Source organism: Manduca sexta, chromosome 16 (assembly GCF_014839805.1).
Source record: "Manduca sexta isolate Smith_Timp_Sample1 chromosome 16, JHU_Msex_v1.0, whole genome shotgun sequence".
NCBI lineage: Eukaryota > Metazoa > Arthropoda > Insecta > Lepidoptera > Sphingidae > Manduca > Manduca sexta.
The window spans coordinates 6,048,079-6,120,167 of record NC_051130.1 but is presented as its reverse complement, the minus strand read 5'-3'; the positions used below and the strand labels follow the sequence as shown (position 1 = coordinate 6,120,167).

General features: G+C 32.8%; 1 protein-coding gene and 6 non-coding genes across 7 annotated transcripts; 1 reads left to right on the top strand and 6 right to left on the bottom strand.

Annotated features, from left to right (window-relative positions):
* Positions 1 to 21,896: 21,896 nt before the first annotated feature.
* Positions 21,897 to 21,978, bottom strand: Trnal-aag. The gene has a single exon. It is a non-coding gene; the product is annotated as a tRNA-Leu (tRNA).
* A 5,900-nt stretch (positions 21,979 to 27,878) lies between these two features.
* On the bottom strand, positions 27,879 to 27,952 carry Trnai-aau. The gene has a single exon. It is a non-coding gene; the product is annotated as a tRNA-Ile (tRNA).
* A 3,939-nt stretch (positions 27,953 to 31,891) lies between these two features.
* On the bottom strand, positions 31,892 to 31,965 carry Trnai-aau. Its single transcript has one exon. It is a non-coding gene; the product is annotated as a tRNA-Ile (tRNA).
* Positions 31,966 to 34,443: 2,478 nt separating this feature from the next.
* Positions 34,444 to 60,484, bottom strand: LOC115444759. The gene is made up of 10 exons (XM_030170666.2): positions 60,325 to 60,484; positions 44,551 to 44,794; positions 44,091 to 44,243; positions 43,270 to 43,380; positions 42,633 to 42,766; positions 38,240 to 38,384; positions 37,766 to 38,031; positions 37,505 to 37,636; positions 37,141 to 37,434; positions 34,444 to 37,057 (listed from the first exon to the last, which is right to left on the bottom strand). The coding sequence occupies exons 2-10, from the start codon at positions 44,669 to 44,671 to the stop codon at positions 34,649 to 34,651; spliced, it is 3,765 nt and encodes a 1,254-aa protein (XP_030026526.1). The 5' UTR covers positions 44,672 to 44,794; positions 60,325 to 60,484; the 3' UTR covers positions 34,444 to 34,648.
* On the bottom strand, positions 40,763 to 40,834 carry Trnae-cuc. The gene has a single exon. It is a non-coding gene; the product is annotated as a tRNA-Glu (tRNA).
* Trnae-cuc lies at positions 41,187 to 41,258 on the bottom strand. Its single transcript has one exon. It is a non-coding gene; the product is annotated as a tRNA-Glu (tRNA).
* Positions 43,093 to 43,164, top strand: Trnae-cuc. The gene has a single exon. It is a non-coding gene; the product is annotated as a tRNA-Glu (tRNA).
* Positions 60,485 to 72,089: the final 11,605 nt, after the last annotated feature.

The following is a 72,089-nucleotide window of genomic DNA, read 5'->3' as shown; positions in this document are numbered from 1 at the left end:
CCGAGCAAGTGAATGATATTATTCACCTAGTGGCGATAATCACTGCTCACGAAGCAATTATTGTTCATCAAAAGAGCTATGGATGCGTTACAGAACTTAAAGAAAAACAATGGTGATTTATCGTCTTCGGAAAACTTATTAAACGTGCTAAACCTCAAACAGGAAAGCTGACTTTAACTTTTTTTCTGAAGATATTAATAGGTTTTCTTTCTTACACATAAAAAAATTAAGACTAAACGTGTTGATAATATTTGCAATTGATTCTCATCACAGTAATATTCCCTGGTCATCAGACATCAAAAACCAATCACAATTTATACGATGGACATTTGAATTAACTAAAAACAACGATATTTGAATTCCGAGTAGAGAATGAATATTAAAATTTACTGATTCCAATAATATTTCGTCGTAAAACTGGTAACAACAAAGCAGTTCGCACCTTTTACATGCTCTAGAGAATTTCGAGGTGGCCACAACGTAAATATTTTTTTCCTAACGAAAAACATGAATGGATTACTTGAACAAACATGTTACATGTTTGATGCTTTGCACTAATAAATAGAGGCATAAACAGCTCGTTTAATATATTTTTAAGCGGTTCGTAAAAAACTTTCGTGTACTGAGAGTTTGTATTCTTGAAGTTAAATAATTAGATTTTGAGCCGATTCGATTGGCTAATATTTAATAATATATTGTTTTTGACGGATGTAGTTATGTAGCTGCATTGCATACGCGATACTCATTTCTCTGAGGGCCCTTGTTCGAATCCCAGGTCGGGTAAAATTATATTGAGTTTTCTATACAGTGTCAGCGCGGAGTTTTGAATTTGTGCCCGATACGGCGACAAGTTCGCACGCTATCACATTATGATCACACACGGCAAAATTTGGGTGCGCTGATTGCACTTTTGCCTTCAAGGATAAAGGCATTACCTGTGTTTCTTTTGTATTATTTAAAAACATTGTAGTTCCATCCCGTGCATGCATTTTATTTAAACTGTTCAGTTCATCTCTTTGTGCCCTTATTATAATCTCTTTCGAATATTGAACAACCAAGTTTTTGATAAGTGTAACAGAAAGAATTCGGCTTAGTTCTCTCGACCAGCTTTCTGGGTGACATCAACCCTCTGGATGACCAGTTCTAGGAAATTCTCACAAAAACTCAGATTGAAGACTGAGATTCACATCCAGTCTCCACAGCCCATATTACTAACATTATATTCCAAAACTATCAACGCTACTCTACTTTAAAGCAAAAAATGTACTCCTCCTATTAATCATAGTTCATTCACTTAAAGAGCAATCATATTAATTATAAGTCATGTCACACCAGTAATAATGTAACAGGCTTATGGTTCACAATTTAAGGCTTATATTTCCTAAGTTATGTCGAAGGTATGACGGGAGCGATATGGTAGGATGATCGTCGGCGAAGCGTATCGGACAGAACTAACTCGCTTCCTAGACCACTTGTTTTTATGAAAAAAATAATTATGCTAATGATTAAACGCAAGACGAGAAATTATTATTTAAGTTCTTGTTGCTACTGACTGTTTTTGCCTAAACATAAATAAATATTGTATATTTATTTATTTAATTTTATTCCCTTAAATAAACATTGTATTTTATTATCTTCGATCAACAAGTTTTAAATTATAATGATATTTTCTTTATTTTCAATGCATAATAAATTTTATTATACGCTAATCATATCAAACTAAATCGAAAAATATTAAAATTTGAATAAATTTTGCACCACAAAAAAGTTATAAGTTAAGGAAATGTTAAAAATAAATAAATTCTTGACAACATGATAAGTTTGTATTCATATTTGGAGCTTAGATGTAACTTACTAAAATATAGGGTAAATTCGATCAATATTAACCAATTCATCATTTTTTATTTTAACCTTTACTGTATTTCAATTCAATTGCACTCTGTATAAATAAATAAATCACTTCAGACCGCAATTAGTACCCTCAGGTGTGGGATTCGGATTATCTAGATTATAACTGATTTGCAATTTTAAATTTTATATCATTAATTTCCATATAGTTACTTAATTTTTTCCAATTAACGTAAATCTATCCTTGTGTACATTTCACACAAAAGTAAATTTAGAAAACCACAAGCATTTGAAGTGAGGGGCATCGTATCACAGCTAATATTACGTAATAAGCATGCTCATCGCGTAGTAAATGAGGGGTCTACTGTGGTTTCAGTGGCTTCGCTCAAGAGCCCGCTGACGGAAACACTGACGTCACTACGAAGTCATGTGTTTCAATTATCCACTACGGGTGTCAATGTTGACAACATAATTAATTGAATGCATTCTTGTGGGTAGGAGCTCTGGCCTGAGGGTCGGTTGCCTAACCAATCCCTTCTACATTCCTAATCTTCATTTCCCCTCTAGCTTCCTTATAGATTGCCAACGTAATCAACATACCTTTGGCAGTGCATTTGTGCATAGCCGGTCTTAATGACTTACCTTCAGGAGACTCATCTACCTACTAACCAATCTGGTAAAGAAGGCAAACATGTAATATCATTGGTTTTGAAAAGCCTTATATATGATATAAGGATATGTTACATACAGGCATTTTAAATGTATAAGAAAATTCATTATTTTACGGAAGATTTTTAAAAGGAATATATTAGGATAGATTTAATTTGATGGACCATTTCAATTACTAGAGTCCTCGCTAATAGAATATTGGTAACGGACTAGGCTTAGGTTTTTTTTAAGTACAGACCCCGCAGTTAACACCGAGGGAAACCTGTGAACAGTATACCGGTTCCCCCCGGCTTAGCGACTGCGTGGCCCTGGAGGAAGAGAGGAAGAGAATAAATAGAGGAGGACAGAAGGGGAAGGAAGAGGAAGTAATAGGATAGGCGGAGTGAATAGGAGCGAAAATGTTCTCGAGTCCCTCATGGGCCCCTATGTGTAATTGCAACCATGAGGTATACACTTAACTGTGTGCCTAGGGCCGCGACAAATGTCTCCCTGTTCATGGACGTGCATTCGGTGTGGAGACCGAGCGTACAAGAATTGCCCGGGGGGGGGGACTAGGGTTAGGTTAGGTTAGGTTAGGTTTGCGCGGTAATGATAGCATGTGTTCCTACACGTGTAAAAATTAAAACAATAAAATGTAGGGTCTGGAGCGGATTGAAATTGTAAAGATGACAATAGACAGCAGTTTACCAAACCTTGACTTTTACATACTGTTATAAATATTTTGACGCGTAATTTATTAGCGTCGAACAGATTTATTACTAATGTCGACATATTATTATCGTACCTACATCGGAGTATTCCTACACCTTGATCTTATATAAAATAATCTAAGATTAAAATCTGATATAAATAAAAAAAATTAAAAGAAATTACCTAAATTAATTAATACGGACAAACACAAATTAACTTTGGCACTAAAATGGCAATGATTTAATGTTTACCAATCTTAGATACCATAATTATAGATTTCCCTGAGTTTTTGTATATCCATATTAGGTATTATCGTAAGCATATTACAAAACGTGATATTCCAATACAAATATTTATTTAATCAATTCTTGTTTCGTCACAGTTGTCGAACGATTTTCGAAATGATGTATCGGAAAGGACGTATGTCATCTATATTTTGCATGTTATTAATATGTAAAACAAAAACCTACTTAATTTCAAAGTGTTTAAATGCGAAAGTGAATTATATTTTTGTCGTAGTAGAATTAACCTTGGATTAATGATGCTCGTTGTCCGGTTCATCTGTTGACTTATTAACATAAATGCATAATATGAAGTATGCGTAATATAAAGCTGTTGACATTTTAAGACTTAGGATTCTTAAAACTTTATTAGTGTCGACTAATTAGTTGTTTTTGCATGTTGAGTGATAAGTATTATGTTTTGTTTTTATTCTGAATATGTGTATAGCTACACAATTCTATATAATCAACGTTTAATTACCACAATTGATTTAGTTCTCTTTATTTTTTGGACCCGGAGTCGGAAGTCTATTTGATTTTTTTTTATTGAAAGTAGGAAAACATCAAATACCCTGGAGAAATCAACGGCTATTAAAACGTAATGATTTCTTATGTACGCGAAAGTTAGACATTGATTGACATAGTCAACTACACTATTATACGAAATTTTCTAGAATAATAAAATGTAGGTAGGTAAGGTAGATATTATAACTTTGACTATTCGGACGACGAACACCTCAGTCCCTCTCGAGACTATGAAAGCTGCAAAGTAAAACGTCAGAAGAAAATAATAATATAATGAAACCGCGATAAGATCCGAAAAATAGTTTTATTTCGAAGGCTATTAAAATGATTTGTCTATGAATTTAATAATGAATTGAAGTTAAGTACAATATTAAATTCAAAAGATTAGCTTAAACTGAATGCACGTAATTAAATATATCCCTTTATACATACGTTGCATGCAATGCAATATTACTTCAATAACTCATTAATGCCTTTACATATTATATCCGGAATATACCGTCTATTAGAAAAAAGTACAGATGTTTTATACATATTAACATACATATTCGTTATATCTTAGTTACTTTCATATTACATTGCATCGTCAAATGACATCAAACACATTTTGCAACGGAATCTTATGTAAAGATTGGAAAGTACACATGTAATTTTCATTCAATTGCTCATCAGTATTCTGAGAAGATCGAATCTGGCGCACCTTTCTTTAACATTTGTATGCACTTCGTAAAAATGGAATTTCGTAACTAAGAGATAGACGTTATCACGTCTACACAAGAATTTATGTCTTAAATAACGTAGTTAAGAATCTAGTATCTGAAGACGTTTCTTTCATTTTAATATAGGCCAGTTTGGCACAAAAAATGCTGAGTATATCATTAAAGAAGCAAAGCGGAACAGAATGCAAAGATACGAGATGACTGCATACGCATTATACTAATACCTATAATCTTTATTCAGAAACCAACGGACTTTTACAATCATTATGTTCAAAGTATTGCAGGCATTATTGATTGGCGCGAATATTTTTTCGATTAGTAATAATGTTTAGAGCGCTCTTCATTTTCTTGTGGGTTAACAATTTATGATGCCTTTATATATGTGAAAATATTCACGAGGTTTTTATTTAAGTACAAATCTTACGTGAATAATTCCTGGTATAATTTAAATGGAGAAAAACGTTTAAAGAATATTTATCATGCAATGCCTGTAATCGCCTATAAACATGTCTATGAAATCGAGTAGTGCGTTAATCGGAATGCAACTAGAACGGCTGACGACACTCCGTGCATCAAATTGCGACATCTTAAACATTTTCCATACATGTCGCAGTTTACTGAACTGTCACTAATGTTAAGGCGCTCTCCCTAGGAAATAGCGAGCTTACCGCATTTTACAAAGCGAAATTGCATATATATGTATACATATTATTACATAATATACATTTTGCCTACGGCTCCGTCCGCGTGAAAATGTTTTTCCGGGATTGATATTGTCATATAACACTCAGGAGTAATGTAGCTTCCTGTTAGTGCAAATATGTTCAAAATGGTTTAATAGTTCCTGTGATTAGTGCGCTCAAATAAACAAACTCTTCACCTTTATAATATTAGTAAATTTATAAAAAAAATATCACACATCATATTTCTACAATATGTTTTCTTAATTTAATAATGAAAATGCCACTAAAATTTTAACACTTTAATTTGTAACCAACACTATTAAATTTAATAAGGAATATTTGAGTACAATTTTTCACAAAAAGAATTAATATTTATTTTTATAAACGAATTACTTTTAAATCTGTGCACATTCCCACTCGTTATTCGTTCGCTGCCATGGAATGAATTGCTCAAGACCGTTCACGAGGAAGGGCCTTAAGGCATAAGTTTAAGAATTCCCGCCAGATTGACAAAAGAGACGCGTATGAAGTATAAAAGAGACTCGATTTTTAGAATAAACATTTTTTTTTATCAAAAAACCTAAGTAACCAAACGTCAAAATAAATACTAGTAACTAGAATATATAATCAATCAATATCAATAGAAATAAGGAATAAAAATGAACTTTAAAGAAAAAATACCGTTTAACGTAAAAAATAAATTGTTCGATATATGTTAAAAAAACTCATCCTCTTAACGCATTGTTTAAAATAAAATAACCCAAGAACGAAACCATACGGCTTTCAACAATACCTCTCGATAAAATTCAAATTTAATAATACCAATCAAAGCCGCGTTTCACTTTCAAATTGTGTAGATTGTAAATAACAAAGCAGTTAAGTAAAAGCGTAAGTTTTCTAGTTCTTATATTTTTTTCTATCAATTCTTTTTTAACTGTATATTAAATGACCTAACACATGTAAGTATAACCTGTTTTGTGTAGAGTTTTAGATAAATAATTTTGGTCTACGAAGTATCTTCGATATATATTTTTTTTTAAACCCAAAATTCTAAGTAAAGCTCTATGAATTTATATTACATATTCTGATCCTTCCTAATCTAATTTCAGCCCCGGCCAATCTCAACGGAGATCAGCCAAGTATGCAGGAGATATAGTGCCCAAGTGTGTGCGCAATACACAGGTACACTCTCTGTTCCTTTACTCTCATAGGTCACTGAGACGGCAATCCGACATAACCAGAGACAGATCACGCGTAGGAACAACGGCTTTACGTACTTAAAATTACATTTAATTGCTATAAGTATAACAATTACCAACAGTTAAAATGGAAGCAAAATCCCATGCCGTACCTTAATCGTTTAAAACTTAAACAATCCATTGGTCTCGGATGACCATTTGATGACGCAATAATATTAAATCTGCTTACGAAATGACCCAGACGGCATCAATGTGCCTCCGAACGATTAACATTTGTATTCATCTAATAGTGTGACAAAATCGTGCTGTCTGCGCCCAACTTTTACTTCGTATAACAACTAGAGCGTGATTCGTCTAGAACATTACCGTTTCAATTTCTTCCTAAGTTTGGTGTATTTGAATTTGCATAAACTTATTGTGCGTAGCGGTCAACTACAAGTTGTGTGATTTTCGAAAGGTTCACCTTATTTGCAATTTCAGTCCTAAATTCAGTCAATTTTAGGCTGACGTCCCAGACTGTTCAATGCCGATTATGTTAAGGTTATAGCTTAAGGTCCATTTTTCATACATTTTGTTTCACCTTTAATCTGGGTAACTAAACAAGTATTGACAAGTAAAGAATTTAAATTCACGCCTAGTTAGTGATTAGTTCTCGCAGTTGAAAGAAAAACGTAAAAATAAACAAACAAAATGTGAAACAAAATGTATGAAAAATGGACCTTAAGCTATAACCTTAATATGAATATTTCTAAGGCCTATTTACGGATTTATGTATGTCATTCAGAAAATATTTGATCTTTACAATCCGTTACACTTAAGGCAAAGTTAATTTTGGTGTAGATATTTTGGCCGCACGGCAATCGCACTTCTTTTCAAAAGTAACAATTTAGTTGACGTGACAGTCGTGTGTATGAATGGTATTACTGTGACCACACTATCGGAGGGGCTTATTCAAATTTCATAAACTATATAATTTTATCTACACCAAATAGATATGGCATAGTAAAGCATGAGCACAATATAAATAGTAATGGATATAAACTATATTTTGTATGTCTAACTGTCATAATAGCCGAAATGATTTTCAAAATTTGTGAGCTACAAAACAAAGATGGGTTCTGACATCGATAGACGTTAGAAGTTTATGACACAATAAGTACGCATTTGTAAATTTACTGGGATGGTCAAACCAAGCGAAAAATATAAAAAACTCTAACTCTCTAACTCTGTTCTAATTACCAGGAAAAAAGCCTGTATGTTGGCCTATTTGAGTGCTTAATTTCATCCAAATACGTTTAGCAGTTTCTGCGTTTACCTCTAACAAACATCCAAACAATTTCGCAACTTTATCTATAATTAGTATATATTTAAAACGTAAAACCCGGTGTGCCTGATGTTTGTAAATTAAAAGAAAAGATGCATTGGGACGCAATTCAACGTTTTCTAGAATTATTTTTATCTGTATGTCTTTCTGATTATTAGCACATACTTATCGCCGATTTTTATTTTCGAATTTTATCGCGGTTTGTATAAATTATAATTTTATCCCTATGCGACGTTTCGTAGACTTTGCAGCCTTCATGTTCACGGGGCGGACTGAAGTGTTTGCCGTCCGAAAAGTCAAGTTACAATATGCTCTCTTTTTTTCAAATTTCAAAATAGTATAATAGTAAAATTAATGCGCACAACTAGCAGCAACAGACGCGGGAGTCGAAGTTTTTATTATAATGTAGGTACATATGTAAGTACATACATAAATTGATTGGATGCGTCCATAAAAATACAAAGAAGTTAAGGCTGGTTCAAATTTGTTCTTAGCGGTTGTTATGGATTTATATAAAGAAAATGTTTTTTTTTACTATGATAATTATCAGATTTTAAAAGGTGGTATATTTGCGACCGATTTCGAATTAGCGATTATACGTCGTATTAAAGCCGAAAACGTCTTATGAATAGTAATTAGTGAATACGATTTAAATCGTACGGTTGGCTGCACTGCTTCTGAGTTCTGGAATAATATAATAACCACCGAAGTTGTCAATATTAATTAAAGTCATCAAAGACTCTCCAAAAATTCAACTTTCTAGAAATTATGTGCAATGGAGTGGCATTTAGATAGAACATAGTCTAACATCTGTGACCAACGAGATTATAGAAAATAAAGGGATGCTGTACGTGAGAATCTTGATATCGCGATGCAGTAAAATTCATGAATAGTACAGTGACATCTACCGGCCTATAGAGACTTAAGTGTAATATATTACTTACCCGATATGAAGCTTGCCTAATGCAATGTCAACAGTTTTCAAATACTTATGTTTCGTAGAAATTAACAATTATTATATTATTATACTTAACATTTTAGGAACTTCATGCTAAAGGTTTATTATTCTGTGCACATTATTCTGTGCTAGTTCCTAGGACAAAAAATTAAGTAATTATGTTACTAGCAGAGAAGGTAACTTAAATGTTCCGACAGGTAATGAGTTTTGACCACAAAACAAAGAAAATAATAAAAGTATCATATCACCAATTTACTAAGAAAACCAGTGTCGCCAAATTCACACATTCACATATTCATTCATCATTCATTTCATTAGGTCATCCCTTCATTATGATTGACCAAAATCAGCAATCACGATAAAAAGTTGAATTCAAAATCATTTGCATTAAATTTAACTTTAATAGTATAAATAATTATATACATAAAACTCGTATTCTAGTAATTAATACAACTTCATACGATATTTGTCCTCATGAAATTTTGATAATAATGTGATGTAATACTGCTACCCTCCGTTAGATGGCATGATTTTATTATTCTTTTAATCAGAACTTTATAGTGATTGTTTCAAGAGAAGATATTGAATGACACACAGTGCCCTACACAATACGCATGCCCGTAATAATATTGCACTCGTAGTCGTTCATTAACTTCTTATAAACTTATCAACGGTGCTTGTAGTGTAACTGAAATAACGTATATTGTTGTATTGTATTGTTTGAGCCTGCAATGTTTCAATGTTGAGCAAAAGTCTCCACAAGATCCTCTCATGGATCGCGATCATTTATTTTTGGTTTCACGGAGAAAGTATCTTATAACTCGGTTATGTTGGAGTCACCGTGCCTTACGACAGTACGTTGCATCGCCCGGGAGATAGTAAACGTCAGGCGATTGCTGGGCCGAGTCCCTTACGCTACTTACACCTTACGCACGGGATACAAATAAAAATTTTCGATGGCCATCTTCGACGCATTAGGGACGGCTGCGGGCTTCCTCCGACTATTGCCTAAGTTGTCGTCCGCAGCCTCCAGTGTATCTGTATGTATGTATCTTTGTGGAGGAAGAGGATGGAGGACGCCCTCGGCTTCAGCCGCAGTGTGCAGCCTACCTTCTGCGCTGCTGTTCATCTTGGGTGTCACAGTAATGTATAATCTAATGGTACACGGCCCCCTACTGCTCGCCAGCGACCCTTTAATGGCCCTGTTAGTCGCTTCTTATGACAGGCAGGGGACATCGTGGTGGAATTCTCCAAACGCCCCCATTCCACAGGGCAGACAATCACGATCCTACGCTACAGTGAACCAGTTATTTTTAAATGATTCCATTTCATCCCGCCATCACTCTTTGGTCTACCTCGCCGCCTACGAGCAGTGTCAGGGCTCCACAACGTAGAAATCCTAGCCCAAAACTCGTTAGGCATACGACGGACGTAACCAGCTCAGTTCCGTTTGAATTAGTGTAAACACGTAAATAACATTAATAAACGAAATATATTTAACACAAAAATATATTGATTTTAAAAACACTGGAAAGGCTGTTTTGTAAATAATTTTAATTCGGTTATTACAAAATTATTTTAAATTTCAGGTATAGATTTAATAATCTTCCCTATCCCTAATGCTACTAACTACAACTACTATTATAGAATTCGTCGCAGCAGCAACATAGTTTCAGTCAGAAATACCTACATACATGCACACATTATATTTACATTAAACTACAAAATTATCGGAAAGGTGAGACTGGGATATTTTGTGAAAATTCATGAATAACTTTTGGCACAATGTTAGCAGAGACAAAGGCAAATATGCGCTTTTATTTATTAATGTAATATCAAAATGATCTTATTTATACTACCACACATATAGGCTACGACGTATATTTGAACTAAAACGAAAAATATATATAGCTACTACCAGGTACACCTTAACTAATATGAAAAAAAAATGTTTAACAAACAACTAACAAGCATTGTAGCGCGTTAAATAAAGTTGTTAATCCCTTTGACTTCTCCCGAGAATCGCAATTATGCAAGACGCGTTCAGGTAAAACATTATGACTGCCCCTACTTGTATCGTACTGTCTGCAGCAAATAAATACAATATATCATTTGTAGATATTATTTTTAGAAATAGTATTTACCCATTTGTTCCAAATTCAACCATAATTGTAATTAAAATGTTGAATTTCGTCGATGAAATAAAAACTATTTTTGATCACAAAAGCTACAAAAAAACAAATAAATATGTTGACGAAAAAGAAAAAAGTAACTTTTTTGTCTTTTGCCTATTTATGCCAGTATTTTGAATTGAAAGGGTGTTAGCTGTGTTGCCACGCGTACGTCCTGTCGTAAACGTGATCGCACATTAGTGTTGCCTGTTAAATACACATTTGAAATAAATAAAGCCGTTGAGCCGTGGTGTTTACTAACCCGAAGTGATTACCCTCTATAATATTGTTGTGGCATTTCAGCAATGTAAATATTTGTCAATATTTATATATTTTCCTGTGTAGCACATTTTTTTTGTAGAATATGTGATTTGTACCATTGATTGTACTTATTGTCTATTTACATTATAATACATTTATTTTTCTGCACTGCACAGAAGGCCAGCCAGCCTGGCCAGCTTAAAGTTAAAATATCAAGTCGTTTCCGAAACAATCCCTTCCCGTACCGTAGCGTGGCTCGGACTGTATTATTGTAGATCTATGGTCAATAAGAGCGGAACATTAATAAAAAATCTTGCAAAATCGGCTAAAATTGATTCCTTTGGAGAATTTCCGTCGCGTGTGCTGCGTAAACGGTTAAAGTTACATAAATATGTATCACGGAATTATTCCTCTTAAGAAGATCTAAAAAATATATTATAAAACCAAGCCCCCTGTCTGCCTGTCTGAAGGCATATATAGTGGGACATTTATCCCGGAAAACTCTTTCATGCGGGCGTAGCCACGAGCAAAAGCTGGTACTTAATATTTCCTCTATTTAATTAAAAGCCAATAACTTCGATTTACCGCTAATAATTTTATTTGTTTCCAAATACAGATATATCTACAAGAAAACCTTAACAACTGTCCATCATAAGTTATTAACTATTTTATGTCTTAAAATTAATTGTGATGCCAGTATTTTCGTTGTAACAACAACGGGATTCTGTTTTTATATCGATGTGAAAACATTACTTTGACAATTGCTTTTATAAGTATTAATGAATTTCTTTGTAATGCCTCTGGGATCTGTTAAAGCAGTATTGTTTTATGTCTTCGTGTCTTCGAATACTTCTACACCCTTTGGGATGGTATTTTATATTTTCTTCAGTTTAAGATGTTTTAGGCCTCTTTAGTCTAGGACTAAAAACCGAGAAGTCAAAGACTCGATTACCAATTGTTTCCCAATCTGGTAATCGAGTTATCTCTACTTAGCACTTGAGATAATTGAATGTAAATTAAACTTTAATGAAATCATAATAATACTGCTATTGGCTGGTATGAACACTGATGAGTTATTAAACTATTAAATGTGCGTTTAATATAATTTTATGTTTACAAGCAAACAAATAGGTTTTGAAGTCTTATTTGGGCAATTTTGGTGCGATCTCGGCTGACTCCACTTTTATGTAAACGGGGTTGACATCAGGCAGGCAACCGTTGTATACGCTTAGCTAAATCGTATCATAAAAATGCTTGAAAAGTGAGTTGTACATCTGCATTCAAGAAGAGTAAGGGCAAAAGAGATCCCCAATATAAATTGGATCAGTCACAACAAAAAGCCTTCTTGTCCATTCCTTTGCATACCAGACATCGTAGCTCACATAAAACTAACCAAATCTTTTTATATAAATGATATTTAAATACAACAAAAACTACGTACTCATTCATTAAATATGCGATCGAAAAAAACTTTATTAGGACAAAAATCATCTCAAGCGCACTCATGAAAAGTCTATGTTCAAAGATAAAGCATATGCCCAATCTCAAAAGGTTGTTAAAATCGCGTGCGTAATAAAATAACGACCGTTATGTTATGCCGTTACCGAATTGGATATAATAGGTACATGGACCTAACGGCACGTGCTTAACGCATGTTTTAATTATTTATATGAATTTGATATATTTTGGTACAAATATTACGTAAAATCGTGTCGGATACGTAACGTACTTGCTTTTGTTCGCAGTTCCGCCCAGTTGTCTCTTATATTATATTGTGCTTATGTCTGTAATAGTTATTATCCGACGCGTTACTATTATACGTATATACTTATTACATACTATTATTTATTTATACAGAAAAGTATACAAGCTTCCTATATTATTGTTTAATTACAACAAGATTTAGCGACCTCGTAAAAATTTCCAAAAAATATTTAAGTGAATGATTCAAATGTTTAATTTCTATTGCTTTCATAGATGGTTTAGGTAAATAGAGGATTTCTCGGTGTTTTTGTTGATACAGCTAAGAAAGCTGTCCTTCGATTAGAACACCCGTAATTACAAAAAGACGGATTTGCCCGCGTAGACAGAATAGGGCCCCAGACCTTACATCTTAAAATCATAAGGAATACATTTAATCGACTTTTAAGAAGGAAATTTTCAAATCGACACGTACATTTTAATGCCGATCACTCTGACGTATCAGTGCCATATGATTATGCTATAAATATGTCAGATTGGTGAATTGACGTGCAAGTACAGTTGTGGTGTAGCGGTGGTCAGCGGTGGGGGGTCGGAACACCTCTGTCAAACCGTTATGGCGACCACATTGGCCGCCACCAAGTGGTAACGCCTTTCGTATTTCAGAGGCGGTTCGCGTACGCACTTTTGTGTTTGAAGGGTCATTTGGTTCATTAATATCTAACAATGTCACTTCTAATATACGGACAGCTTCAATGTATATGCGGATAAGAAATAAAGAATTACTGTCATCGTAAATATTTCGGACTGACTTTATTTAAAATCTTTTGAACTACTTATTCAACTGCAAAAATATGAACAGTCATTGTCATTTACAAATTGACATACTATAATCTGATATGCTACTATACATCAAACCTGTACCAACCAATATCGACTTTATTGATGATTAATATTCTTCAAACCATCACAAATTGAAGGTAACAAAATCATTTGTAACAGTCAAGTGTTGCAAAGAATATGATAAACGCAAACTGGGCATTTTCACATGAGAATTTTCTCGTAGTTTTCTCCGTTCAAGCATATAAGTTGTAAAATAGCGAGAAGATAATTAACCTCTTAAGTGGTACGTGTAAAACAGATAAGCAACTATGGTAATCCACATGCTTGCCGCCACAGGCCGGGGTGTTACGTGATGCGATTGTTAACAAAGGGAGTGTTTTCAAAACACAATGTAGCCTAAGTTGCAACAACAAAATTGTGAGATTAAAGGCTTTAGAAATAAAAGTTTTTGGTTACCATAATATTATAAATGCAAAAGTTGGCGAAGCTGTTAGAAGAAAACGCAGCTAACGCTCGACAGATTTGGATGAGTTTCAGCACTAGATATTATGGATAAACATAATAATAATGACTATTCAAAAAATAAGTATGTAACAATTGTTGATAAGGATGTCAATTACTATTTTCAATATAAAAAAATATCTCTTGGAAAAATAATTCTAAATCTAATGCGACTTACATATCCAATAAACATACAGGAAAGCAATAAAAAATCTGCGACGAGTTTAACCAAAACTACTAGTCATATCGCACACAAGAATGCACTTTCACGATTATTGTATTAGGATTGCACATAGAAATCATCAGAAATACATTTGCAGTAAACTCGTTGCTTTTCCACGTAGAAACATTAAATTAAGTTACTCTCTTTTATACAGTTGGATGACAAGGCGTTTATAGTAGAAAACACTGTGTATAAAGTGTTTATAAGGTGTCCAGTTACGTCTAATGGCTGTATCGTCATACGATTTTTTTGTCGTTTTGTCGTCGATGATCGTAGCGGTATCGGAGCTGTTTTATTGCTTTATCTAAGGATTTAAGCGTTTAAATTCCCAGTAAACTTTTTGTAAATAATATTTTATACCAGGTCTGTAATATGACATCCCACAGCTGGGATCAAACTTCTTCTAGTAGTACGTGAGGTTAACACTGACTATACTGTAAAAATATATATGATATAATCTTAACAAAGATATCGCGACTGCTCTCAAATCACTAGTAAAAAATAAGTCATTTGCCACGCGAAAGAAGGAAAGGCTATTAAAATTATTAAGGAAAACAAATCGATAATTGTATCTTGATAAAAAATAGATGTTCTGTGCAAAATATCTTGGCTGTTAATAAGAGGTAAAGAAAATTTTCTTAACGAGTGCAAGGGTTAGAAAACAATAGGATTACAATGCATTGGGAAAAAAACTCAAGAGAACATTGTAACGCAGTTCCTTATTTCATTAACGGTATTGAAGATCGTAATGCATGCGCATATGATCGCAATCGGAGTAATAATTAAATTTTAATTAAGTAAAATACAGAACGTATATTAACACAGATAGTCACAGACTCTGAGCTTGTATCCGATCGACTGTGACGTATTTATAATGCCTTAACGTTATTTTACTTCCTATGAGAGCATTGTTACTTCAGTTTCCAAGAAATAATTTTTTATTTATGACTTCGGTCGGTTAAAATAGGCGGATATATATTTTTTCTGGCAAATGATTAACGTGCAACTTTAGTTTTGTACATACCAGGCATACATTTGAGGCACATAAAATATGACTTTATATAATACCAGCTCTCGGCTCGAACTGCGTGAAAAAGATTTTGCGGAATATAAATCCCGTATTATACTTACCCGGTGTAAAAAATAGCCTCTAGCATTCAGGAGTAGGTAATGTAGCTCCCTATCGGCAAAAAAAATCAAAATCGATTTAGTATAATAGTTCGTGAGATTACCGCGTTTAAACAGTCTTCACCTTTAATATTAGTATTGATTTACATATTATACTGAACCCACATCCAAGCAAAGAAAATAAAAAAGCCGTTCTGAAATTGTAAATTATATGATAACTTCGTAACTAACAAGCCGAACCGCATTTGCAACTGATTTACAAATAAGATCTACATTTTTATCTATCATCATATATAATCATCGAATCAACAATAGTGACCTGCGAATGAGTAACTATATCCGCCTCGTGCGTAGGTTAACGAGCAATTTACACCTCTATCAATAACCAGATAGAATCGTATTAATGAGATGTTGCCTTTTAAGGTGTATGCTGAACTATGTGTTACTCTCGGATTTGTCCAAAAGATGATTCACCGGATCACAGTCCCACTGTCTACTTTTACGCGATCAAAAGTGGCCTGTATTCAATGACGTAATAATAGAGGTGCATGACATGGGAAATGCCACGGGCTTTGGATTGAGAGGGGCCCTTTATTAACACGGGGAAATCTGTTTACGGATTTCTTCTGGACTCGCCGGTATAAACCTTCCTACTGAGTAAAATCTGGCCATTCGATTCTCTCTCCCTAATATCGAAGGTCGCAGGGTGCGCAAGAGCATACAACCGCAACTTGAGAGGGGGCCTCGCATGAAAGAAAGAGGACCGTTCAGGAGATAGGAGTATTTGTACAATTGGAACTAAAAGAAGGTTGTTGGAAAATATCTATACAGATTTTTATACACATTTAGCAGGAGCCCCGTTCGATTAATTTTCCACAGACATTTACGCTGTTGTTTCGCCACTTCTTAGGTTAATCCGAAACTTGATATGTCTGTGTCTAATCTCATCCAACTTCATTCAGCAGTTTCTTTACTTAGGTCCTTCTAAGAAATATCTAGACAGACAAACTTTTGTATTAGTATAAGTAAGATGTTCAGCTACCGATGATACGGCAATGTTATTGACATCCAACGCGTCGGAAAATTCTATTGGAAAGTTGGATATAATTTATTACATTGTATGTTTTTGTGTAAAAGTGAAACTGCCGAAAATACCGACATGCGACTGGAGCTATGATGTTGAATTTCCGAGTTGTTAAGGCGAATTAAATTGATTGAAATTATGTTTTCCGATAATGATCATTGAGTTTGGAATATACGACGATTCATATTTTATAGATCTTTAAAATGATGTAGCTTATAATCAAATAATTAAAGGTATATTTTTCACAGCTCTATCTTCGTAAAAACCATTGTCCAGTATAAAAAGGAAGCTGTCATGGATACTATAACGTCCTATTCGTAATATAATAATCTGAATCAAAGCAATTCTGTCGAACAAAAACTTCAGCATTTTGACATTAAAATATTTTAATTTAGATTGCATGAGGTAGATTTTTTTATAGAATTAAATCAATTATATGTTTTGTTTATTTTTTATTGCTTTGAATGACCAGACAAGCTTGCCGTTTACCTGATGGTAAGCGATACGACCACTCATGAACAGTAGGGACACTATCAAACACCTTGAATTACAAAGTATTGTGTGGTATTCCACTGCACTCGCCATCCTGAGGCATGGGATATTGTCTTATTTTGTCCAATAGTTACACTAGCCGGTGTAATGTTCTTCAAACCGGAACACAACAGTGACTACACACTGCTGCTTGGGGGTAAATTATAATCCGATGGCGTAACCTAATTTCATTCCAAATAAAAAGACCATGTTTGTTATAGTTATTGTACTGTGAATATATTTTTTTAACATTATTAAATAAATTAAAATTACCGTACATAAATTTAAGTCACAAATTTATTTAATCCACTCAAAAACCGCAAACCGTTTTACTATTTCAACAAAAAGTTACAGCACCACACATTTACAAACGTTCTTTCAATTCGAATATCAAGGTTACTCGTAAAATATTGTCCATTAAAATTATTAACACCTCCAAGTCATTAGCAATTAATTAATATTTTGCCGAGCTCATCGTGTTTGATTTGCATTCGATTGCTCGAAAGAGTAGCTTTAGTGTTGGGTAATAGTTACTAAAGTCCATATTAAGGTCGACAGGTGGATGCTTTAGACTCACACGCATCTTGTAATCTAGTAGCTTGAAAGGTTAAAACATGCGTGTTATTGATTAATGATTGGCGTAAATTAATGCCTAGTTCTGTTCTGTAGGACGGTAAGGAGCAAATTAATTTCATGATGCGTAAACAAAACTGTCTAAAATTAATTTTATCTTCAAATAATTTTATAAGTAATAATAATAATTTTCCCACGTTTTAAGTTTAATAATTAAGTCCCCTAACTTCTGAGTTAGTTGTAAACCTGTGTTACAGGACGCATAAGTTGTTATTAAAAGGAGCGGCGGTGAGGTGTGATTTTGAGCTTTGATTAATTAAGCCTTGAAAATGTTCTTATTTACCGCAACGACAAAAGATCACTGCATTAATTCTGATTTACATGGAATACGAATTAAGAGTAATCTTAATTTTAAAATTATTAAGAGTTAACAATATTAAATCAGTGAGAATGAGTGATTATGTGGTTTCAATTTAAATAAAAATTTTGGTTTCCAAAATCTTTTATCCACTTACGAGTACAAGGTTATTAACAAGGCTACATTTCTTTTGCAAATTCATTTACACAAATATTTTTATAGAGCTACTAGCAATTTTTAAAATCTCTATTCATTTATCACATTTTATAACAATTCAACCCTAAATAAAAAAATTTAAATCAAATTTAATTTTAAGTCATCCAAATATACATAACAAGCCAATGATGATAACCGCAAAATTCTTACTAAATTTAATTATAAATAATTTGATATTACAACTTAACCCCAAAATAACACCATCTCACTATGAACCATAAATACAACAATGTATTTAAAACAAGGAATACTGTTTGAAATAGAATACAATTATAATTAAGCGCGTACGTCGCTGTTGTGAGCTCACGTCAATTAAATCTCGTTAATTGTAGAGGATTCCGCTTTTTATCGCCGCGCTTTGTGGGAACTCACCGGAACAATATTATCGGAAGCATTCACAGTTCCCCCTCTACCTACCTAGTATTGATTTTAATCCCTAAAGAAAATTTATTGAAAAAGTTTTCAACAAAATAGGAGATTGATATCTGTTATTATTTCTATTTTTTAAGCAAAAGAAAAATTAATTGCTTTTAAAAGAACAGGAGTAAGTTAAGACGTAAGTAATAAGTATATTTCATTGGTGAAGAAAATTTTATGTTTATATTTTTTTATGAATTAAGTACTTATGTAAATAGAAAAAGCAATGCTTATTAAAATAGCATAGCAACTGTTGCATTGGCACTTTCTCTATGAACTATTCTTGAGGTTCAACATAAAAACAATAGTATTTGCCAAATATGAATATTAAAATGTCATAGTTTCTATTCTGTTACCTGAACAATATAAATATTTTTAAGTATGTTAATATTTATTATTAACAGTAATACTTAAATTTTACGAATAATTTAATAATGTTAAAACTCGTCTAAAATAGTTTACGCAGATTCTATTTTTACGACTATTTAAATTAACAGCATAATAATTATAACAAAATAACAGACAATGCAAATAAATACCGCAGATCTATTGCAAATTAACCGCAACTAATGAAAAGCGTGAAAACTTACCGGAAAATCACGGCTCGAACTCTGTAAAAATTTCAAACGGAACAATGCATTACTTCAATATACACAGTCCACTATGTCACATTAGTGATGCACATTTATCACTATTTTAAGTCAATCGACATTTGTCGATGTCAATTCGCGTGTTGGCGAGCGCGAGCGGTCTCGTCGGCGCCGCGAGTGTTTTGTAAATGGCGAACGCAGGCACCTGCGAGTTGCCGACCCATCTGCAAGCGTATTGCACGCACGCTGCCGTAAAAAAATCTTCACTCGCTTGTGAACGTGTCGGCAAATTGTTATACGTAAACTGTATTAAATTGTAACGGGTTTGTGTACTGTTTATGAAATTTGTATCGATTATTTAGTTTGCTATTTTTTGGTATGGTATTTTTACAGATGTTGGAAACTGTGTGATTTATTTGTCTTATGTGACAGTGTCTTCAAAATGGTTTCGACACGTGACGCTTAGGTATATTTAAAACTGTATATTATTTTTAAATTTACACGGAAACTAGATAATTCCTAAAAGTCGCAAATATTTGTTTATAAAGATGTATTTTTAGAAATGCTCTATGTTTTAGCGTTTCGTGTAAAACGACTGTTATGCAATTTGACGGAACTTTACTGGCAGAATAAGCTTTAAGTTCAAGAAATATTGTTTTAAATATTTTTGTGCAAAAAAAATGGCCAGTGGCAAAGAAATGACACTTAAGACTGCAGTCTTGGCCGTCAAAGTATTAATCAACTACTGTTAGTTTGATGATATAAGTATAATTGAATATTTTCTGTAACTTTTTTTTTAATATTTAACAGAGAGAAGACTTGCGCTTTTCTAAGGAATACAGGAATACAGTAACATGATTTTGACTAAAATTACATCACGTATATAACATGATATAATAAGTTTTGGAGCTATTGTTATTTGACTTCTTCGACATTAGACAGATAGTTCTAGCTACTAGAGTTAGCCCACAGGAAATAATATTATATACCTACATCAATTAATTCCACTTAATTTAGAATGCGGCGAAAAACGCGACACGACTTCGCGTCGTTTTATTGTGATTGGTTGATAGACCAACACGTGACTGAAGCATTGGTCTCTCGACAAATCACAAACATCAAAATTAAACGACATCGACTCACGAGTCAAATTTTTTGGGACATTCTAAGGGGCTGAACGCTATACTTCAATCAAGTCACTATGAGGCATTTTACTATGTTTACGGTAGATGCTATACGTTTAACCTACTAATTAGTAAAATATAAACACTCGACAGCATCTCGACGTAAAAAAAATTAAATATGCTTATTTTTACAAAACACGAAAATGCCGACGTAAAGTCATTTTGACTACCGTTTAACAAAACTACTTACGCACGAACGAAAATTTCAAATGCATTTAGATTTTAGGGTACTTATCCGACATGACAGCGTTTAATGAGCCTGTTAGGGTTTATAAACAACTTCTGATTTCGAGATCGGCTGTTCGACTTATTATATCGATGGGCGAATGATTCGGGGTTACTTAAATTATAATTTGTTAATAGGCGCCTGTCAAATATGATGGGCCTTAATGGTAATGTGTATTTAATAAAAAAATTAAGTAGATACGTAGTTTGTCTCATTATTGGTGTTGGAGTGACTGAATTTGACTTCTAACGGGACATATTCTGGAGATTAAATGATTGGAGTTCTGTAATTATTAAGACGGAATAATATTTATTTTAATATCTGTTGGATAGATTATTAATTTCCGATTGAGGACAGCGTTTAATAGTTTTTTATCGGCTTGCCATCTATCACATCACAAACGGAAATATTTAGCTATACGAAAATTGTTGCTTGATTATGTTAAACACTTTATATGTACAGTCAACCACAAAAATTGCTGCACAAATTCAAAGTTTGAAGTCGTCTTTAATTTTTTTTATTTCAAAAATCTTTTTTTTCCATTGAAATTTTCTTCCGAGGGCTTTATTTATTTTAGATTAAAATAAAACGTTATTAGATTGAACTCAATTTTAACTTTGTTCAGATAATTTTCTGAATAAATACCTGTTCTGTACACTTTGAGAATAAATGGAGGCGTTAGTTCGCATCCATTTATTCTCAAATATATTAGTGAGTATTATTAGTGAGGTGTGTGAGGAGTGCATATTAGTGAGGTCCTAGTTTCCATCGCCAATACAGGCTGGGTTACCACAACCCTATTTTTGAACACTAATAAATAATTACCGTCAATTGCCTAATTTTCTAAATATTTTAAACGTTAAAATATTCTATTGAAATGTGGAAGCGTCCCTAAAGAAATAAGGTATTACAAAAGATATTTATTTATAATAACATTGTAAATATTTTATTATAATTGTCATTAAAAATACTAATAAAACGGCAAAAAGATAATGGCAGCGGTGGGATTCGAACCCACGCCTCCGAAGAGACTGGTGCCTTAAACCAGCGCCTTAGACCGCTCGGCCACGCTACCGATGGAACGTGTACTTGAAAAAGGCAAAATGATTCTTGTATTTTTTTTTATTTTATTGAACAAAAATAATATTGGGATATTTATATTACACAGCAATTTCATTCTTCGTATTAGTTGACAAAAATATATCGAGCTAAAATATTAGTTTGAGTTACAGTTAGTAACATTTTTCTATCATATCTTATTAATTATTACATTTTTAAATAATTTGTAGTGTATTATTATTTTAACCAACCAGTAATTACTATCCTATAGTACTGGGATTATTATCCATTTGTTTTACTTTTATTTATTTATTTAACAAAAGTATAACATAAAACACAACCATTAATTAACACTTAAGCACTAAATTAATCTAGACTAGATTGCCTTCCTTAAACCTATGCCATATTTGAAATTAAACTGCGAAATCGACTCTACTTTTGACTTAACTTAAAAATTATTGTGTTACATTGTAGTGTGTCCGATTTTCTACTGGTATAGTCAAGCTCAACATTTTAAAATTACTTGGCTTTTGTGTTAATCTATATTTCTATACTTACTGTTATATAAAGCTGAAGAATTTCAGGTTTGAACGCGCTAATGTCAGAAAATACTGGTTCGAATTGAAAAATTCTCTTAGTGTGGGATAACCTATTTACCGAGGAAAGCTATAAGGCTATTTATCATTTTTCCAGGAAGGCTTATTAGCTATATAACCCCACACAATGACCAATAGGAGCGGGGCATCAACCAAAAACTGCATTTGTCTGCCTATCTGATCGCATTAACCTCAAAAACTACCTAACAGATTTCGATAACATTTAGTATGAATAGTTTGAGACTCTAAGAAGGATATAGGCTACTCTGTCTTGGAAAATAGGTAACGGGACTATTCCAGAAAATTATATCAAAAGAGCGGAGCCGCAAAAGCTAGTTAAAAAATATAACGTGTAGTTACTTATAAATGAACAAAAATATAATTGTATTTTTAAACTATTCCTCATAAACGACAGACTTCATTGTAGAGTCGTACATATTATAAAAATATAGGTTAAGTTCGCCGATACGACTTTTTTAATAAACAATATAATTATAGTATCTATTGTGTATTAATTGTATATCATTATTGATATAATAATATCTAAACTGTCGTAAAAGTATTCTATAAATTGTTTTGAAACATTACGATCACTTCAATCTGCACAAATTATAATTATTAGTAATTCAATCTATTTGCGTGCCCTAAATTCTCGCTACTGAAAAATCACAAAATCACTTTTATTTAAAAAATAAGTGCAATACAGACGTCCACCACAACACCTCGTATGTGGAAAGAAAATTAAAAGACCAAGACACCATAAAGACGTAAGATACCGTCACGATGAAGTGGTAATTCATACGCGGCTAGCTGCACATAAACTTTTCCTTAGAAAGCCGCTGGCGTGAAGGTGTTATGTGAGTTGTGACAGCCCGCCGCGTGCGTTGGACGTGACTCTATTTTGACATCTGCGTGTTAGCCATAAGGTATAGATTTATAAAATAGACTGTACTTCCCTCTCAAGTGAATGTTATAGTATGAGAGAGAGACGAAGCGAACGTGCGGTTAGTATTTTTTTTATTTCTGATTTGTCCACATGCTTGCAAGCACGGAGTGTACTATACACCGTCTTCGCAACTGACAAAAATAAACTCAGAAACCAGATATATTTGGCCCTTAAATCGATTTGTCATTTTCTATATACATACTGGTCATCTTGTAAAGATATTATTTAGTTCATACTCTATATCCGTGGCAATAGAGATGTCATTTAATTTGCGTTTTTTCAAACTTTACCTACGCATTTATGCGGCACGATGTTTTAATTTCCTGCACAAAAGTTTGTATGGTGAAACATGGCCAACAAAATGATATTAGTTTTATAAATTCTGTTAAAGATTCTTTCAGGCTTCTGGATTGACGGATAGTAACATAGTTAAATGAAGACGATACGTAAATGAATACTGTAACATGCCCACATTATTAACTTACTTTAAAGAAGTCGGTTAAAAGGCGAAGTTAATCACATATTTATTTGTTATAATTTAATAATAAGACTAGCTTTGGATTATATTATAAAAATAATAATCTGTAAAATAGGTACTCATTCTCAATAATAATTGAATACGGGCTTCCTATACTGTGATGGTTTTTAGAATTCCTACGTGCTGACCTAGTGCGAGAGGCTAGACTTTACTATCTTCATATCCTGCGATAATTTAATATATCAACCCACTTTAACAGAGGATAAAATTAAAATTATTGCATAGCCGAATGTTAATTTGTAAATGTTTAAAACATGCATTGCAAAGGAATAACATCCTGAGGAAACGGACACGTTTATGGAATGTTGATTTACGACGCATTGATTGATGCTTTTATAAACACCATAAATATTTAACCCGTGAAACGTTAATAGCATTCGAATTTTAGTGATTCAAATAAATATATTAAGTAAATTGGTCATTTTCATCAATATATATGACATATGTACTACGTACTAGATTTGGCGTTCCGAACATTCACTGTGTTCAACTGAACTGTAATCCATTCAAACAGATTTTAGTATATACGGAGTGGCGTTCACAATATATAAACGCGAGTCTAAGTGCAAACCTGGATGTGCATAAAACATACTGGTCAAATAAGTAAAATTAAGTATTTGTTGCTCAAGTGAATAAATAACATATAACAGTGACGTTTTGGTTGCCATTTTACTTCAGATTTTGAACAAAAAGTTTATATGGGCGTTCGTGTCTATAGAATTTACGTCAATGGTAAATTTAATTAAATCGCTTATTAATTATTCGTGTATTAATTTAGTCAATACAGCTGCATTCACGTCGGAATATTGTTATGGCACAAACCTCATGAACCGTAAAGTTGAGCAAATAGTTTTTATAACTTACCAAAGAGCGGCGACTGAATATAACCAAATAACGTTAGTCCCAACTTCTCACCTAAGTCATACAAAACGTGTTTCGAATGTTTAAATATAATAAATAATCTCAAATCGTAGACTACTATTTATATAATAAATATTTAAAGTAATGTAACCGAGAAAGGAATGCGAAATGTAATATAATGTAGGAAACTATATTTTTTAAGTTAAAAATTTTATACATTTAACATCGAAATGTATTGTAATGTAACATATATTGAAATTAAACAATTTTTCGAATTTTATTGCGCTTTTACTAATTATTATTTTCTCCAGACATTTTGAAGACTTTACAGCCTTCACGGGAATAACTTAGTAAGTTGCATGTTTATTTTCGTAGTAGATGCGGAAATCTTTAGCACTTAAATGTTATTATATTCTCCTCATTATTATTATATAATTTCTATAGCCATTTATCACTCCCTTATATAATATATAGGTAGATTATTCCACTGTAATATGAGGTAAAACGGCGCAACAAATTTCTTCAAACGTACGTTGCAGAAAGTCGTCAGCTAAGTTTTTACGATCGATTGCCTGATATCATGTTCCCAATGAATTCAGCTAGTTAAGCTACCCCATTAGAAGACCAACATAAAGTGTAAGATTGTGCACTCAGGACTTCGCAGTCCACAACTCGTAAACCTTCGCTGTCACTTGACTAAAGACGTAATTATCCATGATAAAAAAAATGGAACTCGAAACTTACGATTTTCAATTAAATATTTGCAAATATGTGCTTATTCTTACATAATTGACTATATTATATAAAATTTTGGACATGCAAGACATTTATTTATTTAATGGTTTCAAACATCTTGCAATAAATATATATTTTAGCATAGAGTTTGATATACGAGCACACAAAAGTCATTATCCCAGAAAATCAATTTAATATTGACATATTATTAACGAAAATTGAAACTAGATGTCATATCTCGAAGCATCTCTGCATTTCTCGTTAATTATTTTATACTAGCTTCCGCACGCAGCTTCGCCCGCGTGGATTTCGGACTTCAAAAATGGAGGAGGTGCTCAATTTGTCGGGATATTTTTTTAATGTATGGTGGTATGCAGGTGGTCCGATTGTCCGGTCAGGGTCTGATGATGGGATCCTGGTGAAATCGAAGGAAGCTTATAGCATGATTCAGTATTCACGCGTGATGGCTTATTATTAGCGTATTTCATGTATAACTTTGGTGTTTCTACACCGATTTCTATGATTCTTTTTTATGGAACATTTAATAATGTTAACTTTTTTAATTAGGGATGACTGAGAGTGTTATAAACGTAAGAGTAGACAAATATAATGAGAAAGTTTCGAACTGCTAAGCTATCGGGAGTTACACGTGTTGTTGTGAGTCAACCATAAAAGATAGACATATGCTGTCGTGGGATATTTTTTACATAATTTTAAGGAGAACATTTCCGTCATACATGATTTCTGTGTAGCTTTAACCATTAAGGTTGCACACGCGACGAAGCTTAAAAAATGGAGTAATTTCTCCCGTTTTCCCAACATTTCCCTTCACTGCTCTGCTCCTATTAATTGTAGCGTAATTAAAAGTATACTATAACCAGCACAGGACTATGACAAATAATTGTACCAAGTTTCGTTAAAATCCGTCGAGTAGTTTTTGTTTCTATAACGGTTATACAGACAGACAGACAGACAGACAAAAATTTTACTAATTGCATTTTTGGCATCAGTATCGATCCCTAATCACCCCCTGATAGTTATTTTTATTTTGGAAATATATTTCATGTACAGAATTGACCTCTCTACAGATTTATTATAAGTATAGAAGAAGATAACCCAATATAGGCGGTGCGCGGTATGCACTTACTCTATGAAATATGAATTCGCTTTATCAATCCTTGTCAATTGTATGTATGTTCGCATTAACGGGAGATGATTAATTGGAAAAACTCATGAAGCAAATCCTAGATGTAAAGGAATAGTTTACTTTTGTGAATTTTTTGGAAATATTATGTTCCTGGGTCTTGTTCTTGGGTTAACGGGAAGTGACGTATTGAAAAACTCTCATGAATCAAATCCTATTTGTAAAAGATAATTTACTTTTGACGCATTTTTGAAACAGTTCCTTGGACTTTTACACACACTGCTTAGTTGATGTTGCGTGATTCGTATTTTTTAGCAACCAACGACTGTTACATATCACATATATTTATTTCATTTATTTATTATTTATACAAAACTGTTATAGTTCAAAAGAGATGTTATGCAGACAAAGTAGGTAAGTATTAATTTAACAATTGGTTTAATACACTTGTAGACCACTTTTGTGAATTCTCGTGTTAGAAACATATCCAGGTTCTGAGATATAATGTTAAGCAATCGTATGGTCCCTGACAGGGGCGCAAACCTCAGCAGATTTGTCCGTGGTGTTTCGGGGCGGAATAGCAGCAGGCAGTACTCATACTGCCTGCTGCTATTCCGCCCCGAAACACCACGGACGTAGATCTCAATCTAAGGTAGAATCAATTCAATAACAAATTACCTAATCCTGATATTATTGAAATACCTGCTCTCCTGAAACGGAAATAAAAACTATTTTCCAAAGAAAATCCCTATTTTCTATAAATCAATCTTCCTTGCTTTAACTAAACAATAAACCTTCACACAGCAATTTATGTTCTATGCGATATATGTGACAATTTAAATGAAAATATGAATAGTAAGGATAATAAATGTGTCGTTTAAAATTGTGGTTTCAGGTTATACACAAATCTTGAAGACGTTATCTTAAGACGGGTCCCGCTGGGCTGCACCCGCAAGGCAAACGCAATTTATATTCACTAAACAAAATAATACTTTGAGTTGCGCATTAATACATTTTTAAATAAAGTTTGCTTGAAAAATTAAATAATAAACAAAAAATAAACACTGTTGTAAAATTAGATTAACAAAAGTTATCGTGGCCCATGAGGGGATCGAACCCGCGACCTTCGCGTTATTAGCACGACGCTCTAACCAACTGAGCTAATGGGCCGATGTACACTCATCTTCAAAATACCTGCCATATACTCTATAAAATATTTATACGAACTTTCACCCATAGGTAGAGTTATTGCTGTAGATTATTTCAATTTTCGGAATAAAAATTTTAACTGTATGATATATATTACTTTATATGATATTATATTATGATAAAATGAACAATACGAATTTCGTGGTAGACTCTATACAGCAAACTACTAAACTTATAAACAAAAAAGATAAAGAAACGAACAAGTAAATCTAAATTATGTTAATATATTTTACTAATCCTTTTATCATATTGCCTACGTTTTATAAAATAATATCTAAATGTCGTAAATAACAAATTAGATATGTATAACACGTCGATAAAACATATTAAGAACTCTACATAAGATTATGATAAAAGAAGTGCTAATTTTATAGCTGTTTTTATTTTATATCATACAGTACAAAGATAACTGGTTTGAGTTTTGTTATATAGATCATAATATATGGGCTGATACCGATTTTTATAAACTGAATTGTTGTGTATTATTGTAATCATACTTCAGACTTATTTAACATAAAACTTGGTTAAGTTTGTAGTTTATAACTATACCTAATAAATGAATAAATCTATAAATACATATTGCATTTGGTTTTAATTTTAGAAATAATGTCATAACAAATTCCGAAGGCATTTTTTACTCCGATATATTTTAGGAAAGAAGTCGTTATACGTAACATTTGCAAAATTTTATGTATGCCAAGTTGCGCTATAAATTATTATACTGAGATCATCTTTCAAATTCGCAATTCGTAATTTAGTAAATGCTGCGCAATGCATTAAAATTATTGTATCATAGACATTGACGTATATTCTATAGACACGAACGTCCATATAAACTATTTGTTCAAAATCTGAACGAAAATGGCAACCAAAACGTCACTGTTATAACCTATTTATTCCCTTGAACAACAAATAATATTACTTATTTGACTCATATTTTTTTATTAAAATCCAATTTATACTTAGACTCGAGTTCTTACCTATATCATAAGTGCCACTCCGTACACAACCACAAGCTGTCAATATTGACCATACTAAAGGCAGTTTGAATAGATCGCAGTTCAATTCAGTCGAACACATTGAATGTTCGTAACGCCAAATCTAGTACGTAGTACATATATGTCGGTGATGATAGATTGAAATGCAAAATGTCAATGATTAATTCAAGATATATTCGTACTAATATAAAAAATATTTTAACTATAATCCACAGAGAGTCTATTAGTCTATTATTTTCCTTTATTTAAGTCCTTGACACTCATGCAACAAATGAAAATTTCAAAATACGTCAAATCCTCTCTTACGTAACTTGAACTTTACGTAACATTTACTGACCACCTGTTCACACAAAATCCAAAATTAATGAACTCGAAAAGATATATTTGCATTCTGCTGCAATTTGGCGCAAAACCCCAAGGTTTTCTTAAAACACTATCGAAGTTGTTATATTACAAATAGTTTGCACGAGTGGATAAATACAAACACTACTAGAAAGAGGACTGAATACACTTTAAACGACTTCAGACAATGTCATAGGCCAGGAATCAGTTAAATTGATGTTAAAGTCCTCCTCTGATCAAACGACCTTGAGAATATGTTCCATACATTTACTGCGCACGAATAAGAAGCGGGAATATGGAAAGATTTACGAATTTCTTTAAAAAACATATATTTTAATAATTTAAACTACCAAAACATTTCTTATTAAATTATTTATCTAATAGTCTTGTTGTAAATTAAAATGATGTTTACTTTAGAAGGAGATGCAAAGAAGCAACAATTTTAGTGGCATTTACTTTATCAAATGAATGAAAAAATTACCACACAAAAAGTTAGGAACAACCAAAGTAATCAATATTCGATTTGCGGTTTACTTCTGACAAACATGAAAAGGTTTTCACAAACTGTTGCATTTATAATATTATTGCAGTAAAAAATAAGATAAGATTTAAATACATAAATAGACTAAGGCATATTACTTGTGACAGGGCTTTTTTGGGTTAGCAATTGCGATAGTTTGTAACATTAGTACTGGTTAAAATATATAGCCCGTTGAACATTTTTGGCATATCCTATTCCATTATTAATTTAACTCATAAGGGACCAGGCATTATGCTTAGTAGGTTGACTTTTCAAATCCCTTTTAAATTTTACACAATAAGGAAGAGATTCTATGTCTTGCCTAGTAATTTAATGCAATAAATAGGTAGATATAATTTATTTATATTGATTCAGTGTCTATATATGTAGGCACAGATTAAAAGAAAATGAGGTAGAATAAAATATGTTTTAAACTAATTTCATAACTCACTGCGTCATTATGAAAGGTAATTCTGTCAATAATATATTGGTACAATTGCGAAATTTGTTTAATAACTGTAAATGATGTACTTACCAGGTAAGCAATATAAAAATAGTGAACTTACGAAAGCAAATTTTGCGATGATGCGACAACATTTTTTTTTCTATATACATAATGTAAATAATAACAATAATACTCATTAATCTATACTGTTATAATGACAAATGCTGGACTCAGACCTCCTCTACTATTGAATAGGTTTAATCTACCCTGCAGCTTTAATGTGGGTTGGCAAACTTCACATGTCTCCGTTATACTGAATACATACCTACAGTAAATATATTTACATTTGAAACTTTATTATGCCGAGAAATGAATAAATAAGAAAACATTTCCTGGAGTAGTTTTATTTTATTTTTTGAAAGCCTTAGGTGTCCGCCATTAGGGGACTTCTCCCTACAGTGTATAGGACACAATCTTTTACGAGATATAAACTGTCTTCCGCCACTATCAATCAGTTGTGATTTCAAAATCATATTAAAGAAGCTGCACGTGTATTGTGTTTAAAATGATAATACAAATAACTGAGCAAGCAATCGTTTAAAATTCCAAGTACATTGTCTGAAACTGTCGTTTATAGCACATCTGTTACGGAAATAGTTCATTGGAATGTAACAATCTTGAACGAGACCATTAAGAAAACATTAGATACCAGATGGCGGTTGTAACTGATGGTCATGAAGTAGTAAACGTATTGTCGTCGCCATGGAATGTATACCGTTTTGTTCCCTACTCATAATAATCTAAAAATTCAGACACGGTCATAGCAAATATAATTCACCAAAATAGAGTCACAAACCGTCATACAAAAAGCACCCATTCCATACTACAAATATACAGACACAGTACTAGAAAATAGTAACCACAAACTCTACTATGATAGAGCCATCTTATCTGACAAGACTGTGTAATACAATAGACCCTATATCACTTTAGTTGATTAAAAAATCTGAGTTCCTCATCTACATAACCATACCTAATACCCATAATCTGCAAAACACAATAGCTGAAAAACTAACAAAATACACCGACTTGAAAAATGAATTATAAATATGGACATACAAAAAGTATCTATTATCCATCACTGGAATTATCTCCAAACAGCTAGCACATTCCTTAACAATTTTAAAGTTGTCACATGGATTTTTATACAACTGCAAAACGCAGTGATTTTGAATACCTACAGAATTTCCTCTACCAACCCATAATACCACGTTGAACTCTGAAACACCAAAGCCTGATACTACCAGCACCCACTTGACTTAAGCTCGTGAATGCTGGCACTCACCGGTCTTACAGACCGAGTAATAACAATTGAGCTTGTGTTACATGTTACTCTGTTTTTTACGTATTTAATTCATTATTATTGATATATTATTCCAACTCCAAAATCCTTATTTATCGTATTGAAATATAATAGCAAATTCAATAGCGATGAGTGTAGCGGTACCGAAGTTTCTCGAATGTAACAACAAATGGTATGAAAGTAAACTAACTAGATTTTTGTTTACGATTTACATAAGTAGCAAAAGATATCGTGGCCCATGAGGGGATCGAACCCGCGACCTTCGCGTTATTAGCACGACGCTCTAACCAACTGAGCTAATGGGCCGATGTATAGTTTGCTAAAAATACGAAAGAGCTCACATGTATCTTTATCTACTCAGGTATTTTTAAATCAATGAAAGTAAACACGTGTTGTAAGGTCATTTTGTGCAGATAAAACAAAATGATAATGTAAATCTGTCATATTTATGAGCGATTATTTACTCGTAGCTATAACTCTATCGTTTATTATCGGTTCCATTACAGTATCTCAACGGCCAACTACGTGTTAATGGTAGAAATTAACCAATCATAATAACTCATATTACGCTCGTCAAAGAAACTTCATTTTGATTGGTACATTTTCGTTCATGGGAATCGGCCACATATTATGTACATAGGACCTTTATTTTTCAGGTAATAAAACAGCCAACATCACTCTTCGGGCCTTAAATGTGTCAAGTTTCATATAATTCTGTACTTCTAAGAACTATTCAAACATTTTCACAAACTTTCCCATCTTCCTCTTACTAATATTATTAATGAGAATGTTTGTATGTCTGAATGTTAGTAAGAAGTAAGCGCAGGGACAGCTAAACGGATTTACATGAAATCTGGCACAGAGATTGGTCATGTTCTGGATTAACATATACGCTACTTTGTATCTTAGTACTTTGCTCCCATAAATTATTTGAATATTTTACCTATTTTTTTTTAAATAAATAGCGCTGGCATGGCATCGTACACTATAGTTCAGTATAGTGATTTAGGCATTTTTATAGTGGAAAGAATTTGCAAAAGAGGCCGCGAGCAATGCCTAATTTATAAGAATTATTTCAGTAAAACTTATCATTTGTATATAAGTATATATTGTACTTTTCATATGCATGTAAATGATTTGCGAAAGTATAACTTAAAATATCCTTCCATATCGGCTATGCAGTTAAATCTTTTATACAGGCATAGACTGTAATACTTTTGCAATTCAAATACTTCGGGTCAAAGATCAAAATGATTCAAATTGTCATTCGCTGATGATAGCACTCTCTCGCTATTGTAATTTTAAAATGATGGAGATAAGATTAATTCGATAGTTATTATAATAATACGTTTTACGGACATTTAAAATGTAAAAAATATCGAATAAGTTGAGAAATCTATCGTTGTAATGTAAAGTTGGTTTAAAGTTTGTAAGGTGTTAGTGAAGTAATAATGTTTCAAGGTTCCTTCCTAGGTCGACAAACAAAATTTCGACGGGAGTTTTTTAGGTTTATAAATTGTATTAGGATTAAATTTTGTCTACATATTATAATATAGAAACCGTGATAAAATCCGAAAAAATGTTTAATTTTAACACATATTCGAATTCAAATACTCGCGTAGTGCATTTTATTGTGTTTTGAGATACGGACGTTAGTTTGTTTTATTTGCATTATTGTAACTATGTTTTGTATTAATAGTACATTCATTGTATTCAGTACTTTTATTTTTACATACAATTTAATACCTATTTTAATTTGTTTTTCAAAATAGCTGCTTAACTCAGATGCAAGTATTTTTAAACCATACAGGAGAAAAATCAAAATTCAAAACGTATAATTACCACATTTATTTTTATAAAACATTTTCTAAAATATAACTTTATACAAAGTCCGAAAATATTTCCTTTAACATGTACGAACACATTGATGTTACATAACGATAACAAAATAACTTAAAAATATCAATAAATTATTTGAGCCTCTAAATCATACCAAGCACCATAATATTTAATTCCAATCCATTTTATATCTCACGAAAAACTATAAAAAATTTAATTGCACAACCGGCCGGTTATAAAATTTACAAACAAGTATGACATATTTCATAATTTACATTACTTAAAGTAAGTATTCGAAGACTTAAATACAATTATATTATTATAAATTAACGAAATATGAAAAAATAATGCGCCAATAAATAGAGATAAAATTAAAAAAGGCACACAACTTTTATGGTGGGTGATTACCTAAATAGGGATGAATTCTTTTTCAAAATAAAAAAAAAACAACTAGACGTATACATTACATACCTAACGAAAACGTGGGCAAGAATTAAAAAATCTTACTTTTAAAAGATTATGAGGTATGATTCGGTGACTAAAACCTATTTCAATATAATCTCCACAAAATAGGTTAATTTGAATATAATCAACACTTACTTTTCATTACATTAATAAACTACGTTATTACCTTAATACCTTAATAAACTACGTTATTTAAATATCAGATATACTAATATTATACTTAAATAAAATAACAATTCTGAGTAGATCTATAATGACTATGTATATACAAATCTCATTTTACATTCTTACCCCCTTATTCATAAGCGTTATTTATCTAAGAACGGGGCATTGCTGTGATAACAAGTCTGTTTCTCAGCTTTGTTTATCTGACAGCCAAATAGATTCAAGTTGTATCTCAATATTAGCCAATCACAACGGCTCTACGTCTACGCACTGCGAAGGCTGCCGTACCGTCAGCACTGAGAAACAGACTTGTTATCACAGCTTTGCTTCGTCCTTAGATAAATAACGTCTATGAATACGGGGATTACAATTTACAAAGTAACACTGTTCCTCTATACCTGGTATTATTTAATTGTGGAAGTCTAACAAAATTTCAATTCTGCTTCGGCTTCTGCATTCGCAAAACTAAGATCATAAGACCAAGTAGCTTCATTAACCATAATTAATATTATTATACAACCTAACATTCTATGGTGTGCATATATGGCGTGTCGTCCAACCTAGCGATGGACGCTGAAGAGGCCCTGCCATCATGACCTGTTACTATTGATATGACACTTCTATGCTCTGAGTCACTATCACCACTAAGAATTATGTTCGTTTCACCCATAAACCCAGAGTCTATTTGTTCGTGAGTTTGCAACTTCTTAGGATCGAAAGTACTTATGCCTAACTCTGCAAGCAATTCCTTCGAATCGTCGAAATTTCCGAAAAATACAGAGTCAGTTTCGACGCTCTCGCCGCCAGACTCGCTGCGTCCATCACACAAGGATTCTAACTCATCTGTATCCGACTCGGCTTGTACGACAGACGTTTTGATAACAGTTCTCACTGTTGGCATAGGAGCAATTTCTGGCATCACCAATTTAGGCTTAAGTTGCATCAAATAATTTGCTCTGCGCTTGGACTCATTGGAATCTGTACTCATATACCCTGAGTCTTCGGTTCTGTACAGCTTTCTTAAATCTGTACGCCGCGACCTAGTTCTTGCGGAACGTCTTCCGGAACGTCTGGCATTTAAGTTTTCCGCTCTTGTATATAATGGGAAACGATCTCTATCTTCGGATCCACGTCGACGTTCTCCAGGAGGACTTTCTCGCGTTGAAGATGAGAACTTCGGAGACAGGTCTGGTCCACGGCGGGACTTTGGTGGTACTGGTGGTTTGGGATCTTTTAATCCTTCAATATGTTTTATCAAATCAGGAGTCTTGACGGGTCGTATAAACGCTGGCATATCTTGTGCTCCATACGGCACGCTGCCACGCCTTTTGTACATCTTAGCTTCTTCTTCTTGGGCCTTTGCTTTAGCTTCATAAATCTGCCTTAAATTGCCTATTTTCCTTGTGATAGCAAAGTCTGGAGATTTCTTAGTGGGCTCACTTTCTGATGATGTTGATTTGTATTTGAAACTACCAGCAGATTTCAAAAGTATTTTTTCAACTCGCTTCTTAACATCATGCTTAGGTTTCCTATCAAGAGTGTCAGGGTCGAAATCTTCATTACTATTACGTCTATTCTCTATAGGCGATCCCCGAACTTGAATAGTCAAAGGACCGGGGTTCGAGATATTATCATACAAAGGTTCAGGTGCCTCAATAAACACTTCGCTTATAGATTGCCTGCGGTGTTCTGGTGGTGTGATTTTCTGTTTGATTAGTCCGCTGTCTTCTTCAACAGCTTTCTTTACATCACGCCAACTACTAGTTAATCTTTCGCATTTTGCTAATGATTGATCAGAGTTAAAATACTCGTTCCGGATCAATTCTGGACCACACGCTAAAGAAAATCTGCGCCGTCTCATAAGGCTACGTTCTAAGCTATCATATTCCATACCGTTTTCACTGGAGAAGAATGAATCTTTTTTACGCGACTGTCTAAGCGTATTATCATCGCTGAAATAGGTAGAATCTGCAGCAATAACCGGAATGACAATTCTTGGTGCAATAGGAGATATAGTTTCCATTTTTACTTCTTCTAATTCCATAGGCTCTGCTCGTTTACAGTAATTAAATTCTTGTAGAACTGCCTCCATTTTTACTTTAACTTCAGCTGATACTGGCTCGCCTTCTTCAGAAGTTGGTACTTCTGCTTGATTCACAGGTGGCGGTGGTGGTGGGGGCAATTTCTTTCTAATTCGCCTCGATGTATGACTCTGCGAACTCTTCTTCTCTTTTGTAGTAGGTGATATTGGTTTTGGTTCACTAATGGTGGGCTTGGGAGGTTTCTTGTCTTCTATTGATTTGTTTTCTTTAATTGGAATAGGTTTGCTAATAATTTTAACTTCTGGTTTAGGTTTAAGTTCTTTAGGTACGACAATTTCCTTTATGGGATTTTTCATACATTGCTCTAATAGAACCATTTCTTTGATCTTCGGTTTTGTGTCTTCATTTCTAATCGGTTCAGCAGATTTAGGTCTAACCTCTTCTTTAGCCTTACTTTGAATGGCTATGTAAGTTCCACTCGTTTTAGCAACTGATTTGATCGGCTTTTTAGTAGACGAAGGAGTCGGAACTTCATCTAGCCATTTCCTGACAATTCTTTGTTTATAATCGTCGCTCACGCATGATTTACATGAATTAGATCTTGTTAATGCGACTGCCTTTTGTGGTCTTACATTGCTATCACAACCTGGGCATCCGCCGCAATGGACAGCTCTTCTGCTATTTTCTTGTTTAAGACTTATTGCACTAAACCTACGACCGCGTCTTGCACACGGAATATCCCATCCGAGATCTAAAGTATGATAGAGGTCTTCTTCTGGAATATCTTTTAATATCGGGATAAACCTCTTTGATGTCATCTTTTCTTTAGCAATAGACATAACTTCTCGAATTTTCATGAGAAACTCTATAGCGGCTGGTGGGGGATTCTGAAATAGTAAATACGTGTGTAATATGCTACATAGTGACTTACATTAAATCACATTATTTGTTATCTTTCTTTGGTAAATACCTTTAACAATTCCGTTTCAAAAAATATTGGATTAAAATAAAGTTTCTTCCTTAAGACTGTTTCTCCGTGCGAAGCGAGTTGTCTATTATTAGCGACGTTATTTTCGACGCTGCAATCTACAATAGACAAATCCGAATGCGGAGCTCGCTCCAGCGTATCCGGTGATACTGCACGTCTGTGGAACCCTTCATGGAAACGATCAGAACTTGATACATTTCTTAATGAAGGCCGTGACGGTTTCTTGCGTCGAGAATGTACTAATGCAGATATTACGCTTGAATTCATTTTCTGAAACTAAATAAAAATTATTAGTAACATATTTTACAGGAATATATTAATTAACTTTAACCATAGAGTTTGGTACCTTGTGTGAATTACCAGGCGATTTGTCAATGGTATCTTCGGTGTGCTCACTGGCGTCGGAAAATCCAGTGTCACTGCTGAAAAAATCACTTCCCAGGCCGTTGAGTTTTAACAGTGGATTTGTTTTCAACATCTGAAAATATTACCAATTTTTAATCATATTCCACAATAAATAAGAACACGTATTAATCTTGTTTTTTTTTCTTTAAATTAATTAATATTTTAAATTAAATAATTCTACGTTAGAATATTAATTTCTCACCACATTGTTCATATCGATGCGTGATTCGAGTGAGGTGCCAATATCCGAAGATCCAGATATTGACATGTTTTGTTCTGGATCTTTCCGTTTTCTCTTCTGCCTTTGTTTATAATGTATGTAAAATATGATACCGGCCGCGTAGATAAATATAAGCATAAGAACACAGACGCCGATTGCCAATGATTCCAGGACACTCAGGCCTTGATTTTGTGCGGACGATTCGGTAGGCATTACTTCACCGGAGTGGAATGGTATAGACCGCACATCTATAAAATTAAAAATATATCAATCACTATATATGGTTAACCGTGATAGAGCGAAATAGATAGAGTTTTAGCTGGAGAAACTATATCCTTATAGTTTATAGCTTTGAATTTCTGATGCACTAAAAACTGCTTTTGGGCTTTCATGCAATATTACTCGAATGAGGATCAAAAAGCTAAACGTGTATACAGCTCATATATTTTATCTTACCTAACAGACCATTCTGAGATGCGCCTGCGATTCGAAATGCCGCACAAGAAGTGGCTAGCCGAGAAGTTGAGGAAGCAGAACAGAGCACGTGCACTGCTACTAACCGCCCTTCCAACCGCGCGTGAAGAGCAGCTGATCCCCGCCACTAATACGGGACAGAAATAAATAAAGTGTTAAGCTTCGACAGACAAATCGCATATAAGTGCTTAAATTGTTCATTTAATCGGATGAAAAGCTTATTTATGCTACAAATCCAAATTTTTACATTTCCATCAACAAAATCCGCAACTTAAGCAGATTATATTAAAACCAAAAACACCGCCTATGTTACTCATTTAGGCATAAATCGTTAAATCATATGAAAAATGGAGGAAATAAATCAGTTTAAAATGTGTTACGTAATTTGTTAACAGGCATTTTGTCTTCAGTCGCGGAAACTTGTACAAAGAGCTGCACTCTTTCAAATTCGTCTTGCATATCAGCGGACTTATCTAAATGCGGCATATTTGGACAGATTATACAAATCGTTCCTTTGCCGCCACCAGCTATATCTCCACCTTCATCAGAAGCGTGTCACATTTCAACACTCACACCCAACGATATGTTGACTTCCGCTCGATTGATGAATTCTACAGACTGTTATTTTTTAAACGAAGCAACACAGAAATAAGTGGAATTGCTCCTTTAAGATAACATCTTTATAGGTTCGACTGATACCGTTGCAGCCGTATACGTGGCGAAATTAAATAATTATATATTTACAAAAGAGCAGTAACTAAGTAGCTGACGTATCTACGTTCGAATTTAATAACGCCATCAAAAAAATTTACGAAGACATTTCGATCATTCGGCGGAAGTGTAAACAAGATTTCGGCAGACGACTGCAATGTCATTTATAATATTCTTATCTCTCGACTGAATGCCATCGACACGGGATTAATAAAATACTGGTGCGGAGAACTGGATTCAATATAAGTACATATTAATTCGGCGCATGTGCCGAATGTTTATGCATTTTGGACATTGAGACGTCAATATTTTAAGCATGTGGTAGCTCGTGCCTTTGTTATAAACTATTGGATATGCTAAATTTGCTTACATTTAATTTAAATTCATGGGAGTATATAAAAATTCTAACAATCCAGAATTCGGGGCTTGATTCTTTAAAGCGATTTTATCTTAGCGGAATGACACGGAACAAACATACATCAAGGATTTTTTATCATAGTCGTATTTCAGGAATTACAAACGGTCAACGCTTGACACTTCGCTTTAGATTTTTTTATTACACTTGTGATTGCGATAAGACTTGCCTCTTTTAAACATGTCTGTTATTTATTTTACAAAATTTATGTTTTTAATTTGATTGCGTTTGATTTTGTTTTAGAAAACTACAATGCTTTAACAATTTTAATTTTTAAATTGAGTATATTGTAATTAAAAAATATGTGAAATTAAATGCATGGATAGTCATTACCGCGTTGCACAAACACAAATTCATAGCATATTCACTTAATCTATGTTTTTACTTGAAAACCTCTTTAAACTTTGTACATAATGCCGTCTCTTCATTATTTATCTTTAATTTTCTAATATTTATCCTCCTTCTTATGCATAACAGATATTCTTGCGGAGACATTCCCCACTGTCCAGTTGCTTTAAATAATAAACATCTATATTTACGTATACTATAGGTACGGTAGGTAATAAATTGGTCCGCATGCATATCTTTGAGGGAGGCCATTAGCTGTAGACATTATACTTGTTGGTGAAGATGATTCTGATTTTTACTATCCGGTACCAGATCCTAGTATGTATTAAATTTGTAAATTTATATGCTTTGCAAAAAAGGCGTATTAAATACTGCATTTAATTTCTCGTCTCCAAATTCCATTTTATTCAGTCCAGTTTTGATAATGATCGTTGTTTACGAACCCCGATTGCGTAATAGCAATCCCAACAAATAATTACCGATTAGGTACTCATTAAATTTTAACACAAATACGCAATAAAAACGTGAAAATAATTACTTTAATTTTAATAAGCCTCGTGCATTTTGGAGTAACATTTCTCTTGGGTGGTAAATGTATGGTTGAATGTCTTTGTGTGGTTTACTGGGTTGGGTTAATTAAATTATTTTTGTTAATCGTAACAATTTGTACGGTTATCGGACCCACCGCTAAGTACGATAAGCTTTAATAATCGTTGTAGTAAAAATATACATGTCTTTATTTTTGAAAATTTTTATAGTGTTCGTTAAATCTTGCAAAAAATAACCGATTATAATATTATAAATTTGGTTCATATTATAAATATTATGAAATCGATTCTATTCTTGTTAATCAACGTTGCATATATTATTATTAAACTTGTTATGAAAACGCAAATTACGAATCAAATTGTTAACATAACGGACTTTTCCAATTATAGATAATGTTCGTGCCATGAAATATTCTAATATTTATACTATCTTCATGGCCAAAGAGTGTAAAGAATTCCTAAAAAATAGTCGACCAAAAATAATTCCGATACCGGGAATCGAACCCGAGCCTCCTGGGTGAGAGCCAGGTATCCTAGCCACTAGACCATATCGGATGTAAGTACTTTTACAATTTTTAACTACCGTCGCTGCGCTTTCAATTTTATTCATGGTGCTTTACATGTATTCTTCAGGTGGTTAATAATATTGTAGTTCATACATATATATTATCTCCCACTTTGTTATGGAGAGAAGTAAAAAATATTTTTTCCAACTTCCTTCTATCCTTTTATTTGATTAATTAGTACTCCCAGAGACCCGTCGACCTTTACCGCTCCGTGTCATAAAATGCGCGCCACAGCCGATATTTGGTCACAGGAGTGGCTGTGGTCGGTGTGAGGGTGGAGTATTCTCGTACCTTCGCTGCCAAACAGTGAGATGAGTGCTTGGTAGTGAGCAAAGTAATAATTCCGATACCGGGAATCGAACCCGAGCCTCCTGGGTGAGAGCCAGGTATCCTAGCCACTAGACCATATCGGATGTAGGCACTTTTACTATATTTAACATCCGTTATTGGTTGAAAATTGTTATGAATGCTCTATTCAGTGTGCTGTAAATAGTACAGCAAATAAGAATACGTTCTAAAAGGTCATAAAACAAAAAGATTAACTTTGTATAAGTATCATGATTCACGTAAAATTACGAATTTTTATATTTTTGAAATATCGCCTTTTCTATCCGTCTTTTGCTATCTTTTTTTAACAATAATTTATCCAATAATAATGTGTTAAAAGTAAATAAGAATGCTTTTAAATAACTTCCACATGTCGTATACCAAAGAGAATTATAATCGACCATATACTTTGTAAAATTTAGGATTGGCCTTGTGAACACAGATTTAGCACAAAATCTGTGCTTGTGGCCGCTGTTATTAAAATCACGGCAATAAAATTGTAAATTTTTAGAAGGTACAATAAACGCGAAAAATATTATACTTTATTGACACAACGGCAGTAATAACATCGGTCTTTTGTTGACGGTTTTATATGTACCTATTATATCAATTTAGCTGGCTGATATAGAAAATGTCATTTTAGTTTCCATAGCGATGGAAAATAACGAGAACAAAAAGATGGTGTAACTGTGATACATGCGATGTAGCGTAAAACTCAGTTAATAGTAAATAATTCCTATATTAGTGTATTATCTATGGTAAATAAAGTCTCTTTGTAAAGTCTGCTCTGTTTATAAATTGTAAGGGCGTTATTACTATGCAAAATATCCCATTCCTAACATCTTTGCCATCGATTATAAGTTCGATCTAGCAAATAAAATAAAAGGATAATATTTCAATAGTCAGATAAAAGTTATCCATCAAATAAATTACAACCGACTGACTAGTTAGATAAATTGACAATTATACATACAACTGTTATTTTTAATTCGTTTGTGTTGTACTTTAGTCTACGAATTATCTAATAATTGAAAATCAGTTCTAAATCGAATAGATATAATTATTTTAATTTAAAAATGTATGTGTACAGCTTTATACGCCTTTAAATGAATAAAAATATACAGCTTACAGTTGGTTAATTTATTAAAATATTACTAGTAAAGTACTATTATTTAGCAACCCAAACATGGTTTTAATCGATAATGATCATTGTAATTAACATCTACATTTTCAGTGACAAAGGTTCAATTATGCTCGGCTTGATGAAAAATACCTACCAATTATTTTTAGCCAAGTCTTATTCTACCTATAAGATTATGAAAAAAACAACGAAATAATTTCTTATATTTTTGCCTATGTTAGAAATTGAAATGAAATTATTTTTTGGAATTTTCCGTCCGCTCCGTGACCAATCTAACGCAATAAAATCTAAAAATTAGTATTATTAAAAAAAAAAATACCTGCAAGAATGTACTGCCTTCGTCGCGGTAGAGTCCGAAGGGCACGTCATTGTCCATGAGGTCTCGCAGAGTGACCCAGCCGGAGGAGGACAGGTACTGCGCGCTCGTCACAGCACAAATTGCGTCTTCCACATCTAGGCATAAAGACCATTTTGGAATAAAAGTTGGCGTGCTGGTATCTAATGTTAGTTTCCCAAATTCAGATATATATTGAAATTTAAAAGAAAAATACTTTAAATCTAAAATTATATTGGTCTTTGGTATGTAAATGCAAAATGACAGTCGATATTTTTTTGTTCTCCGTAAATATTTATCGTAATATAGATAAATCACTTTTTATTGATTCGCATGGTAGAGAAATCTTTATGAAAGTGTAATGTGAAAAAATATAAATATATTTTTTTTATTGAATAATGTTATCTTTAACAATTTTATATATAATTTCACAAACATTAATAAGTCCGATATGGTCTAGTGGCTAGGATACCTGGCTCTCACCCAGGAGGCTCGGGTTCGATTCCCGGTATCGGAATATCGTTTTTGTTTTCATAGTTCATTTTTATGCCAACGAACAAAGCCCTTTGTCCAAATAAATAGCTTATTTATTTATAAAGTGATGCAGTGTGTGAGTACTTACCCGTAAAAACAATTTCTTTTGAAGGATAAATAATTTGCCCTTTCAAAGGTAAGAAAACGAAAGGAATTTGCGGTTTTGCTTCACCACGGCCAAAACTGGCCATCAAGCACTCTGAAAAAAAAGAAGAGGTCGTTTAAAAATAATATACATAAATTAAAATGCAGTCGAAGATGGTTAATACTACTACCGCCATCTATGAATAATGTTTATAACTACGCGTTTCATTAAAAGAACACTAGGTGGCATTATACTAAATATATATTTTGATTATTATCTAGTATGCCATAATTACAGAGCAAAGTGCATATAAAGTACAATTACTATCTTTGTGAATCACTTAATAGTGCTATTAGGTATTTAAATGCAGTTCAAATTCTTGGCCTTGACCATTCTGCCTCATATTATTATGTAGAGAAGGCTTTAATATGTGTATGAGGTGCAGTAATTGCGAATGACCTATTATAATTAGCCAAATACAAGAAATTACTAGTGTGTCAGTGTTTCTTAAATGGTAGAGACAAGTATAAGGTCGTATTCACCCGAGCAGATGCATATATCAGTTTTATAAAAAGCGGCCTGGATTGGTATTATAAATCTCGCCTTTAAATATCGGCAACACTTAATTAGTCATACTCAATTTACGTTACTCGGAACTTTAAACTACAAAGTGTTAATCATCAAATACTAATAGGTAAAATAATCGGATAGCCTCCAATGTCTTTCAAACTGCTTTACAAATCACACTTGTTCCAGCAACAAACCAACAAAATAAATAAACAAACTAGACAGGTTGAATGCAACAGTAAATATAATATAATTACCGTCAACATTATTGACGCAGACGCGTTGATCCTCGCGGAAGGTGGGGGTGTCCCGGCGGCACCTGCAGGTGCATGCGTTACCATCTCCGCTCATCGCCGCAAGCGCCGTCCCGTGGGAAACCTCCATGCACCGTGTGGGACCACAATCGGAACCTGGAAAATGATTGTTAAGTTATTAGCAGAATTTGAAAATTATTTGCGAATTCAAATTAAACTACAATGAAAAAATTTTGAAATCTTGAATAAAATCAGGTAAATAAAATGATTATTAATGAAGTAAAAAAGATTATTGATGAAATAAAGAAGGAAGTGATAAATTGGTAAGAAAATATAGAAAGGTATATTTTTGCTTCCATTTTTCTACCCAGAGATTTAATTGAATTAGATTTTTTTTATACATTTTATAGTCAACATAATAATATGCATAATGCACCTGTATTCAGTAACAATGAAAACTTACCTATAAGAGAAAACAAATCTCCTGTGGCCAATCTAGTTACGTTCGCTAGCGCCATCTCTCCGACCGAATTTGACGCAAAAGTCAAACCAACAGTCACCACCAAAACCAGTAACAGCGCCATCTTGTAGATGTGCAAATATGCTCTATTTAACTATGCGTGTCATTTCCAAGTTACAAATGGAATGTTTTTTTTTATTATTTTATAATCTATCCTGCTTTGCATGATGAGGGTTCTCTTCATCATCTGAAACAAAAAAAAAACGTATATACTTGATATAGGTAGTAGTTAAATAGATATTGAATATGGGTGATATAAAATTACAAATATATAAATAAAAATATGATAGGCATTAAAATATACAGGTTTACGTATAATTTTCTGCAATCTTCACCAAACGAAACATTGTGTTCGCTATAAATTCACAATAAAATACATCGAAAATAAAATTTGACATTATAACAGTTTAATGCACAAATTAACATGCAGGTGAGAGCGGAAATATCATGGCCATATTTAAATACTTTCGATATCATAATAGAGGTCTAGCGATTCACTCCATCCACAAAATTAAAACCTGTTACTCGACATAGAAAATATTGTTTTACGTAAATTTCTACTATTAATATTAACAACACAAGCTTGTTATGAACAGTTGTTTCAAATCGACGCAAGAAAGTCATATTTGCATTTCCTAGTCTTATTCGAATGGGCATTTGAATTAATAATGAATAATCATCAATGTGAAAGTAATTTAAAATTAATGTTTATAGTTTATAGCAAATAATATTACTATTATGTTAAATCATACGTAATCGTAAATCACGCATACATAAGGATAATAATCCCGGATAAAGTGATTAATAAATGTTATATAAAACAATAAATCTTTACACAAACTTCATTCATTATGCGCTGTCGTAACATCAACACGTAAGATCCGGGGAAATTATATCGATAATGACCCGCAATATGTACACTTAAAGCATAGGCTTAGACTAAGAGCTAAAGCACTAACTGGTATTATATCGGTGGTAAAATCATAAACATTTTTATAGCACCTATCTTCGAATGCTGTTAACGTTCTATCGTTGTCAAATAAAAGAACTTTATTAGGGTCGCGGGTCGCAGTGATGGGAAGATATTAAACTTTAATTATTAGAAAATCTTATATTTGAATAATAGTTTATTGAAAGTAATATAATTGGAATGTTTTTCCTGATACAATCTGCAACTATCATGAAGAGTAAAACTAACAGAATTACGAATTAAAGAATTGATAGATTAGAAGTCTCTACCGACATCTTATGATAAACAATCGGGTTTCTCACTATCGGCAATTATTTACATCTAGGTTATATTTAGACAAAACAAGTTTATAAAGTTGTGAGGATCGGAGCTCATGGCTTAAGTAATAAAAGGGAATTTAATAATATGTCTTCTGCGTCAAAGAAAGCGAAGGATTTGATAAAAAATTAAAGTCGTAATATAGGTACGACAAAGCGCTTTAAACAAGGATTTAAATATAATAATATTAATTATTTATTCGTAAAACACTTGGCATTAAATAGTAAATTACTTATAGTCATACATTCAAGTTTTGTTCGAAACCAGTAGCATGCATGATCTTCAAAAGTAAATAAGATTTTTCTTTATCCAATAGATATTATATACATAGAGTTCCGTTATTATTTTATGTTGAAAAAAAAACTTTGTTATTACCTACCCACTCGATTGATTTGAATTAAATGTTGTATTTTACGCTAAACTCTCACAGTAATTACGATATTCACCCTTAACCCTACTTTCTAATTCACTGTCAAAGCAAACTATACGAAATAGGAAGCGCCGCGTTGAAAAAATAAATCACAAGATAATCAATCACATCACAAATTATTACCGTGTTCATTACTTAGGCCAATTATCGCAAGCACCTTAGTTCATAAACTGTTTGTCGGAAGTCGAAAATAATTTCTTACACTTTACAAGATAATTTTTTCAACACTTCACGGTCAAAGGTTGTAGATGAAGGTGTTTAATGAGTAATCAATATGACCATTTCCCGTTAGTATGCCTACATTGTAAAAGATACGACCCAAAGAAATAAGAGTGTGCCGGTTTCCAATAGAAATTTCAAATTGATTTTTGTATGATTCTCGCGTGTCACTGTTTATGTAGGCGAAATAACTGCTAGAGGATTAAACTTAAATTATTCAATAGATTATCGTTTTATAGATTTGGTAAGATGTTAAAATATTACTTATTTTTATGCGTAATGTCAAGTAAAGTTTAAGTGTTACTCAATCGGTCAAACAGCAAACTGATAAACTGGGGTCTAATTCTTTATGCCACACGTTATTTTAACAAGGAACAAGCACATAGAGCATCGCGTCGCGTTTAAGACAGTAGAAATTGGCATACAGCGTACCATTCCACGGTATTTACATGAAATTAACGTAAGACGGCCGCGTTAGGAGTTAACATTGTCATAGAGAATAAGGGGGCCGATCATATAATGAGATTGGATATAACTGCTTATACTTATTAGATAGACAGAAATATATTATACTTATATATGTAAAATAAACGGTAAGAAATCGAATCTTTATTGCAAGCTACTGTCTTCGTCTAAAAAAAGGTATGATATCGATCGATTTTCTATTAATTTACTATCGACACCTACTTCGTAAAAATATTGTAATAAATTATTATAGCCAATTTTACGCCGTTAACCTAGTGTCTACACATAACCTCCACTTAACGATTGTGTTCCGATATCTACGGATTGAATCGTAAAAATATCGATTAAAACGATTCCTATATTGCTAATAGGAAATGCTTAACTTATAGGGCATGTCAATAAAGACACTTATATCATATTGGAATCCATTCAATTATAATTGATAGGTTTAATTCGTACAAACAAAGTATTTTTTTTATCATGAAATAGAATGTTTCCAATCACACATAAGCTGTAAACGTTTATGTTAATATTTTTATCGCGGAGAAATTGACAAACATCATAACGCACGACGCCGTGAGAAAAAACTATACCAAAAAATGGACTCCACGCTATTTGAATACCTCTACAAACAAATCAACTATAATTTTACGATATCACACTTTTATAAATTACTATAATGGGAAACACGCTTTCGCTAAGTCAACGCGATGGCTGTGGTTGTTAAGACTGTAAAAAATTGCGGCAAACAAATTGTTTATTGTTTTATATAACAGAGTTGACGTTGTAAATAACAACGCTAAATGATTTACTATTCTTCTAACTTCTAGTGCAAAGCTTAATAAAATGTTAACTGTTTAGAGAAAAGACTAAAATTAGGACTATCTAATAAGTAATTGTTATACTCCTCCGAGGCAATTATTGTGCGCTCGGGTTTCAGTCCGAATGCATACCCGGCCCCAGGCACAAAGTTTAGAATGTATATACCTCATGGTTGTAACTACACATTGAGGCCTATGCCGGCTCGCAAACATTTCCATGTCTTCTCTTCTCCGTCGATCCAAAGGTTGCTTGTCCTTCGCCCACACTTCCCTTCCCCAGATATCCCCTCGCAAGTTCCCTTCAGGGCTCTATAGTCGCTAAGCCGATTCCAGTATCCCATTGGCAGGTTTTCTCCGGTGTTGACAGCGGTGTCCGATAGTAAAAAAAATGGTTTTTTATATTTTCTGATAATTCCCTTTGATATTAATAATATAATTGACCACCGAATTGTTTTATTATGTTTACGGGAATATTACATATCCATACCTAATTAATATATTTTTAGTAGCCACCTAAAATCTTGTTCTTATATAAAACTTATAAATAAACATGTAGAAACACACAAAAATGTGGTAGATATAAAATTTAAATTAAATATATTTTGTAATAATCAGAATCGAATTTGCACATCGTCTTTATCGTTTAACTAAAGTCGATTATAAGAGTATATTGTGCTTTCGTTTTTTAAACGCAAGCGACCTTGTGGAAAATTGGCGAAACGAATCGGATTAAAGCGCAATGACCCTTCTTTCTCTTGATTGCGACAATTATGTGGTTTATACATGAATGAGTATTGTTTTGGAAAAACATTATATTAAGGTATATTATATTTCTTTCAGGTTTTAAAGGTACTTAGGATTGGAACGGTTTGCCAATGTCCGTAGGTTTAAAATCTAGACATACATCTCTTTTCGAAGTTATGTATATATTGTTATGAATTATTATGCGCTATAATGGTCAAGGAAAACATCGTGATGTACCTACCTGGGAATTCTCAATAAGAATTTCGAAGATATGTAGATTATGGCTGAATATAGAAAAGAAAGTGAAGTCTGCTATGCCCTATATGGACAGAGTCGGCCTAAACCCGTGCTCAGCAGTGGGAAGAATATAATACAGAGCTGATTTGTAATTAAAGAAATGTGAGGTTTACTATCCCGCGTAAGGTCAGTTTAGTTGTCGAAAGGTCTAACGATCGTACAGGAAGTCTTTACTAAATAGTGGTTAAATACAGAGCCAACATCAGTACACCTTTATTAGATTAGCAAATTTAACAAATGCTCATTTCATAGTAGTACATTGTGTCTGTTCCTGCAATGAATACTACGTTTAGTGAATTAGAAAAAATAAATAACGTTACAAAAAATAATTTCTTTTTTCTTATAAATAAAGAACTTTGAGTTACAAAAAGTGCACATCAGGAGAGCTCTAGAGCCATAGAAGTTATATTGTTTTTCTCTTCAAACGTCTCTACTGTAACGTTGATATTATCTAGTTAGCGCACAGTTAATTGCTGGTATAATTTTGAAAACGTGGTGTGCCCGTCAGGCGATAATTCCGTAAACAGAAGGTATCAAAACATTATGAAACTAGTATAATTTTGATAATTTAATTAACATGATGACACTTATCAATTAACTGAAAAAATATTTTAATTCGGTACTTAAATTATGGTAGTAGGCTTGACATCTATTTACGATTCAATATTATTCTATATCCTGTTAAAAATGTTTACTTGATGTAAAAAATATTGAAAACACATAAAATCCAATCAAAAGTGCTCCATTTAGAGGTCACGCATTATAATATTTTTAATTAAACCAGAATTAATTGACCTTTATCGAGTGATATATTGGAATGATGATCGTCAAAAACAGATGATATATAAATCAATATGAAACATCGTTTATATTCCGTTTTTTTAAATGTTAGAAACAATTTAAATGTTAATCACTTCGGTCTGACGTTGGGCCCTTTATCTATGCCAGGAATATTTTATTGTGACACATTTTTATGTCAATATTCAGGTATAAACAACCTGTAATGTAATGTTGTGAACCAACGTATATAATTAATAAACTTAGAATATTAACAGTAATTATTTCATTACTGAATTAAATCTTTCGGAATGCAATGAATTTGTAAGGTATCATATTACAGATTACTTAACCACCAACAAATTATATCTGTTTAGTAATCTATCTATAGTATAGATTCTATACTATCTGTTAAGTACTAGTTACTGTTCAACCATGTATTAACTATTTATTCCACTGCTGGGCACAGATCTTCTCTATTGCTGAGAGGGTTACTTCATAATATTATCTTCTTTGTTATACCTCAAAATTGAATCTGTGTAAAAAATATTGCAAAACAACTTTACGCATGCATTACATTTGGATCGAGAATCTAAGGCAGTCCAAGCTATCCTATTTCTAGAAAATTCTACACTATTTCTTTCTTTTATATTATGTTTCTTTCTTTTATTTATATTCTTCATACATTTCGTATGGCTAACTATGTTAAGACGTTATCTATACGAAATGTATGATGGAATTGGACTGGTAGAAATTGTCAGCTCCATGGATCTACTCCTAAAATACACATAATTTTAATTTGTAACAAACACTATTTGGTATGCAATTCAATAAGGAATGTTATAGTTATTTAAAATTTCAAAAATTACTCTAAAATATTATATTATAGAACTTTTTCTTAATTCTTTACGTTTTACCGCATGTATGTGTAAAGGTACGGGAGCACATTAATATGATTGCACCCTAACCGCGTAGGAATAGACTACAGAGCGATCAATGAATTGGTTTAAACGGAATCACCAACACTTTTATTAATGGTTTGGTTAGTAATGGTTAAATTCCTAATTCAGAATCCTCCCACGGCATTAAGAAGTCAGCATTAAATTTTATTTGACGCAGCTATTGCTATAAGAAAAAGAAGTATTCTCCTATAATACCTTGTTACCAATATTCCGACATATGCTTATATGAGTAGTTTAATAAGCACTACGTCCATACGTAATTATGACTAGTGATTAGTGGAAGTCATTTTGTAATTTACAATTCATAGCCCAGGAAATGTAGACAATTACGTAAAGCCGTTGCCACACTAACGGATACTATGATGGACCTACAAAAGGCTCACAATCCCGATTTGTTTCGGAACCGGTTGCTGTCCACTATCATTTATTCCCGCTATCAGACGGACATGCCTTGCGATAATATTTTATTTTGTTTCTAAGGCCGTTCGCACATTGGATACGATACGTCGTATACGATCTGTCGTATGATTAAAAACCTAAGTACAGAAGGGATTGAATTTACGAACTATCTGAATAAAAATATATAATTTTAAGCATATAGCTTACAAGCTTATCGTACTCATTACGAAGTACAAATTGCCATATCCTTCAAAAAAAGATCGTAAATATGCCTTAACAATGAAAAGTTTAAAGTGCGCGAGGCCCAAGATTTATAACAAGCCATTTTGGTCGCGAGCCACGGATGTACCTACTTTATGATTGATCATTTAATTTATTATATTGCCTTTTTATAGAGAGACGAATGACTGTCGGTAACATTAGTCAATAAGACATATTATTACGCTATCACTTCATCAACGAGAATGAATGAGTTATTTTTATTTTAAGTGTAGGTAATGGTCATTAATTTATTCAATTTTGCGGCTTATACATTCGCATACGTCTGGTGAAATTATTATGATGTATTTACTGATATCCATATTGATTCTATAAATCACATAGATATTTCCAAAGCCGGCATTAGAGTTGCAACTGACAAGGCAAGTCATTACGACAAGACGGGAAAAATGTTCAGAAATATTTTAATATCACATATTTTGTAACACATTATCAACCTGCTTGAGTTCTAAATACCTATTATGAAAGTTAAAAATCTAACCGAAATATCGTAATAAGGAAGATATTAAATTAAATTTCAAAATTCTAGTAATAACTAATTTTGTAAGATGCCAGATTACTTAAAAATCTTAATAAGATAAAAGACGTCGAAATTGCTTTACTAAGAGTTGCCAAATGTTTTTCTGAACGTTTGCATAAATTTAAATGAGGTAAACGAAGTAGCGTCGCGAAGACGTGGACAAATTTTTGCTACTAAACACTATATTACCATGAAACTAAGAGTTGCTGAAGTTGTTCAGGTTGTCAAGCAACTGTCAGTGTTTAGACGGTTACGTGTTTGCCGATTGTTAAATCGGCAAACAACTTGAATCACTACCGCGTGGTGACGTAAATATATCAATGCTTACGTACAAAAAACGCGGTATTTGTTCAAGTTATTTGCCGACAGCTTATAATGGACATTTTGACATTGCAGTAACAAATGATACCATATTATACTTGTTCTTTTAAAAACAATAATTTACTATAAATCATCTAGCCATAGGATGTAAAATAAAAAAGCTTTCAACAAAATAAAAATTAATAAAAAGTCATTTAAATTTTACATGCCCTAAGGCCACTACGACTACACGAAGACAATTTGTACGATCGACAACATAATACATAAAAAATACACTTATACACACTATATTCGCACTAAACTACGAAAGGATAAAAAATGATGAATACAAAAGGATAACAAATTTTAATTTTTTACTAAAACCGGGATTGATGTTTGGCACAATATTAACAGAATGAAGGCTAATATGTGGTTTAATTTAGTTAAAATTACACTGTGCACTGTGCAGTGCTTCTTCGGAAGGTAATAGCATCCAAGCGTTGTCTTAAAACCGATGCATCGATTGTTATTATGTTATTATTAGGTATAAGTAGTTCTAATTACTGAGGTGAACAAGATGTTAGAGAACTCAGAATACAAAATGCTGGTGTAAACAAGATGCTATGCAATGTCGAAGACTAATAAAAGTAATTAATGAGGAAGGTTATATTATATCTACCACCACTGTAAAATATTCATAATGTGGGTCACATTTTAATTAGAGAATAAATTGAGATGATAAGAAAATTTAATTGATATAAACAGCCAATCAGATAAAGCTATAAATCATTAATCAATGAAGATTCACATGATTACATCTTTGAGGCGTGGTGCATAAACTTCGCAATGAAGATGGGTTCTTCTTTGCATGTTATTATCGAAATAAATATTATTATTGGTATCCATAACGCCTATCTTTTCAATAATGATTTATATTTGGCATTATATTTTTAAATATCATAGAAGTATTATAATATTTATATATGTGTATAAAGGCAGATCGTTATATTATCAATTAATTAAAGTTTTTAAAATGTCTACTTTTGTTAAAATTAATCCAATTAATACAGCATAATAATAACTATGGTCAAAGAGCATCCTTTATGTTTTTTTTCTTCAACGTCACTCTAGACGAATTAAAATAAACCATCATTAATAGACATCCGAACATGATTTTATTGATTTGACATTTGCCACATAATTTATGAGTTTAAAATTAATATTTATAAATTATAGGCCCTCATTATAATGTAATATAACATTGGATATTTGATCATACTTGATAACATGGGCTAGAAACGAATATGATTTTATGAACAATATGTTTATTACAACCTAAATTCTGGAACATACTTTCATTATATTATATATAATTTAAAAAAAAAATTCACTCCTCAAAGTTGCAGGAAGTCGCTAGATGCAGATGATCAAAAGGTTGTTCTAGAAATCTTTGGAAGAGGTCTTTGCAGCAATTGACATTCTGTGGCTCATGATGGTTTAATCTATTATAAAACATCCTATAAAACTTAAACTCAACATTAATCAATCAGCCCGTCTTCGTCTACTGCTGAACATAGACTTCCCCAAGTGAACGCGATCCATGGTTTTGAGCAGCCTGCATTCAGTTACTACCCGACGCCGTTTCAAGTCGTCTGTCAATCGTGCTGGGCGTCCTACACTACATCTACCTAATCGCGTCCTCCACTTCAGTACCTGTCTGCTACATTAACCATCCATTCATCTGCAGACATGGCCGGCCCACTGCCACTTTTGTGTACTAATTTTGCGAGTAATGTCAGTCACTCTGGTTCTCTGGCGGGCTCTACTATAAACTCTGCATACGCATTTATTAAGACTTGTAATTTACAGCCATCATTCTAAAACAACTCTAGACTAGTTTATACATATTATATTAAAATTTTAAACAAACATAGCCCCTTACTCCTCGATCTCCGCACGACGAGGTCAAATTCCGGAGAACGTCGCCAACATTAAGTCTACCTATTGATTAATATTGTATCTATAAAATGTTTATAAATAAGCATATACGGATCGTGATTTACTTGAATAGCGATTTTATTGACTCTAATAAATGTATTTAAAGTGGTAGAATAATCCTGTAGACATATTTGTCAATAGCGTGGATAGGAATCGACTCGATCAGAGGAACACTACCATCTTACTAAAAACATACGTGAATAGACACTTTGCTGTTTCGTAAAGTAGGAAACCGTATTTACTTTTGATATCGTGGATATATATGATGGTCGAGTTCACTTTACCTCATCAATATGCGCTTATCCAAAAAAATGTGCTACAAATCTTTTTATTTTTAAAGTTAATTTTTTGTTATTATACATATCCCTAAAAAAACAATGTGTATAATTTTTTTAAAATAAAATGAATTACCCTCCGATGTCTAAGCTCAAGACTCAAGCCACCGGCGGTTAGGGATTCAAAGTGAGAAATCTCCTCACAATGCGTGCCGTGTCCAGCAATACTGTCTTCTGCATCTGGCTTCCGACCCAATGGCCAATTGAGAGCTTCTGAAGATGTTGCTCGAGGCTCTTTAGTATTGACCCATTATTATTATTTGTGCAATTCAAGCGCGAAACAGTGTAGGAGGTAAGTAAAGTAGAGCATAACTTTACTATAACTTGCTTGACAAGTTTTTATACGTGCGTGCTGATTGCATCTTTATGCAACTATACTGTATTTTTTCATAAAACAAGCTGTCAAACGAAACTGTTATTATGTCTTGTTTGGCAAGTTGTAGTGGTATTTCGTTGATTCAGTTACATTACCGTTCTTTAGAGAATATTTTCATAGAAACCGTTTATGAATGAATTTGTAAAAAAAATATTTATTCTGGAAATTGTGTAAGTATTTAATACACATAATACCTACTGTGAAAAGTTATGCAAAGCATCAGAACATTATTAAGTTTTATAATAAATATAAAGACAAAAAACCTATGGTCCAAGGGATGTATATAAACAAAAGAATCTCGAAAGGGTATATACGCAGAACATGTGAATAAGGAACTATTTTCTGTGATTAACATAATACTTGAACCTTACGTAAACCACGTGGTAGTCATTTTATCTTATTTCTTATCTTACTTACTAACTAATATTATAAATGCCTAAGCAATATGATTTTGTAATGTTTGAATGTTTGTTACAAGTAAAAGCAGAAACCCCTGAATGGATTTGTATGAGATTTAGCACACACATAGACCATGCCCTGTATTGACACATAGGCTTCCCTCCCGGTAATTTAGTCCCGTAAAAAAAAATATTTTTGAAATTTGTTTTTTTTTAAGTAGATGGTGCTCGCTTCGCACCAATGGGGCTATCAGTACAGTGAATTATGGACTTTATGAACAGGAAAAATTATTCACGCGGGCGAAGCATGACAACACCTAATTACAAATAATCTGTAGGCAATAAGAATCATAAAATGTTGTGTAATTAGTATCGAAATATAAATTATAGAGACGTAGAAACATAAAATTAAAAGTTAATGTCAGACAGTAATAAATCTACCATTGCTAAATCTGAAACGAAAATGACACCTCATGTATGTGTATTTACAAATACAGATTATATCCGCCGTAGCCTAAAAATAAAGAATAAAAGGCACAATAAAAGTAATATACACTTTCCAAAAGCAATTTTTTTAAGATTAAACACGCAGATAATCGCTTATAATAGTTCACTAAGCTCATCCAAGATGTTTGCATATAAAAATAATTTTATGTTTTCGTTTAAAATTCTCGTAAACATCCGCCATTTTGTGTGTCAAAGTAAAATGAAATATTGGTATTGGCTTTTTCTACAAAAAACTAGGCCAAAATTTACATGACATCTTTTACATAAAAGTTATAAATATTTAACTAATCATTTAGTTTCTATCAGTTGATTTCGTAATATATTATTAAAATTTCCAAGGTAAAGTTATGCGTGGATCTCTAGGCAGGTATAATATCTGTTTTTAGATATCTCGCGTTCCTATGTAAACCTTTCATGAACTAAGATATATACATTTGCATAAATAAAACGTATGCCTTGCTTAAAACAATAAACGTTTTTTAATATATTTTTTTATAAATGGCAACTTTGACTACTAACGAAAAATCTCTGGAATCTAGAGATGGACCGATTCTTGAAAAGCCATTCTAGGCTGGCCATCTGTTATCACACAGCTATGTAACCCGGAAACCATTTACTCTGTAGACCTCACACATTCATTCCAAAGAGATTATATACAGGTCGGCTTCTTATAACCGTACTTAGTTTATCAGTCCGTAGTGTAAATCTGTTACATTTAGTATAAAAAACTTGTTTCTGTTTTACGGAATAGTTGCACTCACGCTAAAATAATAGTATGACATTTAAATCTTCGAAAGCCACGTGTATGCTCTGGTATTTATATTTGCCTATGTGTTGCTCGTGGCTTTATTCGAGTAATAAAAATAAAAATCTCACCGCAATGAGTGCTTAGATTACATAGAGCGGATATTGGGAAGATTGTCATCCAGTTGTTACTCTACCGTGAAATACCAAAACACCAATATAAAATATTTAATAATGTTTCATGTCGTGATTTGCACGTTTTTAATGCCCATGCCAGCATGTTTTCTGTACATATATTATTATTGTAATAATATCGAAGGACGCTGTGACATCTTATGACACATTTTAAATAAGACAATGTCTTATTACCAATTGGTAATAACTTTTGGAGCATAAATTTGGTCCTGATGTCCAGTCTATAACTAACTATACTGTTTAGTGTCTTTTACTCATCGTGTTGGTACTTTGTCAGGATAAAACGGGCCTGTATGATATCAAAACTTAGTATATCTGTACTAAATGTACTAAACTCCGTCTTGAGTTTACGTCTATCGAACATCCAAACAAACTTTCTGATTTATAATATCAGTAATATTAAGATTAAAATACACATTTCTGGGAAGGTTATTGTCGAGTTTGAAATGTTTTGGAAATATCAAAACTATTCCAATCAAGTAATAACGAGAAAGTCGTTAAAAAAACCGATGAGAATTGTAGAGACGCGACAATGGCATACCATATTTATAGCGGAAAATGCGCTTACCCCTTTCACAAGCGAAGCTAATTGCCGGGAATAATGAATTTATTAAAGTCATTAACCCGATTAATTATATTATCCACAGATATATCTATTCGATTAAGAGATTAGGTAATTTAACATGGATAGTCGCAAGATTTTGCATACTTTTCAAAACATAAATATTTATTTACTGTTTAAAGTTTTGATTATTATTTTCCGAATATTTAGATAATTAAAATATCTTCTCGTGTCAAGGAAATTGTCTTAAAGAAATAAGAAATCTTATTATTACAAATGTGAATATCTGTGACAATGTTTGGATGTTTGTTAGAAGTAAATGCAGAAACTGCTGAACTAATTTTAACTAAATTTCGTATAAAGGTAGACCACATCGTGAATTATTAAATAGACTAGTTTTATTTCAGAAAAGTACACAGTAGGCCTTTTATTCTAGTAAAAATCGGGCGTAGACACGAGAAACACCTAGTACCTAGCATAACAAAGTTTAATATAAGGTATAACACTAAATTATCCAAGTTTATTTCTTATATCCTTTATGAGAAGAGTATTGCTCCAAACGAGAATGAACTTGTGGGCATAATGGCGTAGAATCTTTTACATTGGGCCCTAAAGTTTAATCCTAGAACGGTATAGGCAATAAGACACTGTGGTTTTATATTCGCAGATTAGATAAGTAATGCCGTGTAATCTTTGGCATCACGGCCATTTCTAAGCTTATAGGATTATAAACTCAATTATTATAAATTTGAATAAATTATTTGAGTACTAAAAAGTTGTATAAGTTATAAGGTGTACAGTCAGCAACGAAGGTAATTGAACAAGTTCAAATTTTCGAATCTACTATATATGTTCAATTCAATGAAAAAAAAAATTGAGTGAAGTAAAATAAATCCCGTTTATTTCATTATTGAGAAAAAAATGGATTAGAACATAAGAGTGTATATATAGTTGATTTAAAGATTTGAATTTATTCAGCTACTTAAGTGAGTGAGTCTTCAATACAATTATTAATATGTAGCACGGTATTAAAGGCTGTATTCGTTAATCGTGATTTTAGTCTTCTCTGTCATCAGACTACGATAACTAAAGAGAAAAGTAAGAACCTAATGCCTAATGCCTATTATATGTGTTAAGCCCGAGATTTCTAATATTTATTATCTTCGCAATTTGGTCTTTAAGTAACAGCAGACAGTAGATACGATGACCCAGTAACAAAGACAATACTCGTAGTATAATAAAAAAATATACAAGAAATAGCGGTTTTTAAATTCCCGTTTTGCTATTACTATAAACGTACGGCTTTAAGTATACTTTTTGTGCGGACTAGTTATTGTAACATGCAAATTCTGCTAACGATACAAGTTGCGAAAAAATCGAATAAAAAATAATAGTTAAAAAAATATATTTAGAATAAGGCTTTTATTTAAATGGCCTGAATAGAAATAAATAACCTTTCAATGAAATCAATCAGTATTTTATACTGTGTAGAAATACAAGTTTCAATCATTTGCAAGTTTCGAAACGAACATATACACACAAACATTCAAATTTAAATAAAAAACTTGTAAATATGAAACACGTAAGGATCAGCTAATACATTTTTAACAAATGTCTCATTCCTTAGACGTAGGCTGCGTGCAAAAACGAGTTCTGATTGTGCGTTTATTAATTATTGATTAATTGTTATGTAACATTGTCACATAACATACGGATAGGATATCGCTGATCTATGCTAGGTGGTACGAAATACAATAAGATTTTTAGTATTCTCGGAAGCGCGTGTTGAACATTTCTATATAACATAAAACAAATAACATATAAAGTGCTTGCTTCTTTACGTAATTTTGTAAAATCTTAGGCTTTATTAGGATTTTGATGTAGAGATACGTAGCGTTCCATAGTATTACCTGGATATCCCTTGGAATCTTACTAAGAGTCATGTAAGGTATTATTGTGGAGGTGAAAATATATATTTATATGACCAATTAATAACACGCGGCAATTTTCAACCCATATTACAGTTTGAAGGGAATTCCAAATAAGCTTCCCCAACGACTCTAGGAATCCGAATGAAATCTAACATCAACCTAATAGCGAATAAATACATTAGACAAGCCTGACAATATACGGATTTGCAAGTTATGTCAGCTAAGTTAATATAATCCAATGAGATCAATGCATAAATTATGTTATAAAATATTCGATAATTGCATCAGCTGCTAAAGGTGTTAGTTTGAAAAAGTATGAGTTAATCTATCATTGATAGTATAAACACATCAAAATAATTATTTAATGACCAGGGGCTCGTTATTTTTGCGGTATCCAGAGGTTTAAAGGTCAATAACATCAAATTCATGTCCTATAATGATATTCATTAGAGACTTTTTACATGTAGATTATAGGATTAATGAACTTCAATTCTTTTGCCAACAAAAAAACAGTACTTCAAACTATTATACAACGCTCTACTAAAAATTAAAAATATTAAACGATAAAGATAATAAGTATGCCAGTTGATACTATGCAATGTAAATAAAATAACGATGATTGCTCTCAATAATCCACGTTTAAACTGTGTTAAGTCATAAAATATTTTCTATGAGCCATTAGTTACCTCATAAAATAGTTAGCGGAACTTAATTAACGAATATAATTTATGTAAGTTAGTGTTGGTAAGTGCCTTGACAATCAGTAAAACTACTTACCGACATTTTCAATAAACTATACAAGCACTTTTTCGATCAATCTCAAAAATGGACCAATCAGAACAAACATTTTTTGACATGTTTACAAATTACTTATTTAGATTGGTGCATTCTCGGAATGGGATTGAAGATTGAGATTTGGACTTTTATTGAAAACGGCTGTAAAACACCTATTATATTGACACGCTACGGAATTAAAAATTATAATAAAAAAATATAATTACTTCTTGACTACATTTACTGTATTGTTATAAGTTACTGCTAAAGATCTTTTGAAGTTTTTTTATTACTGATTAAATATTTTGGAAATAAGTTTAAATATGTCATATATGATAAAGCCACTCTGAATAATAACATAAATTAAAAAAAAACACCGTATTTATGTTCACTTACCACCATAACCGAAGACAGTGTTTATCAAATTCCATAAAAAATCCAAATGTAACCACAAAGTCTAATTCACAAATAAATACCAATCACAATTTCGTACAATCCATGGAGGTATTATTCCCGCGCGATTTTTGCGGTCGCCCGCGCCGCTAGTCACAGTGACTGTCGATAGACAAATGTGGCCAATGCTTTTCTGCATACAGCCAAGCCGCGGAACATCGCACAGTCCAATACCGGATAATATCAATTGGATAAACCGAAAACAGGGTCAGTGGTGCTTTATTGACAAAATATTAAAATGTAATCTCCGAGATAATTTGAACGCCACTGTATTTTGGAATTAGAAAATTTCGTCGATCATCGGAAATGGTTGGATTTTAATGGATATTATCACCTAAATCTCATTGTTATAACTAATATGTTTTTGGGATATGTAATTGAACTTTAGATAAATTGAACTATAATAAAATATTTGACTAATGGGAAGGTAATATATTAAGTATATAAATATTTCATTTTTTTACGTTATTGTTCCATTCATCTTTATAGTGACAGAGTGGCAACTGCTCAGTCTGATAAGTCATCTGATATCAAAAATTCTTAATCTAGTCACAATTTCTAACAACAATTTAAATATAGAACTACCTACGTTCTTTTAGAGATTACGACAACGGCAAAAAAAGGTTCCTAATTTAAAAATGTAATGTAATGGCGATTGAAGACCGTCGTTGACTCAACTTTGACCGTACGGTAGTGCTGTGTATATCATAGCACCAAACCCAAAACTTTCACTTTGCATAATTTTCCATTAATCACAAAATAATCGTTTATCATGAGAAATTTTAGTCGTCATGTGCTATGTTATTAAACGAATCAAAGAAATTAACGGCCTTCTTTGTATTCTTAAAATATTTATTTACCTTCTCTTTAAGCCATCGATAATTATTATTTCTATGCGGTCTGCCCCTTTTGAAATATTGCATGAATATTAGTTCCTTTGAGCTTAATAACATTATAACAGGCTATTTTTTATCTGTATACATATGCTTCAATGAAAATATAAAATCGCATGTGCAAAGAAATGATAACTGTCCCAAAGATAATGAGGATTCTTTATGTTATGGATGGTCCTAGGGTGGAAACCATATGTGTATTTACTTAAATTTTGTGATCGTGGTTTTTCGAAATTTGATTGTCTATTTTAATATATTTGTAACACATGATATAATGATATAATAATAATAATAACAGCCCTGTATTATAAGTATACTGTCCCACTGCCGGGCCCAGGCCTCCTCTACTACAGATGCATTAGACCTTAATCCACCACGCTGGCTTAATGCAGATTAATAGACTTCGCACACCCTTAAAATTCCTATAAAGAATTTATCAGGCATACACGTTTCCTCACCATTTTTCCTTCACCGTTACTGCAAGCGATATTCACAAAGAATACACATATAACTTTAGAAATGTCAGAGATGTGTGCACTTGGGATTTGAACCTGCAGACATTCGTCTCGGCAGTGCTTTCCACACCTAACTATTGCCGCTGATAGCACATATTATACATGATTTTTATTTTCGTACACTCCTCTATATGAATTTTAATCATGCTAAATCTCACACTCCTCAATGCAATATGCTTACAAAGAAGGTTGTACAACATTTTCTCTTCACATATTAATATTATATAGATTATAAAAATGTTATAAATATCATCGGCGTTCAAACACAAATTGAAACATATTTCAAAATGATCTTAACTCATAATTGTCATTCTTAATAATAAAATAGTAATCGCTTTTAACTCTTAAGTATCGTCAGTTTGATGATATAGAATTTGCATAACGATAAATAATGGGCGATCTCCATTTAATATTCTATTTACATTACCATGAGACGTAATGCATCATAGACGTCCCTGTGTAAAGTAATACGTGCTACGTCTATTAAAATGATGGTGGACAAGATTAAATTGATGTATTCGCTGTAACACATCTTACAAACATCTTAACGATGCTTAGTTTTTATAGTATTTTGTAATGAGTTATTGTTTTCATCTTCTGTACAGTTTTTATTGTTTTCTATCAGTAGCTATGATGTTTAAGTTAAAGTAGATCGAAATAAGTTGCTTCGGATTTTTATTTTTTTTCGGACGTTTCGAAAACAGCAGCTTTCATGGTGACGGGGCGGTCTGAAGTGTAAGTCGTGCAAACAATCAACATTACAATATCTACCTACATTTTACCACATTTTTTTAAATAAATTAATTAAAATACGTACTGGAATATTTTTATATTGACTACATATTACATTTTTTTAATAAATTTATTAAAATATATACTACTACTACATATTTTTATACCGACTATTTTATATAATTTCAAACATTTTTTAATCCGTTTAAACAAATTAAATGTGTAACAAAATAAACCTCTTTAAGCATTCCGCAGATTTATTTACAATAATTTAATATTAATTTCGGAGTTGTGAAGTACATTCCATATCTTCTATCTTCTTCTATATCTATACATATAATAAATCTGTAGAGAGGTCAATTCTGTACATGAAATATATTTCCAAAATAACTATCAGGGGGTGATTAGGGATCGATACTGATGCCAAAAATGCAATTAGTAAAATTTTTGTCTGTCTGTCTGTCTGTCTGTCTGTATAACCGTTATAGAAACAAAAACTACTCGACGGATTTTAACGAAACTTGGTACAATTATTTGTCATACTCCTGTGCTGGTTATAGTATACTTTTCATCACGCTACAATTAATAGGAGCAGAGCAGTGAAGGTAAATGTTGGGAAAACGGGAGAAGTTACTCAATTTTTTAAGCTTCCGTCGTGTGTGCAACCTTAATGGTTAAAGCTACGCAGAAATCATGTATGACGGAAATGTTCTCCTTAAAATTATGTAAAAAATATCCCACGACAGCATATGTCTATCTTTTATGGTTAACTCACAATAACACGTGTAACTCCCGATAGCTTAGCAGTTCGAAGCTTTCTCATTATATTTGTCTACTCTTACGTTTATAACACTCTCAGTCATCCCTAATTAAAAAAGTTTACATTATTAAATATTCCATAAAAAAGAATCATAGAAATCGGTATAGAAACACCAAAGTTATACATGAAATACGCTAATAATAAGCCATCACGCGTGAATACTGAATCATGCTATAAGCTTCCTTCGATTTCGCCAGGATCCCATCATCAGACCCTGACCGGACAATCGGACCACCTGCATACCACCATACATTAATAAAACATCCCGACAAATTGAGCATCTCCTCCATTTTTGAAGTCCGAAATCCACGCGGGCGAAGCTGCGAGCGAAAGCTAGTTCTTTGATAAAGGACACTGGAAATGCTAATCAAAATAATGACTATATTATAATATCGTTGTCCGGTTTATTACCTCACACTGTAAGATTAAATTACTAGATATTGAGTATTTAGTTATTCGTAACAGCTATTCGCTTTTTAGCCAAAACAAATAGGTACACATTTTTTTATTCTCACAACAAATTACCGAAGTCGTACATTTGAACTACAAAAGTCAAATTAAATTAAATTCCATTAAAATGATGTTCAAAACATTTAGCCTAAAACAACATAATGTAACAAAATACCCGTTTTTGCAGATTCCATAATGTTCGTTCTAGTAATAGCAAGTCTAATTAGACGATTTCTTGGTTTACGCAGAACTAATCCACATTCCGCATCAAAGTGAAAGGTTCTTCACTGATTATTGTAAAAACCTACGTTCCACATAATAAACATTATGCAAATGAATTCTTAACGCCGGCCTCTAGTATGTGTGATTAGGAATCTGAATATACCATGCGAATCCCGAAGTTGATCGTTATGGTTTTAGGGTAAGACTACTACTACCTACTATGTTTTTATCTCTGCACCACCTCAGAATGACTGATAGCACATTTGCTATCCAGAAGCATTCCTAATCCTAAATCCTAATCCAGAGGCATTCCTCTGAAATTAATTCCGCTTTTACATGATATTTATGAAGTGCAATTAATAAATAAGGTAATGTGATCGGATATAGGCCAGTTCCTAACATATAGATATAGGCCAACCATTAATGTATTTAATAGTTTTTGTGTTGTAAAGCAAAAACATTGTACGTTTTTGATTAGTTTTTGTTTGATATGTTGCAATTAATCAAAGGATTTCTTATGAAACGATTTATAAAGTTAAGTGGGCCATCAATGGTTCCTTTACCTTATAAATATTATGGTATAATGTCCAAAATCTCGTAATTAAGACTGCACAGGAATAGATCGCTACACTTTGACTGGAAATAGAGCGCTATAGCTGCTCTGTATATGTAATTACATTGATTTTGTCTTTTATACACCCATGTTATACATCATTAAATTCTTACTAAATTATCATCCTAGCCAACCACATTTACAAAGACATAATATGATCCGGACTTTCGTAGTAAATCCATCTATTCGAAATGCAACTTTAAACGCAGTTCATATTATGTAAACAAAATGTAAAATCATGTAAACTACATACAGCTGAGGTCACCGTCAACTGGTAGGGTCAAAGAAAGCCCTTACTAAGTTATAAATTTGTTTGTTTTACGTCTGTATAAATATTGATATTAGGATATTTACGGTATAAATTTTATGGTATAATAACTGGTTGAAACACGATCCTTGAATTTTCTAAAGGAATGAAAAGTTTACAACTGTAATTATATGGAAATCATGAAATTACTTAGGCACTCTAAGTTTACCGCAACACTGACGTATCCTTCCTTATAATTCCATATTATACAACAAAGTCCCCACTGCGTCTGTTTGTGCGTAATAAATTCAAAACTACCGAACATATTTCGATGAAATCTGGCTTGGAGTATTTTAGATCCCGAGAAGGACATAGATTTCATCCCGGAAAAATAGATTGCGGAACTTTAATATCGAAAAACTCTCAGTGGCAATGCCTTGACCTACTTCTAAATAATAATATGTAACATTGTGCACTATTTTAACAGTTTTACATAACAGTATCGTAGGAGAATATTTTCTACTAACAAACGTAATATAATAAAACATTTTTAACCGACTTCAAAAAAAGGAGGACGCTATTTACTTAGCATCATCGATAAGAATATCGTTTGTTTCCGCTGTCACAATAACAATTGAAGATTTTCACTCTTTTGTATTCAAATTAATGTTCATTGTAGGTTAAGTATGTTGTCGGTTACAACTTTCTGTTATCCCGGTATTCAATTATGTAGGATATAATAATTCTAAGGTACTTGCATTAGCGGCGATGCATTAAGGCGAGCCTTCATCATCCGCGGCCTGGAATTGGCAAATAGCCTTCGATAAAAACTGACAAGTTCTCACCTTTAACGGCAAAGAAAATGTGTATTAGTGACCTTCTCATTAATGACACGTTGATATGCGGGGACAGGTTTTTACTTAGAGGGTTTATTTTTGAATTAATACTTAGATTATACTTGGGAGACGTGTTTTCGTTCCTGTTTAAGGCAAACGCACGCTTGCAACTTTTATATTCTTTACTAGCATTTATCATTGAATGGAAACCATGGTATAGGTTATTATAGTTAGGGCACATATATTTGTATATTAATATAAAATAAAAACACAAGTCATACCTTAATCCCCGAAGGTATAGGAGGTGCAACCATGGCACCCACTTTTCACCAAGTGCGTTCTGTCCCATGATGGAATAGGGGGCGATACTATCTCCATATCGGACAAAAATCCAAAAATCGGCCTAAAGTCCCAATACCACTTCTCCCGACTCGGGATTTGGACCCGGCACCTTAGAGCGATGTCGTCGTACCACGTACCCAATACAACTACGACAACGAGGCAGTATACAATTGTACATTAATCATATATATTAATATATAATTCGCCGGCTTATTACTACAGGGTCCTATATTCATTTCCATTTAAGTCGAAAAATATTTTATAATTTTTATATTGGTAAAAATTTGAAAATGCTTGAAAATTAATGGTTTCAACTTTATTTAGCCTTCGGGATTAGTGATTTTTTTTTCTGAAAAAGACAGAGCAATGTGATATATAATTAAATTGTTGTATAAAATATAACATATATAATAGTGAACAAGCGAATTGTAATAATATTTTGAAGTTAGTTCCACATTATTCTGTAATTGATTGACGAGGCCTCACACAATCTAAGATCCTACCCAGATAAATTACAGACCCACTTTACCAACCATAAATCTAAACAACCATGACAAACGCAATACCATTGCATCGCAAAACATTAATTAATTCATTCGTCGAAGTTTTGACGGTGTTGAGAACAATGCAGTAATTGCATACAGCTTTTCACTTCCCGGATAAACGTTCATTTTTCTCATAACACTTTATAGTTTCCTCGTATATTCATCCTCTATACATTGCAACATTCAAATCCGACCTGAAGTAAAAACCTCGATGATTATCTCTAAATTGTTTTCGGAAATGCGTTCTACGCCACTAACCGTGGACTGGATATCGGAATCATTCAACCCACTTGGAATAAGTCAGAAAGTGTGTTTGTATGTTTGTTTTTGCTTTATCTTGGAATGGATCGATTAACACAAATCTTCGCTGAGGTAATCAATATTTGTATTCGCTTAGTAATAGTTTAACCGCGTTCGGTAACCGGTAACCTATCACCTATGTAATATTGCGAATACCAAAATACTATATTTTTTATAACCATGAAAAAAAACTTAGCAGGAAATTATTTTGATTATTTTGACTGCCTCGGTGGCGTAGTTGTATTGCACGTCCGGTACAATAGCGCTCTGAGGTCCTGGGTTCGAATCCCGGGTCGGGCAAAGTGATATTTGGGTTTTTCTGCTCAGTATCAGCCCGGAGTCTGGAATTTGTGCCCGATATGGCGATAGGCTCGCCCCCTATCACATCATGGGACGGAACATACTTGGCGAAAAGTGGATGCCCTAGTTGCGCCTCTGCATACCCCTTCGGGGATAAAATGCGTGATGTTATGTATGTATTTTGATTCTCAGCTCTATTTTAAAAACTTAATAAATATGATATTTAATTAAATATAAAGAACGGTATAAATACGTTACTTTTACTTTAAATACTCATCCACCTATTAAAATATTGGCAAAAACATAAATTACTTTATGGAGTTAATCTAATGCTTAGCAGCTAATCATTTTACAGGACATATCAAAAACGTTGCTATGCGGTGCTGATAAAACATAAATCAACATCGATTCTTCATTAGTTGCTTATGTTACGTCAAACTGATATTAGATTTAGAATTATAACCGCCCTTTGAACATCAATCTTGAAGACATGCTGTCATACATTAAATAGCTGCCCTAGCGACACACGCAGATGAAGTTTTACAAGATATTATAGCTAGGAGTAAACCTGAGCACGAAGACTTGAGATAAGAGAATTGATGGGCACTGAATAAGATACGGTATGAATTGAACACAATATTGTAAGTATATCGATGGCAATAATATTATAAATATGAAATAATTACCTAACTAAAATCACTTAATCAGTAAAGCAATCAAAATTGACAATACAACGATTGTTCTACAAATACTATGGAGGATGAAGTGTTTTATTTCTAGTTCATCGAAAGAGGTGATAATTATAAATATTTATATAAATTCATTTATACAAATTCACTTCCATAGCAACAGTCCTATACGCAATACCAACGGCCTTGGACTAATTAATTTTAAGTTTGAAAAATATGATAATAAACACGTATACGGATACACTAATAAGCCTTAATGACCTTATGCAAAAATTATACCTAATACCATCAGAATTCGAAATTTAAATTTTGTGACCAAATGGCAAATTTTTGACAGGCAATAAGGAAGTATAACATCCAATTCCAATCACTGATAACAAATTTATAATGGGTAATTTATATTGACATATAATTAGATACATCGTAAAATTAATTTACATTAACTTTGAATTATGTCTGAAACATTTGAAGATCGATGGCCAAAATAAATATCTATTTAAAAGCCGTTGGAGTAGTTAATCAAGTGAATATAGTAATGAATGAAGAAAGGCATGCTATTAATTTTCTATCATAAATAGGGATCTTTGCCGCGTCTCTTGGGTTTTGACAAATAGATTCATTATAAACTTCGGTCGGTTGTTGAAACTATAAGGGCTTGTACAAAGCAACCGACGCAACTCTTAGCTCATTTGGTATGATTAATTTTGCATAGCATTAATCTTGTGATGGTACTGTCTTGGATTCAAATGCGGACAGCGATGACGATAGCTATTTTCTTTTTCTACGATTATCATCCTGTCTAAGCATTAGCCGTTTCTCTTATAACTGACTTTACAAATCGTTTCTCTTATCCCAACATTGCACAAAGAGAAAATTCACAACCAGTTTTCCATCTAGATTAACAGTACATTTTTCGACCGTCGACAACTACTTTGTTTTCAAAGAAATAATAACCGACACTACGTTTATAGAGCAAACTTATCGCAAAGCGGTGTATCAAAGGTTTAGACATATAGCACTCTCTTCCCGCACGTAAGAAACTTTAATGACTTATAAATAAAGGTTTCTGTGAGACACCGTACACAAGGTGTTAAAACCATAGTGGACCACCTATTATCTCGCGTTCTGGGATCACCCTGTATATATCCGGCTCCAACAGGCATAATCTGTCGTCAGTCGACATTCTACTGGACCTCATTCCACTTACCAGGTGTATTGGAGTCACTTTGTAGCGGTCGTATAAAAGACATAACATAAATCTTTACTGCCAAAATTCACAATACATCTACGATTATATAACATAGGTCAATGATATGACTTTCAGTTACTTGCGTAACCCAAATTAGCTGAATTCGCTAGAAATAAAATACGGATATTCATTACTAATATTATAAACGAATTAAGTTGCCGTAAGCGTTATATTAGTAGTTACAGTGAAAATATGACCTGCATGATTTTGGTGAAGTTATATTATACATACATCAACACGCCTGTATCCATGAAAGGGTAAGCAGAGGTGCAACGAGAGTATTCACTTTTCGCCCAATGTGTTCCATTCCATGTGGTAGGGGGCGAGCCTAATACCATATTGGGGATAAATTAGACTCCGAGCTGATACTAAGCAGTTAAAACCAAACAACGCTTTGCCCGACTCGGGATTCAAACCCGGGACCTCAAAGGTCACCGAGGCAGTCTAAATAGTAATATGTGTTCCGCATTTGTTACTAAGTACTAAATATAAAGAATTATTTTAAATTAATTTATTAAATCGGTTATTTATCGCTGTTCTCACATCATGGGATGATAGGAACAAATTGTGCTAAATAGTAAATGTTACGTCAGTGAAAGTTATTGACACATAAAAAATGTGAAATGACTTTTACCTACATATATTTTCTTTTTTATATAATATGAAACACTTTAACAGTAAAAATGCAGTAATATCCTTAAGAAAATGCATACTAATGCAGTTGATACAGAATTTCATGACTGGAACGAGATGACGATGACAGACAGATGTTTATTTAGATTTTTAAGAATTACCATTTATTACGAGATAAGAAATGAGAACACGGGATAATAAACTTTATTTCACTTCTCTTATATTACTGTAATAAATGTTTTGCCGTAGACTACTGCCAAAGGTAATTATTTTTTTTTATTGCTTTGAATGGCGAGGCGGGCTTGCCGTTCGCCTTATGGTAAGCGATATGACCGCCCATTAACAGTAGAAACACCATCCAACACCATGAATTACAAAATATTGTTTGGCATTCCATTGAGCTCGCCATCCTGAGACATGAGATGTTAAGTCTTATTATGTGCAGTAGTTACACTGGCTACAATGTCCTTGTGACTACACTACTGCATGGCGGCAGAAATAGACATTGCGGTGGTACCCAGGTGTACTCTCTCATACGAGAGATCTACCACCAGTTAAAAATTTAACCACTTTAAAAAAGTAAATTTATGGTGTATGTCGCCGAGATTTTGGTAAATTTTATTCGTTTAAAATTTACCAAAATTAAATTCTGTTATTTTATAAAAAATATTAAGTCGAGACTCGTCAAGACACTTGTAACAATAAAAAATATGAAGATCACATAACCAAAAATAAACTTTTCGTGTACTTTTTACTTTCTTCACTTATTTTTATAAAGGTTATTTCAAACTAAAAAGGTTATGCAAATAGATATGTTTCTTTAAACCTACAATGTAAATAACACAGACACATGAAGACGTACGGTCACTGCGCATCTTTTCCGTGCCTATCGAGAAAAGATAAAATAGAGGTCAATTTCAAATAAAGTTTCTTTTTTTGGATTTAAAAATAGAATTTGAATTTGCTGTAAATTTTGCAGATAAGGAAACAAATATATTTTTAAACTGGTTTAATATTAATAATTTAAGATCGTTTATAATTTCTCATTGTGAAAATGTACAATGTTTTTAAACATCAAATTTAATAATAATATTAGCCCTGTATTATATACTTGCCCACTGCTGAGCACGGGCCTCCTCTACTACTGAGAGGGATTAGGCCTTACTTCACCACGCTGGCCTAGTGCGGATTGGTAGACTTCACACAACCTCGAAATTCCGATAGAGGACTTCTCAGGTATGCAGGTTTCCTCACGATGTTTCTCTTCACCGTTAAAGCAAGCGATAATTTACAAAGAATACACGCATATTTTTTTAGAATAATCAGAGGTGTGTGCTCTTGGGATTTGAACCTGCGGACATTCGTGTCGGCAGACCGTTCCACAGCCAACTAGGCTATCGCCGCTTGTTTCAATCAATTTTAATGTCCTTTTCTAAATATGATAAACTTTTATCCACACGGTACCCTAAGTTCTTATTTCTTCGCTCGCATCAGATAAAACAATGATATAATCGTTAAATTACAGTTAATTGGCCAATAAAACTAACATATAATTGAAAACTTGTTTCGAATGTAATCATTTAAAATCTGTTTAAAATAGATCACTTTCTTTGAATAAGTTATGTGTTTAATTTATTGCTATTTTTTTCTATTTATAAATCGTACATAAAATTCATTAATTGCTGTTAATTAAAACTTTGCCTATAATTTCAATAGCTTACAAATAGCATGTTAATTAATCCACATAGACTAAATAATACTTTATTTTGTACTGAATTAATGTAAAAACGTAATAAGCTCGTAATGAACGTAATAATATTGCGAAATAATATAAAAATATCAATAAGAAACCGACCGATCGACCGATCGATAGCCCAGTTGGGTGTGGAACAGACTGCCAAGACGAATGTCCGCAGGTTCAAATCCCAAGGGCACACACCTCTGACTTTTCTAAAATCATGTGTGTATTCTTTGTGAATTTATCGTTCGCTTTAACGGTGAAGGAAAAAATCGTGAGGAAACCTGCATACCTGAGAAGTTCTCTATAGGAATTTTGTAGATGTATGAAGTCTACCAATTCGGACTAGGCCATCGTGGTGGACTAAGACTAACTAACCTAATCCCTCTCAGTAGTAGAGGAGGCCCGTGCTCAGCGTGGGCAAGTATAATATAATACAGGGCTGATATTATTAATAAGAAACCTAAAATATGTCTATAAAGTGATCTTAAGCGTAATGTTACCCATACAAATATTACTAGCATTTGCTTCTGTACGCGTAAAATTTAGCATTACCTACATAGTTCTATGAAAGTTATCTAGAT

Coding starts and splice junctions, on each gene's coding strand:
- LOC115444759 (XM_030170666.2), bottom strand. CDS start 44,671: ATGGCGCTGTTACTGGTTTTGGTGGTGACTGTTGGTTTGACTTTTGCG. Junction 44,244..44,550: donor AGATTTGTTTTCTCTTATAG/GTAAGTTTTCAT, acceptor ATCATTTTCCAG/GTTCCGATTGTGGTCCCACA. Junction 37,058..37,140: donor TTGAAACGGAATTGTTAAAG/GTATTTACCAAA, acceptor TTACTATTTCAG/AATCCCCCACCAGCCGCTAT.